We start from the raw sequence: 69731 nt of genomic DNA, 5'->3' as shown, positions 1-69731 counted from the left end.
ATGACTGAACTTCTTTGTCAAGCTTTTGTTAAATTCATTTCTTTTTCTCTTCTTTGGAAAACCTTTTTTGCTGGGTAGTTCCGATTAAATTCTTAAAAAACTTTTCAGAAGAACTTTGGATTCAATACAATGTTCAACAGAACAGTTTGTAGAACTAACAGTTGCTGTTCAAAAATCCTAAATAGTTCCGATCTGAAACTTTGTGCCAAATTCTTAACAAAATTTAAATTTTGTTGACTAGTGTTATTTTCAAAACTAAAATCACGTTTTTTATAAATTGTTTGGTACTGCTCAGTACTTATTAAAGTACTTTGGAACGATTAACTATAAATATGACTACAAATATACGCAAATATTATTCAACAAAGTTAAAAATTTTTATAAAACTAGAATAAATATTTCAATAAGAAATTACAAAAATCCGCATTAAATCACCTTTCTGAGAAGGGTATATATAAATTTGTCATTCTGTTTGTTATTTCTACAATATAATTTTCCGACCCTATAAAGTATATACATATATTCTGGATCTTTATAGATAGCGAAGTCAATTAAGCTATGTCCGTCTATCTGTCCGTCTGTATGTTTGCTGAAATCAGTTTTTAGAAGACCCTAGATATCTTTGATATCCGAATCGTTAATAATACTGTCGAGAAGTTTACTATTGAAAATCCTTAAAATCGGTCCATAAATTACTGAGACTACCTCTAAAAATTTCTTCAGCAAATATAAATAAAAGCGTAAAAAACAACAACAACAAATCACAAATATGATTTATTTATGAGTTATTCCTATAGGATCGGCCATATAAGAAAAAATTGTTTATCTTTTTATTTTGCTAAAGCAATAACACAGGCCAACGATGAAAATGCTTTTTAAATAATTTACACTAATCCTAGTATTATTTGGTGTGCTGATTCTGAAAATGGAAATAAAAAAGTAGTATTACCCACCAATTTTCCAGATTTTGAACTTGATCTTTAATTAGGTCTTGTATACTGTATACTTCTATCCCAAATATTCAATTCAGTAATTTTACAAAAGCTACGAATAAGTATTGACCGCCTCCACTCTCCTCTTCTAGACCTATACTTTATGTTATAAAAACTGCATTTTTGAAAAATTTAGGGTGATAGGGTCACTTTAAGTGGTAGCTCAAAACTCGAATTTGAAAGTTTTAAAAATTTTGTTTAGTAAATTTAAAAAAAAAAATCCATGTGATTTAGGGGCAGTAAATAAGGAAATTAAATTGTAAAAAAGTCTAGTGGTATCTGCGATTTTAATTTTACAGATATCGGAGAAAACTATTTTTTGGTATTTAAAACTTTAAAAAAATATATAATAAAGACCCATATTTATAATGACATTGAAAAAATTTTAAATTAACCCTTAAAAGTAAATATATTTTAAAAATGTTATATGAACTAAATATTCTATACCATATCCCAAGAAAATTGTGGGTGATACAGAAAAACCGATGAAAGATTCGGTTTCAGTACCTTAAAATATATGAAATAAAGCCAGATTAGGTTTAAACCTTTTTCCAAACCTTTACTTCGTAGGCCTGTGTAATTACTTGAAAAGTTAAACGGTAAATGACTTTGACATTAAAATTTCAAAATATGTAGATCTTCAGTTATGACCGCTTTTAAACTTTTTATTTTGATAAAATCTAGTGTCACACAAAATTAACTGTCAAGGGCTTAAAAAATCATTATCAATATGTTAACAGATTAATTTATTTTTATCAATAATTTATTAAAATATTTCCTTTGGAATCCATCCAACGTTTTGTTTCACATCTAAATTTTATGTTTAAGTTAGTAATTTGCTTCAAATTCTGCAAATATTTAAAAAAAATATATATTTCTAAAACAATAAATACGACTACAAAATACTATAACATATTTACATTTAGTAAACAGTTAATTATGCAAAATTATAACTTAATCTACACCCCTTACAACATCAAGTAAATTTAATTTATTTACTCGTTTATTTAGAATGCCGTTAACGACCTTTATATAAAGTTAATATTTATTTATTCGTTTTATTAGCATACATTTTACATATACATACCATGAAAATCTATCAATTCCTTAATTACCAACGTAAGTTTAGTAGTAGAAATATTTAGTAATATTTTAATATTTGTTATAATATTGAAATAATATTAAATTATTTTTTATACGCTTGAAGGATCAGGGGTTCAAGGTATTTTGTAATAAGTATTTTCCCACAATTAATTATTTCTTGTAATTATAAAAACAAATTTATTTGACTGTTTATGATAAATAAATTTAGTCAAATGTAAGGTTTTTATTTTTTCAGTTCTTTAGCATTTTGTTAAATATTTCTATTAAATGAATGAGACTAATGCGGAAATAGTATTTTTAGTTAGTAGTACATGATTTCTACGGATAACATAAAAATCTATTTCAAAAACAATTTGAATTAACAGTTAGCTTTGACCCAATCGGAAATCGGTACATAATTTCAACTAATGATCATAGATTTTTTAATTATTCGATTTTAGGTATTATCACAGACTTACGAAATTTTTTTCAATTCAATGTTTATTCAAGAATCTACTGCCGATTTTTTTTTTTTTTTTGTAATATTGAAGTGATCAGAGATTTGAATCATTTTCTTTATTTGAAATTATCAAAATTTAATCTTTTGTGCAGCCCTTTGGTTCACTATTTGAGATTAATTTCTCGTAAGAATCAAGAAACAGGCCAACAAATTTTTAACTCAATTTTGACCAATCTGGCCTCAGAATTTCTCTATCACATCTGGGATTTGAGATATCATACCCAGAAGTTTGCAAAAATGCCACTTTTGGCCATTTTTGAGAAGTTATTTATTTAGAAAATGTTGTATGCCATCTGAAAGTCCATTCTGACAACTTTAACATCTGACATATCTTCTCTCTTCTTCGAATTATCTTCACCTTAACCTTGATGTAACAATAAATTGACAAAAACTGTATTTTTTCGTATATTTCGCCAATAATTTACAAAAAACTTATAAATTCCACAATCTGCTGTAGTTGAAGTTGATGGATGGACAGACATCGTAAAATCGAATTAGAAACTGATTTGGAATCGATTGGAACATCCTAAGTTAGACGTGGATCCAATATTTTTGTTCGTTATAAATAATATTTACAAAGAATAATACCCTCCGCATTATAGTAGTGTAGGGTGTAATAACCTCGAATATACTAAAACCAATATGTTTTCAAGATTTAGGTGAAGATATCTCTAAGAATAAAGAAGATGTCAAGCCTTTATTTTAAAGTTGACATAATGGAATTTCAGATAGAATTTTATAAATATTTTTTTTTTTATATAACGTCTCAAAAAGACCAAAAATGGCGTTTTTTCAAATTTCCCGACAGAATATCTCAAATACCCAGATTCGGATTCAGCAAGGCTTAATCGTTTAGAAACGCCAAACTTTTCCCTAATGTATCATTTGGGGATACCAAAGAAGGGTTCTGATCAAATGAATGGGTACCATGCGACATTATTTACATGACAATCTGCTCTTTAATTTTCAGAATGACCTTCATATTATGTCTATCCAGTTCATTAAAAGATGTCAAGCAGTCAAGTACGACACCCGACCTAATTTCATATGATAGTAGACTTTACTAATTAAAGGCGCAAATATCTTTAAACCTCTCAGACATTCTCTAATAAAAATGATATTTGTGTAGCATTCCGCCTGGAAGATTGAGGAATGGGATGGCCTTTTGGAAATTTGTGGCCATTTATCTGTTTGAAACCATCTATAAACTGTACTTGATCAGCATGTTAGGTTAGCACATTGGCCCTTTTTTTCGCTCTGTGTACTACAGAACTTTTGATCCATAGTCAGGAATCCATATAATATTGGGATCAATCATAAATGTATTAAATTAATATAGTTAGTACAAAATCGACTTCATTGTTTTGTCTAAATCAGTCCAAAAGATATCAACGTTTAAGTTCAATAGTTGACTATTTGCAAGTGGCTTGGCTGATTTAACCCACATTTTAAAACCTTTTCTTTTTATACTTTAAACAGATTTCAATTTCTTTTAACAAAATGTTACATTAATTAAATTATTTTAAAAAGTAAACTTTTACAGACATCTTTATAAAAATTAGATTTTTTATTAAAATATTTAAACAAACAAAAAATATATTGTTATTTTAACAATAATTATTGTTAAAATAACAATATATCCAAACTTTGTAATTAAGTAATCTAAATAGTAAATATATTACAAATACATATATACAATAATTAAGTTCTAGCAGCAAATTTAAGCCAGAAACCTTCTTTGGGAATCAATTGGAAACCATTTGGTGATAACTTCATAGGTATGCAACTTTTTTCGGCAGCTTTAATATGGAAATCTCTAACGATATAATAAATTAAGACTTTAGTTTCTAAAAGAGCAAAACGCGAACCTAAAATTTAAAAGGGAAATATATATTAGTATTTACAATATTTTCACTTAACCGTTTTTACTGGCTTACCTATACAATTACGTGGACCAACACCGAAAGGCAAATAGGTAAATGGTTTAATTTGGTCTTTATTCTCTTCGCTAAATCTTTCAGGATCAAATTTGGTGGGATTTTCAAAATATTGGGGATCACGATGAAAGCCAACAACTGGTATCCAAATAGCATCACCTTTTTTCAATTCTAGTTTTTCGCCGTTATCCAAATCATATGTAATATCCTTATTGCAAACACGATCAATGGCTATTGCACCGGGCCATTTACGCAAACATTCCTGTACCACCATATCCAAATAGCGCATATTTTGCAAAGCATCATATGTTAATGGTTTACCGTCCAAACTTTGTTCAACATCTTGAATTTCTTGCAAGAGTTTCTCTTGGCATTCTGGATTCTCCATTAGCTCGTGAGCGGTGAAGCATGTAAGAGATGCAGAGGTTTCAAAACCGGCAAAGAAGAATAAGAAACATTGACCCACAATATCAACATCGCTCCATTCGCGATTGACTGGCTTAGGATTATCGCCCTTTAACATACCTTTGGCTTCCATTAGCATATTAATCATATCGGGTCTAATGATATTGTGTTCTTTGCGATATTTCATGGCATCCAAAACTAGATGCATAAAATAGTCGGTTTGTTTCTTGTCGAAGAGTTGTACCTTTAAAAGCTGCGAAGAATAAAATTTTAAAAATTAAACCAGAGTTGTACATTTTGCTATATTACCTACATACCTTCATAATTTTTTTAAAGTTAGCATAACACATAAATTTCAAATTTTGTATAAAAGTAAACGTAGTCACTTTCTTGCCCATCATATAAAACTCATTTTTTTCATCGGTATAAGAATTGACTTTCAAGCCGAATGCAGTTGATGCAATAATATCGTTCGTAAAACGTGTTATAAAATCTTTTATATCCATATCAATTCCATCATTAGAATTCACACCATTCTGTTTTTTTAGATAAGCCAATGTTTCTTGAGCCACTTCATTCATCAATTGGAACATTTGACGCATTTTACTACCCGTAAATACTGGACTTAATGTACTGCGCATATCCTTCCATTTGTTGTCCTTCATCATAAACAATGAGGCTGCAAATAAATTTTTAGTTTGATCGGTTTCATTTTCATCACCGAATATTGTACGATGATTGACAAAATGATCGAAATCCTTAATAGCAATTTGTTTGATTACTTCTGGATCACGTATTAAATACAGGGGTTGACGTTGATCGAAAACACCATATATTCTGAAATGGAAATAATAAATATGTATTAAAAAAAGCGTAAATTTATTTTATGATAATTGTTTATTCATAATTGTATTGCATGCTAGAAAAATATACATATATGCTTAACTTAAAGCTTTTTTCAGAGAGCGATTAATTGTTTCGATCAGGAATGGAAAGTGGGGTATTTGCAAAATAGTCCTTTTTATACATTTTTGAAAAAAGAAATGTAAGAAAGTATAGTCGGGCGGACCTATGAAATATTAAAAATATTAAATGTTATTTATTTTTCATAATAAAGCAATTTATTGCCGAAAAACAAATTTTGTGAAAGAGGCTTTATATGGGGGCTTGCGGCAAAAATGGACAGATCCCCATAAAATTTGGTGGATGGTTTTATGATTACATTCAATTTGTTTATGGTGAAATTCATCGGGATATTCAAGTCATTTTCCGTAGGGTGCTTTGTATGGAAGCTAGGCTTGTATAAAACATAGTTGTGCCGCTTTTTGATACTAGTATATTCAGTTGTATGGGAGCTAGGTGAAATAATGGACCGATTTTAACGATTTTCAATTAGTTTTTTGACAAAAAAAACCCTGTACGTGACAAATTTCAAATTATCTTAAAAATTACGACCTATTCCTTGCGCACAAACTTTACATGGACAACCAGACAACGGACTTGGCTTAAGGTGGGTATAGGACTCATAATCTTCCCACTATAGTCTATAAATTAATATATCCACTTATAATATGTACATTACAAGGTACCTACCAAAGTAAAATAGTGCCGAATTTTCCATCTCTGATACATATTGAATAAAAGCTATAAAAGCTTTCTCATTTTTAATAACATAATAAAGTTTAATTACGATAAATAATATTTCATTATGAAGTTTTTATTATTGTTTGTTTAATATTATTTATAAACAAATATTTAACAAATAATAGTAAGTAAAAAAAGTACTCCTGTATTTAGCTTTATGATTGCACTTATCGCTTAAATTTAAATTTATCTATTCATATACTATGTGGAACTAGAACAAAATACTAGTTTCAAAGTCTGGGTACCTATAATATTCATAATATGTATTTACCGGTTACAATAATCACAATTATTAGATTAACAATTAATAATTTGTTATTGTTTATACCGTCATAACTTTAATTAATATTTAAATATAAATTTAGTGTAAAAACAAGTAGAAAGGTGTGGTCGGTCATGTCGACTATATGATACCCTTCACCAGCTATTAGTAAATATAAAAAATATGCATTTTTAAATTTGACCTTAATTTTGATTTATTTAAGAAATTTATTGGTGAAGGCTTTATATAGAAGTTGGGGTAAAATATGGGCCGATTCTCATAAAATTTGGAGGAGATATTTATTTTTATATGAAAGTTAGTTCTGCTGAATTTAATCGCGATACTAATGGTTTTAAGTTAATTACGAACGTTTAAGTCATTTTCTAAAGGAGAGTTTGTATGGGGACTAGTACCAATCACTACAAATATTGGCATTGCTATTCATGCTTATATAAAACTTAGTTTTGATTATATGAAACTTATACATATATCCAGAAGATTGAAACAAATTAATATAAGTAAATATAAAAAAAAATAATTTTAAAAACAAAGTTCAAAACTATAACTGGTTTGAAAAATCGTTTACTATTATTACTCAGCAAATTTTAAATATTTAATTGAATTGTGTCTGTAATACTTAGATGCAAGTGCAATTGAACAAGCTCTATATCGGATGAATAGAAAAATAAAAAAAATTCTGCAATGATTTCAATCTTAAAAAAATTTAAAAAAAGTTTATGCAAACAAACTACTTCAAAACTGCTATTTAGAAAGTGTATGTAATTGTTTTCTAAAGGTTCCCCAGAACTAGAGCTTCCTTAAATGCAGTCAAGCACAAAATTTTGATCTAAATCATAAACTAAAACGAGTGTATATGAACATACATATATGTATGGGTTCTAAAACTTGTTGTGCAACTTTGAATTTTGTTATTAATTCCAGCCAAGTACTAACCCTCGTACACTGTGAGTGAAACCCCCACCAATATCTTTTATGTATCTCAATTATAACTAATTTACTGCGTATTAAAATATTAATTTATATTAAAAGTTACACGTTTTGCATACAAACTCAATAATAGAAACACACGAGTTAATGTACATGTGTATTAATTTCTAATTAGTTGAACAAACAAATTATTTCAGATTTTTCTTTGAAGAGATAAAGTGTACAAATAAAAATAAAATAAAAAATCGTCGATGCCGATTTTTATACACCCAACACTATAATGTTATGTATATCGCTCATACTTTCCTAACTTAAAATTCGGGTATATATGGATCTGATTAGGGTATTCAAACGATTAATCGTCGATCGGTTAATCGATCAATTTTTGGCGATTAATCGTTCGAATAAATTAAAATTGCCAAATTTCAAATAACAAATAAACCGAATAATTTTTATCAAATAACCGATTAAGAAAAAATTACTTGTAACAGTAAAATTACTATATATTTTATAGAAAATTCAATATTTTTATAATAAATTTTCTTCCTTTATTAATTCTTTAATTATTTTCAATAATGAAGAAAATTTATTTCATGATTTCAATAACAATACTTCAGAAACATTTTAGGAATTTGTTCTAATTTACCTACTTCTAGAATGTATTCGTAAAGAAACACTTTAGATTCTTGAAAGGCAATCTTGGAAGTACAACCAGTTTTGAAGAACATTGTTGTGTTTTTTAAGAATTTCTAATAAGTTCTTCAGCAATAGTTATACACTAATTCAATGGAACGTATGAATTTTGGAACTCGTTGAAAAATCTCAAAAACATAAAATTAATTAACTTAATTTCTTTATATATGTAGGAAAGAAATTCACATGAAAAGAAATAATTTCGAATATTTGAGACCGAACTTAATTAAAAAATATACATAAATTTGAACTCAAAGAAGTGGAAAATTATAACTTTGTTTGTTATAGGAAGAAAAATAATGTAAAAAAGCAACAGAATTAATAAAAAACATCAATTTTTCTTTTATTCGATTAACCGAATAATTTTGAATTATCCGATTATTAACCGGCTAACATAAAACCTCAAATAATTATTTGTCAAATAAACCGAATAAGTGAAAAACCCGAATAATTGAATACTCTAGATCTTATATAGTTAGATTTTCTTTTTAGTTTTATATCTATTATATCGATATGTTGCAAATTGAGTTAAGACGCAGTTTATATTGCACTTCCAATTAATATACAGACATTTATAATATTTAATGGGTTACAATACACAAAGAAACCAAATCCAATGAATCATTTGTTTTGAAATGGTAGATTCCCTTTTAGTCGTTTTTTATACTAAAAAGTTCAATAAACTCGCGTAAATTACACAGAACAACAATAAACAAATAATTTTTAAAATAATCGCACCTATTCCTTATTCAACTACCAAAAAAATGTATTCTAGAAAATCGTAGCTACGATCGTAATGCAGAATACACATACATACGTAACAGATGAAATGAAACGGAATTCCGTATACTAAATTTCCTAAATAGAAAAATAACAAGTAAGAAAGTATAGTCGGGCGTGACCGACCATATGATACCCTACACCAGTTATGAATATTAAATGCGATTTATTTTTCATAATAAATAATCTTCAATATTACCTTGTTAAGCAATTTATGGATGAAAAACTAATTTTGTAAAAGAGGCTTTATATGGGGGCTAGGGGCAAATATGGATCAAGCCCGATAAAGTTTTGTGAATTTCATTGCGATATTTGTGTTTATAAGTTAATTTTGGGCATTCAAGTAATTTTTTGAAGGGAGCTAGGGTCAAATGAGACCCGATCTTTATGAAATGTGGTAAGGTCATCAAGACTTGTATAAAACTTAGTTGTGCCGCTTTTTATCGATATACAGGTGTATTTAACATAACTATGAGCTCAGAAGTCCTTTTCGGGGGGGTTATGTTGTATGGGGGCTAGGTGAACTAATGGACCGATTTTAACCATTTTCAATAGGCAAAAAAAGCATTTGTGCCAAATTTCATCCAATTATCTTGAAAATTGCGACCTGTACCTTGCGCACAAAGTTTACATGGACAGCCAGACAGATAGACGGACGGACATAGATTATAGCAGAAAACTATTCTAAGCCGATTGGTATACTTTAAGGTGGGTATAGGACGAATATTTTTGTATGTTACAAACATCATCACAAACCCAATATAACCTCCCTACTAAAGTGGTGTGGGGTATAAAAAAAACGTTGAATCGATTTGAAATGCAGATAATGTTTCGGTGTCCAAACATACATACGATTTGGTGATTTGATTTAATTTTTTTTTTTTTTTTTTTTTTGATTTTTAATTTAATTTGTTATTATACAATTATAATTTAATGTATTTAAAAAATTTGTATAAATATTATTTTTGTTGGCCTGTGTTATTTGTGTTATAAACACTTTATTATATCTTTATTTTGAGTTGATTAAATATTGTAAATATATATTTATTTACTTAATTATCAAGGTAACTTTTCCAAAAAAATATATATGTATATGCATATATCTACATTAGATCTACTCACAAAAAAGTATTATTATCAAAATCTATGATATTACTCTTTATCACTTTCCATACAAATTATGTCGGTCTAATACATACATAATATGTAGCATGGATAGACCGACATATAAATACATACATATGTATGTAACATAAATTTCGAAACATTATTAGTTCTAGTTTTTAAATAATGTTTTTTTGTTTGCTGATAAACTAATTGATGTCAAATTATAGTCAAAATTTCATAAAAAAATTAAATTTGACATTTAAACTGCAAAAAGATTATGTCTGAAGTTTATTTAATGATATTTTTTATTTGTGTTTTTTATTAAAACTTAATTTAATTAGTATACCATTGAATTATAAGAAACTATTTTTAATATGCCTCTGAAACAAGGGAAATATAATATTTTTTGTTTGCTAGTTTAAGCGGTCAATGAATATATACGGCTGAAAGTTTAAAATGTTATAAAAAAATTATTTTTCAAAAATTAAAATTTTGAATTTTAACCAAAAAAGGGGTAAAATTTCCTATAGAAAACTAATGCGCTTTTCAAAAAAATATCTTTTTTTTCTCGTATTCAGTATAATGCACTACCAAAAAGTGTTTCACGGGACACCCTAATGTAAAGTAGATAGATTAACAAAACATTATATTTAATAATCTGATTATATTATTTGGTCGCCAATCTAAAACATAAGCAAAAATTCACTCTAAAAGTGTTAAGTTTTCAAAACCAGCAAATTTTTGCTAGTGTTAACAACATTAAGAAAATCAAAACAAAGATTCAAACTTGTTTTTAATTCTAAAACGTGATTAATATTTAAAACATTCAAACGTTTGCCTACTTGCGTAATAATAAAAATATTTTAAAATTTTAGCACTTTTTTTCCAATACATAGCATTTAGCATCTTATAAATATTTTGGAGATTTTGAATCATTAATAGAATTAATAAATATTTTATTTCAAGCATATATTTCGAATATTAATTAATGCACTTCACTGTGAACAAAATATATATTTTTATAAAAATTTCATATGCAAAGCTCGACAAAATAATAATAACACAGGCCAACAAAATTTTAATCCAGAGACCAGAATATTCTTTTCCAAAGGAATGAGCTGAGTTGAATGCGAATCATAATCGTTGAATTCTCAGAATCTCTAAATCATTTAAAGTTTTCGATATGTCGTGTCCTAAAGATGAAAAATTTTTAAGACGTTACAATAGCGAGAAGAAATCTTTATTTATAAAATCTTTTATGTCATCTAATCTGTCTAATCTCTCGGATATAAAATAACCTTTATTGTATATTTTTCCCTCTTCGAGATACCTTAACTTAAAGCTTGATTTTCAAAATTTAGGACACTATATCTCGTAAACCTGATACGCTGAAAAACTCTGACGCCATATCAGTTCTTTAGAAAAGTATATGTTATTCTCTAGGTTTCAATATTTTTTAAGATTTCTGTCGCCCTGTGTAATTAACGATGCAAAACAATCAAAATGCACATGAGAACATAATTGTTTTTTTTTTTTTAATAAATAAAATTGGCCTTGAATTTATCATCATAGCTTTTATAAGTTTTATCATGTATGAAAAACCAAGTTCAAGGTTAAACTTTTTATTAAATTTTCTCAATTTTCTTTTACAAAAAAAAGCACATAACGAACACGCAATTTTCTTTTCATTGAAAGTAAATTTAACTTACTTGCCATTATGTTCATTGTAAATATCAATTATTAAATCAAACATTGATTTTTTTCTTAAAACCATTTCGAAAAAATTGCCAAACAATATTGTAGGTTTCGAATACGGTACGCCACGATCTTTAAAGAAATTATTATTTATGGTGGCCCAACGATAAAATAAATAACCGGCCACGGCTAAAAGTATTAAAAATTCTATCCACATTTTGTAGGCGAGATTATATTTTACGTTTTTTTTTTTTTTTTGTTACGATATCTTGTTTTAATTTCTCTGGAGAAATGATCACTTGTACGTTTGATTTGAAACTGTTTTAAAAGGGGTTGTTATTTATATTCTTTATTTGAAAATATAAGCAGCTTTTTTTTCTTATCATCATCTCTAAAATACATACTTGTATGTATATTTACTGTACGTACTCGTTGGTTATACTCAATATACCGAATACACAACCTGATTGATATATTCTATCACAGTTATCTCGCCCGACCACTTAAGTTTTGAAAAAAGCTTTTTATTTGTATTGAGAACGCTTTCAAAGCATTTTAGTTTACAATTATTTAATATTGTTAAATAAATAGATTTAATAAAACAGAAAATAATTATTTCGTTTTACAATAATATTTTAAAATGTCCACTACTTTGCGTATGACGAAATTTGTCGTACGTAACGATAGGTTTATTTCTATTTCTTATGCAGACGAACGACGAATTAATTGGTGTAAATTGTTTAAAAACCACGGTCGTGTGTACAGCTAATGGCAATACAAAATATTATGTTCGAATATTCGAAGTTATGTTATTTTATGCTCTTAAAATAATCTCTGGGTCTTAAAAACTAAAGGTAAAATTTTCTAAAATTCTAACATAAGTTCTAAATTTAAAGTCAATAAAAACTGTTTCTGTAGCCTAAATTGTCTCAAATATGGCATTTTAGAGTACACTTGATACAATGCTATGTTCGAAATTAAGTTCGGAAATACGAAATAATGTTCGAAAACATTTTAAAGCTATTAAAATAATCAGAATTCTGCTTATTTACAAAAATATAATTTTAGTTCTTTTCGAAGCCAACTTTTTACATTTTCTAATTTCGAAATAATGTTCGAATAAATTTCAAGCTGTTAAAATTATCAAAAAAATTGTAAGGATTCACAAAAATATAAGTTTACTTCTTTTCATTATATTTTTCAATTTCGAACAGTACGAATAATTTGATTGTGTTCCATTCGACGGGTACGGTTGTATGGGTCTAGGCGAAATAATGGACCGATTTTAACCAGAGTATGTGCCAAATTTAATCAAATTATCTTGAAAATTTAGACCTGTAGTGTGCGCACAAGCTTTACATGGACCCATAAACAGACAGATGTAGCTAAATCGACTCAGAAAGTGATTCTGAGCCGTTTGGTATACTTTAAGGGTGTTACAAACATTGTGGTGTAGGGTATAAAAAGTCGATATTAAAAAATTAATGAAGAAGCCATTTTTTATTACGGATGGACATAGCTAGAACATCCATATACATATACCCAGCAAAAATAAATCGAAGTACTTTCAAAAGAATGACATTTATCACCACTTAATTAGGGAATTGTTTTACCTTCTGTGGAAGTGATTTTTAATGACTTCCGAAGAAGCGAAAATAATTCTATTTTGTGAGATAAAAAATTTTATTTTTGGACTTCTGTTTTAAATGTATCTATTGTCCTTATTAATGTTAATATTATTATATAATATTATGAAGTCATTCTCAAGAAGTAATTTTTGGAAGTTATTCTGAAGTGAAATTGTATTATTATAGAAGACAACTAATTTGGTATTCTATAATAATACAATTTCACTTCCGAATAACTTCAAAAAAAGAGCATAAAAATTACTTCTTGAGAATGACTTCAGAAGTAGTGAATTTGGAATCAAATAAAAAGGACATCCATCCTACGAAAAGCCTGTGTTAAAATCTTCACTTCTTCAGGTCTTTTTCAGTACTTCCATGGAGTAAATTCTACTTCTTTTTCGCTTCTTTGGAAGTTATTTTTTTGCTGGATCTATAAGAATATGTAGACAAAAAGACATACATATGTATCTATTCCACAATATTCATCATAATACAGAATAACATTCAATAAGTATGTAAGCAATCGTCGGTATATTTAAACTGCGATCTTTCAAAATAAAAAAATGTATTTTTCTCTTAAACAATGTCGGTTCAGAATAAAGCAAGAACTATGTACTTAGATATTTTAACTAAGTTTATTATTAGTTTAGTACATTTTTCAATTGAGAAATCTAAATATAGACATTCAAAACATTTGACCATTATTATTTAATTTTGCACACTAAAAATTCACCCGCATAGCATTATTCATTTAAAAATATTTTAAATATTTTTTTTGGTTTTACCTATAATTTAATAAAAGTACTAAAAACTTGTGAGCGGTAACAGCCAATTGTTTGTGAGCGCTACATGTTATCATTTTCGACTACAGGTCATTTTAATATTTTGACAAAATCTTAATGCGAATCACAAGTTTTTATTAGTATTTTTGTTTAAATTGTTTATTGATATTAAATTAAAAAAATTTCTAAGAAATTCCTAAACGAAAAAAGTGAAAAGTGAACATATTTCACGTAAAATTTTGTGAAATTCGAACCTGGGTCTCTTGTTCGATATTTCGCTGTCTCAAATATGTTTGACGGCCACTTTAGATCTGAATATTTTATTAATGAAAACCCCGGTTAACCGGTAACCGTTTTTTGTAAAATGTCAAATAATACTCTTTTATCTAGACACTATTAAAAACCTTAATTTATTAACATCATCCATCCATCTTATCAATATCAATTATTGTAGATTAATTTTTCTTTATGTCTGATGAAATTTTAAACAAATATTACTGACCAGGTAGAAAGTAGTTAAAATGATAAAATTAATTGCTTTTAAACAAGTACGACATTTATAACCTTTTTGTTTATTATTTTTAGAATAATTTTTTTATTTGTATTCAAATATTAATTTCGTCATTTACAACAAATTTAAAATACATTTATTTACCTACTTATCATGAAGAAAAACTGCTTTGTCAGCGTTTTCTCTCCTGGGGTTTATCAAACAGTAAAAAATGCAAATTTTACTTAATAATAAATTTTGCCTTAATTATTTAAGAAGATGAATTTTGACTATGATTCCTATTTAGATATTGCGTAAAATGATCAGTGTTTTATAAAAACTTTTGAGTTTTAAAAATATTAAAGAAATAACCGAAATAACTCACAGTCAAGGTACGTTCACACCTAACAAATATTTGACGAAAAAGACGTAACCACTAATTTTGCAAATACAGTCAAATCCGTTTATAACGAACTCCAGGGGACCAGTCAAATTTGTTCGTCATAAGCGAAATTTGTAATAAGATGGCTGAAGTTTCCAATGATTTCAACATATAACTTTTGAAGTTCGTTAAAAAATGAGAAAAATTGTATGAAATTCTACTTGAGGGACTGTAAAAGTAGCTCATTTTATCCGAGGATTCGTTATCCGAGGTATTCGCTAAGATTTTGCGAATACAAAAGCGAATGCGAATATAAAATAGGAAGCGAATTATTCCCATATGCGAAAGCGAGCATTCGTTACATCCCTAATAAATATATATTTAAAAGAAATCAAAATGTCGGTTATTTGATAGATGTCAACGTAGCTTTAGTGTCATCTTTTAAGAATGTATGTCCTATAGTTAACGAAATTATCAATATCTATGATAAAAGATCTGAATCTCTACTGAGATATAAAATTTAAAAAAAAAATCAAAAAAAATTAAATTTTTTGATTTATGACAGTCTGGCAAAATTTTGTTGTTAAAATCCAAAAATACAATTTTAGTGGTAAAATTTTAACAAAAATCACTTTTCACTTTAGAGCCGTGGCGTCTACAGTTAGCACTGTTCTATCGCCCTAAATTTTTACAAATTGCATTTTTATAACTTTAAATTTATTCTAGAAACAGAGACGGTCAATATTCGCAACTTCTGTAAAATAACAGAATTGAATATTTGAGACACAAGTATAGAGTCAGGAAATCAGAATGTTGAAATTTGGTGGGTGATACTACTTTTTTTATTGTCATTTTTAGAATCAGCACACCATTTTAAAAAGCTTTTTCATCTTTGGCCTGAAGGGTTTATAAGCGGGAAAATTTTTAAATTGTTAATTTTATTAAAATTTTTAGTAATGAACGTAAAGAAAACCCAATAATTACGATTTCAATTGTGAAAAATAAAACGGCTTTCGATCGGAATGAATTTCTATGACCAAGCTTAAACATAAAATTGTTTGTTTTAATGATACTTAAATGCATCTCACTGGAATGAAAATTTATATAAATGAATTCCTGGGATTGGAAAAAGTTCAGAAAATTATATACTCTGGTAACATCATATGACAAAATAGTTATATTTTGAGAGGACACTTTTCCCCTTTTCTGTGAGCCGTTCCAGCCTACATATAAATAATATATTTTAATTATTTTATTATTTTTTTATTGTTTAAAATATGAAAAAATAAATATATAAAATAAATCAAATTAAAAATTATACAAAAGTTATTTGCGTGGTACAACTTGTATCCAAAATCCCTTTTCTGGTATAACTTGAAAACCGGATTTTTTTAATTCTAAAGGTCTCATTGTCTTCGGGGATGCCTCCAAACGGTACTCTCGTAGTAAATAGAAAAGAAAGGCCTTAATCTCCATTATAGCGAAACGATTAGCTGAAATTATAAAACGTTAATTACAATTAACAATACAAATATAAATTCAATCTATTAAATTAACCTATGCATATTCTGGGACCCAAACCAAATGGTAAATATGCACCACCTTCTATTTTCGATTTATTGTCATCACTAAATCGTTCAGGATCTATAACATCCGGTTCGGGATAATATTTGGGATCTCTGTGTATGGAACACATTGGTATACGTAGTATTTCCCCTTTTTTAAGTTCAAACCTCTTATTATTCGATTCGTAGATGTAATCTTTATTACAAACACGATCCGTTATCAAGCTAACCGGCCATTTGCGTAACATTTCAGACACCACCTTATCCATATAGGGCATCTTTTTCAATGTATCATACGTAACGGATTCATTCTCTGAATCTTCACTATATTGAAGTATTTCCTGATAAAGTTTTTCCTGTACCTCAGCATGTTCCATAAGCTCGTGTACACTAAAACTCATAACAGCCGATGATGGTTCCATACCGGCAAAAAAGAACAGGAAACATTGTGCCACTACTTCAACATCACTCCATTCACGGAAATGTGTTTTTGGGGTATCAGTTGGTATCATGCCTCTAGCTTCCATTAAAAGATTAATCATATCGGGACGTTGAATATTGTTCTCCACACGATATTTCATAGCATCTAAAACCAAACGTTTGAAATAATCGACGAAATCCTTGTCAAACATAGCAAGTTTAAGTAACTGAAATTAATAAAAATTTAAATAATTCAACCGTTAATTTTTTTGGATTAGGTTATGTTTTGAAAGAGAATGGGAAAACTTTCAATTTTACCTTCGCCACTCGAGGAAATAGTTCCATAACCAACATTTTAATTTGCTGCAGTCCCGTAAACTTAATTGTTTTTTGAGCTTTAGTATAGAATTCATTATCCTTATTCTTAAATGAATTGACTTGCAAACCAAATGCTGTAGACGCTATAATATCGACCGTTAAACGTGAAGTAAAATCTTTAACATCCAACTCCAAACCATTTTCTTCCGAATCATTATTGTGTATTTCATCCCTGAGATATCTCATGGACTCTTCTATTTCAGAGACAATAAGTTTAAACATTTGTCGCATTTTACTGCCGGTAAATGCTGGACTTAAAGTGTTGCGCATATCACGCCATGTTTCGTTTTGCAAGAAAAATAATGAGTGTATAAGTAAATTGCCACTTCCTCCGGTGTCTAGGAAATTACGACGATTTACAAAATGATCAAAATCTTTAATCATAACATGCTTTACTAGTTGTGGATCTCGTACTAGATAAATCGGTTGGCGACCATCGAAAACACCATAAACGCTTAATTTTAAAAATAAGAAATTAAAAGTAAAATTTAAAAAATATTATTTACCTCTAAATAAAAATGTTTGACGATTTTTTTAATTGGGAAAATGTGATCTAGTTTGGAAAACATATTTGATTTTTTTTTTTTTTTCATTTAGGGAACTACAGTCTAGAAAAACACCTAGCCTGATGTGCTCATCCTTTCTAGTGCCACTTACCTACCGGAGGCTACACCCGACCATCGGTTTAAATTTTATGAAAAATCGATTTTCGATGAAAAATTCTAGTAATCACAAGTTTTTCAATATTTTCTTAATTTGATGCTTATTTAAGGAATTTCAATCAAATGAAAGTTTTTGCATAAAAATTGTTTTTAACGGAAAATTAAAATGATAAAAAAGTAAGAAATTTAAATGATCATAGAATTTCAATATTTGACGTATATTAAAGAATGTATTGATTGATATTGGGTTAACATTTCGTGGGACCACATTTTTTTCAACGTTTCATGAAAAAAATTGTTAAGAAATTTGAATGGTTACCGATTTTTTAAACTAGTGAAGTGCCAAACAAATATGGGCCTGATAACAAGATAAAATGAACAAAATATTTTAAAATTATTATTTTTAATTGTTATTCGTGACATTCTATTAGTGGGTATAAAATTGTAATTAAGTCAATTAAATTTTAATTTAAAAATGTTAATTAATAAATTGTTAAACATACATGTCATCTTCTTTATTGTAGAGTTCACATAATATTTGTAAAACAGATTTCTTGCCGAATATTATTTCTATACCGCTACCCAATAAAAATGTTGGTTTATCAAAGGGTAAATTGCGTTTTTTAAAATAGTCATTATTTTTTGTACCCCAACGATAAAATAATATAGCTGCTACAATTGCCAATATAATAAATTCTATCCACATTTTAAATGTATTTTCGATGTTTTTTATTTATTCATAAATTTGTTGTGCACTTGTCCAAGTATTTTATAATACTACTGATACAAATCCATAATAGTTAAATGATACAAATATAAAAAGCTTTTAAATATTTCTTTCATTATTAAGAGCAATTTTTATAATTGTGCTTTTTTTTTTGAGAAAGAGAGAGAGTTTTTGTAAAAAACACGACTTTTAAAGAAGACGTTATTCAGTTAATCGATATCAGGACATATTTAAATGGACATCGTCATCTATAAGGATTTTTAGTATATGTTATTGTAACCGGTCCAGCTCACAAACGGTTATTGATAGACTCAAAATATTTTGTTAACCATCATAAAACAAAACTAAGATTTTTTGAAACTGGGTAAAATTTTGAAATAAACATGTAAAGTTTGTGTCCCCCATAGGATATTTTCTTGAGAACTGTCCAGCTCACGAACGGACAACACTAAACCCAAAATATTTTGTGTAACATCACTGCAAAAACTTACATTTAAAAGTAATGAGTTAAAAAGCTAAGCATTTTAACTCATTATTTTACTTAAATAAGTACTTACAAACAGGGAGTTAAAAAGTTGTTTTGTTTTGAAAACAAAAAAATTGCTCACACAGAATACGGACATGGGCTTTTTGTTCTTTAGTTCGCGTTCTTACTCACAACACCACTGCTCAGTTGTTTTATTGCGAAAAAGATAAAAAGCCTCTCAAACTCACTAAAAATTTTGTAGAGGAAAAATACTCTAGAACAAATTCTAAAATTATGTATGAGACCCATTTCAAAAAGAGGTGTCCTACATGAGATTCTTAAAAATGCTGTTCCTCGGGACACTACTGAAAATAATATATTTTTAGTGTAAAATTTTAGTACAAGAGATTTATCCATTTGAGGCTTATTTAAGGATCTACCATTAACATGTTATGAAAATTTACCTGCTATATTTACACTTAAATTTATAAAAACTCCTTAAGACTTACAAAAAATAAGTATTTAGTTTTTAAATCATTATAAAAGGTAACAAAACCAATGATTAGCTACCTAAGAAATAAATAAATCTTAGGATTAACACTTTCTTCTTACAAAAATTAACAAAAAATCTCATGTTGAAAAGTTGGATAGAATTAACAATATAGATCCTAAACATCTGCTAAATTATGACTCAAATATTCAGATTACTCGACTCTAAATTATAGGCATATTAAATATATTTTCGATACGAAAGCTCATTCGATCACGAATACGTTAATTCGATTTCCGATATTCTGATATGATATAATTTCAAATGTAACGAAATAAAACAGTTTTTATGCTCTCCTGAAAACCTAACAAACAACACATACATAATTATTTCTGTCGGAGAAACGACGATTCAATTCAATAGAATAACTTAAGTTTAAACATTAAAACCATTCAAACAAAACCACGCATAGTATGTTCTCTCAAATGCTAACAAAAGTTTTTTATTGTTTGTATTTACATAATTACATTACTTTATACAAATCGCATACAAACCATAATCTAATAATTTTTTCTGTTTTATACATTCGTATAACCACTGTGTATTTAAATGATGACTAGTTTTACGATACTTCACTCTACAATCACTTAATTTAACTTTAACATCATAGGATTCATAAAAAACTATATCAGCATTCTTGGGATCTGTGGTAACTGTACCACTATGGGATTTAAACTGTTTAATCACCTCAGTGGAGCTTTTAACATTTTCAAAACATGCTGCAACATTCTTAAATAAATTACTTTGTTTTTCAATTTTTACAACTTGATCGGCCTTTTCTTCCTTTTTAATATTATTTGATGTTTTGAAGGCACTATCTAAAGTCAATTGCTTGCGCGAAGTTTTCTTATCATTGTTAACTAAAGGTTCTGCTTTAATTTTTTTACTATTTTGTGGTTTGTCATTATCTTCTTCCAGTTGCCTTTTCCTACCACTGGAACTGGGAGTTTCGACTTTAATTTTTTTACTGCTGCAGGGTGAAACATTACCTTCTGGTTGTATAGTTTTCCTAGGAGTTTTTTGTAAATTAATTTTACTATTTATGTTGACTTTATCATCTTTGTTGTCGTTGTCGTTATCACATCCCTTAATTAAGAGATCAACATTTACATTATTTTTCGAGGCTTCATACAATTTTTCCAAAAGTTCCAAATCATTAGCTTGTTCTGCTGACTTATCATCTCTTAAACGTGTTATACGGGGAAAACGTATTGATATGCCAGATGCCGTATGTTCACCAGACTTTGTAAATTCTGCACCGGTTATTTCCCATACAGGCATAACTTTTGGATCTTTTGCAATAAAATCCGGTATTAAAGGTTTATTGCACAAAAACCATGAGGGAGTCTGTTTTCCATCAGATCTTTCCATAAGTTTCATTAAATGATCATGCATTTCTAAACGTGTTTTATCATCTAAACCAGTATGTACTTTTGTCACTGTTTTCCACAAACGATCACGCCGATCATAACAACCCATTAGGAATATACTAAGAACACCTCCTTTCTTACCGGAACCATAAGAGGCTCCTAAGCATACCAAATCTGCGGTATCAGCCATACGTCCCCCGAAAAGATAGTCTTTTTTAACTTTCAACCATCCTCGCTTACCTGGCTGATAAGTGCCAGAGGGATCTTTCAAAACTACTCCTTCTAGGTTGGCTTTCAAAACTTTAGCTGTCATTAGAGACAATTCATTTTTAGTTTTGAGAAAATGAGATTCTGATAATTGGACGTAGGATTTAATAGTTGTTATATTGTCCTCTAATATTTTACGTCTCTCCCTAAAAGATCTGCAAGCAAAGTTTTGAGTTTAATGTAATGAATTATTTTAAAATTTTTGGATTTAAACATACAAATTTGTTAGATCTTCTCCTTTAAACAATATACAATCAAATACAAAAAGACAGACTTCAGCGTTCTGATACTCTTTTTTCTTGTGGGCTCCTAAAGAACCGAAAGGCAATAGTTCACCTGTTATGGTATCGACTAAAATAATTTCAGAATCCAATATCATATCACCAGCCCCGGGAAAAGCCTAAATATTGAACAAAATATAAAAAACTATTTTTTTTAGATTGTTCCAATTTCATTTACCTTGGGTATGAATTCCTTAAAGCGTTTGACTTTATGTTCCATAACAGGTTTTAAATTACGACTAAAAAATCTGCAATGGATTTTCAGTTTTTAAATATTAAACCACATCATATAATGTATAATTTTTCTTAAGAAAACTTACTTAAATTCATTTCCCTGCTTGTGAATTTGCACTCTCTCTCCATCGTACTTAATTTCACTGAATAAACCACTGGGACTTTTTTTAAAAGCATCTTCTACCGAATTACAGGCATTAGCTAACATGGGAGATATTGGTGTCATGACTTGAACATTAACCACTTTACCCTAAAAAAGAGGTCAATTTCGGCCCAATTTGTTTTATTAATTTACCCACCTTTTTCCCTTTAACTGCTGTCACCGGTACAAAATCAGCTTTTTTCCCCGCTTTGGCATCTTTAAATGAAAATTGCTTTACTACCTGCGCCAAATCTCTGGTAGCTTGATAGGATGCATAAGCCATGGGGCCAAAAGCAGCCAATACATGACTTGCTTTCGCATTCATTCGAAGATCTTGTTTAATTATTCGAATGATCTGGAAATAGGTACATAAGTATACGTTTTGAAATTATGGATGGATTTTAACATTTTACAAACTATTTTGAGTCGAAATTACCATTTTTAAATCAGTAGCAGTAGTTTGTTTACAAAGCTGCCGTAATAGCTCCGTCTGTTCATCTTCCTTAGTACGCTGCTCCAGTTTCTGTAAAAACTCTTCCACCTCTTGTAAATACAAACTACTACTCTTTTGAGGTTTTAATTTTGTAGAAGATTCAAAGAATTTACGCAAAGTTTCAGAAACATCTCCCTCTAAAAAAAATATTTAAAGTGTTACACTAAAATTTATTTAAGAAACCTATTTTAAATTATGTTAATATTAAGCGAAATAAATTTCGTAACATATCAAGACTATCAGCATATCTTAAATTCGTAAAAGTGTTTATCTATTAAGAACACCATTCCTTAATTCGACTCCTTATGCTAGTAATCTTCATTTGTACCGAAAGTCTAATAATACCTTGTTCCAAATCTAATTGCATTTCATGGGCATCGCAATTGAAAAGCCGCGAAAATAATTTCACCATTTGTTTATTTTGTAAATTGTAAACACGTTGAGAATCTCCCGGTATTAACATGCGTACCCATAGTAAAGTGTCGCCTTGAAATTCCTTTTTATTACAGCCCTTGCGCAAAAAGTTCTCCAAAATCTTTGCCTTATTTAAGTAACTACGTTCCTCAGCAATTTCATCACAAATTCGAGTAAATGTTGCCAAACGATTGTCTTCGACATGCCACATCTTGCTCGCTTGTTTGTTTATGTTATAATGACTAAAATTGTTTACAATCAAAACTTTTTTAAGCTTGCGTAAAAACATCAATTGGTTTTGCTTGTATTTGTTGTTATAAATCACTCATATTTTATTTTTTTATTTATATTTCTAGGAAGTTGCAAAGAAATTTATGACTCTCGTTGGAACAAAACAGGGGTATTTGAATCGAATCAGCTGTTCACATCAAATGTCAGATTGGCCAATGTAAACAATCTAGTGCCGTTACACAACACAGGGCGTATCGAATGTATTTATGAATTTTATGCCAGTGGTGATGAACGTGTTCAAATTAAATTTCTCGACTTTAATATACCCACCGAACATAAAAATTCATCAGAATGTAAACCAAATGATTCTTTGCAATTGCTGACACAAGTTAAAGGAAAGTATGAGCCGGTTGATTTTTATTGTGGGGCATTTTTACCTAAGCCCATAATGTCAAAAGGGCCTAAACTAATGTTACAATTTATTGGTAAATATCCTACAAATCAACAAAAAGTTGGATACTACGGTTTCAAAGCGGAATACAAGTTTTTAACAAGTAAGTTGTAAAATAATGTCATTTAAAAGTTAATAATTATTGCGTATGTAAAGCATGGTCTGTAATTTTTCTTGTAATACTTAAATGAACAATTTTTTAAATCGTTCACAAGAAATGTTTTTGAATTATAAAACCAAGCTTTCATTTAATCTATATCAAATTGAATTGTTGATTGTTGAAATAATAATTTGTAATAGATTAATTTCAAACTAGTTTTTTACGATTACGAACGACAAACTTTTTAATTCGATTTGTAAATTTAATTATCAAGAATTTAACATTTATAGGTTTAAGAATTCATTTTGTAAAATTGATGAATACATATTTAAAAATAATTGAATTAAAAAAGAATAGATAATTGTAATAATTAGGTACGCAGTGAAAAAACTATTTAAATCGAACGTAAAGTATTACAAATGATATAAACATTTTAATAACAAAAAGGCCAAGCTTTACATTCCAATTGTTTGTTTTCTATTAAAAATGTACATATCCACAAAAATATACATAATTCCAATATTATTTTAATATAAATTATACATTTTATATATTTTTTTATACTAAACAAATTCCACAAGATTATGGTATAACTACTGGCTATCAGTTGGGTCACAATTGCAGTTTTATTTACAATAGTACAACAAAGAAAACAGGATTTTTTACTTCGCCAAATTTTCCAGGTCTTTATCCGCAAAACATTGCTTGTCACTATCTTTTTTATGCTGAATTTGAGGAAAAAGTCAAGATTAATTTTAGTTTTTTCGATGTGGAGGGTATAGACAGGTAATTTTCAACACAAAAACATCGCAAATATTTATCATAATGCTTTATTATTTCTCTTACTTATTTTATATTTTTATGTTTCTATTTACATTTTCCAATCCTTTTACATATATGTAGTTGCGGTTATCTAACAGCCAGTGATTATGTTGAATTTTCAAATTTTATCAGTACGGATCGTAAATTTCCAAAATATTGTGGCAAACGTGATAAATTTGAAATACGTTCAGATGATCGTTTCTTCAGAGTGTCATTCTATACAAACGATCGCTTCGATCGTAATGGTTTTCGTGCGTATTATGAGTTTGAAGGCAAATCAACGCCTTCTGAAAATACTTCGGTACAAAGTTATACATCAATTTTATCCAATGGATCAAATCACGAAACACCTATTCATTTTGTAAAGTTTTTATTAATATTATTATATCCTTTTCATATGATTTTTATGTGAAATTGTGTTTAGTTAAAATACACAAAAATAAATGTTTTAGAAAAGTACAAAACATCTAGTTTCTAAATTCATTTCGAAAGTCTAAGATACCTGTCCTTTTTTACTTCTTAATGACCCCCATTACTATACTAAAAATTATATAAACATGGTCAAAAATTTAATTCTTAACTCCTTATAAAAATTAACCAAGTAATTTTTGGCAGATATTTTTTAATGTGGTTAAAAATATATTTCTGAAAAATTATTCAACAAAAGTTACTGAAATAATGATAAATTTTCTTTCCCTATTTTTTGAAAATTTTTTTTTTGTGATAGTTAAAAAAAGTTTACGCTCAAATTGTGTTGTTGTTAAAAAAATTATTTTTTGTGTAAATAAAGAGAAAAAAATAAATAAAAAAATTAAAAAAGTTTTCGAAATTCTAAATAAAAAAATTCATACAATAATTAATTTTTCTAATTAATTTTTTTTTTTCTGACTATGTATTCATAATATTTGTTTGTCAAATTAAGGTTGATATATTTGCTAACAGGGTGTTTTAACAGTTTTTTCTTTTAATATACTGCAAAGTTTTATGTTATGAAAACATTGACGTTTATGACAATAGCTACTCTTTGTTTGTATTTTGTCTTAACTCTCATTCGTAAACAATTAGTTTTTGCAAAAAAAGTAACAAAATATAGATACTTTTTTAAACAACTGTGTCATACTAAAATTTGTTTGTGTAGCTATTGGTTTGAAGCCAACTGACTTGTGGTTGGATTTGAATGTTTGATCTCTTTGCATGAATCAATCACCTGAAGAATATTCATCATTGTGTGTGTACTTTTGTTTGAAACAGGCAAAATACAAAATCTACTACTACTTTATACAGCCGTAGCTTGCCGTCCCATCAGTTGAAAAGCTTCGTTCAACGAATTCGGTTGGGTTTTTGTACATGGTTAGTTGGCACGTGAGTTTTAAAATTTAAAAAATAAATAATTGCAAAAATAAAAGTTAAAAAAACGCTATTGTTTTAAAAATAATCTCTAATTCGTTTATATAATGTTCGATTAGTAAATTTGTTGATAATTAAACATATAAAACGCACGGTTATAAGATATTTTCTAAAATTTAATTTGCTACCATTGAAGAAGCTTTCAGTTTTAGCCAGAAAAAGAAAAGGAATCATCAATCATCATGTTCTCACGTCCCAAGTAAGTAAAACAAACATGTATTATTTTTAAACAAAAGTTCTTGTTAATAAAATATCTTATTATAAATAAAAAATTTGTTTGTGAAAAAACAGCTTATGCAATAATTATTTTCACATCATTTTTTTGTATACATATTTGTACGATTTTAATGCCAAAAGGAGCGTTGGGGCAGGGACGCGCACGTTTTCTAATGTGCAAGAGTCAAATATTTGACGGTGTACACAAAATCTCTCCCATTGACCTAGTATCACATAGATTTTCTAAAAAAGAGAATTTTAATTTGAACCTGTAACGCGAATCAGCTGTCTGTCTGCACTATCTTGGCAAAAAGGAATACTACAGCAGATTTATACATGTTTTATTAGCGCCATTGTGTCTGCCTGATTTCCCTAAAAACGTTTTCCACTCTCATGTCTGAGTGCTCTTGACCATGAACTAAATTTTCAAAATATATCTTTTTTTCTGTTACATTGTTTACATTGTTGTTGTTGTCTGCTAAAATGCATTTTTTCTTGCCAACATTGTTAAACTTTCGATTTCTTTTACAACTGTCAATTATTATCGTATGTACAATAAATTTTTGTGTGAGGTTTTCATCTAATTTGCTATCAGTCAGCCGACCTGTTTATAAATTTTACCCACCATCCTGTTGCCAATATTTATTACATAACAACCAAGACCTTTTAAATTTTATTTTTCATTTTACTTGCACTTGATAAGAAGTTTTTTCTTGCTTCGTTCCTAACAAAACAAATTTCGTAAAAAAAAAATAAAAAATCAATAATTGCGTACAAGTCAAGAAGAGATAGATGTTTTCTGTTGGTTTGTCTGGTTGTCAAGAAGATGGGTGGGTGGATGTTTGAGGGTGGTTAATTTTAAATTTACTATGAGTGTGTATAACTTTTTGTTAAAATTATATTATTTAGGTATAATTTCATTTTTTTCATAAATAGAACATTTTTAAATACGCCTGTACGCAAAAATTGTCTTTTTCTATTTTTGCATTTGTTTTATTTCGCATTCTTTTCACTCTACTTATTCCACCTTCAAAATTGTTTGTATGTCATTTTAAAAAATAAATAAAAAACAAATTGTTAGGTATTTCTTTTAAATTTTTTGTTTTAAAATGTTGGTTGAGAGAAAGTATATTTTCGTGTAAAAGTTAAAAATACATACATATAAACAGAATTTACTAATTATTCCGATTGAAACTTCATAAGAAAAAACTAAAACAATACTGAAATTGAAAAAAAATTCCTATCTACAAAAATACCTTTTTGGAAGTGGCCATTGCTAGATTCAAAATATTTTAGAAATTATTATAAATTTAAAGTGGGATAACAAAAACATAATATTACTTTCCAAAATCGTGTTTTTAAGTTTATCTTTTACCTAAAAATCATAAAAAATTTTGTAAAACCATACAATAAAGTAATAAATTCATGTTAGAAGGTTTCTGAATGCCAAAAATGTCTTTACTTCATTAAAATTTTGAAAATGTTTGCTTATGAAGGCTTTTAATATTACTTTGAATAAATAAATAAAATAACAATTAATAGGTATATATTTTTATTAATTAATTTTGTTTTTTGAATTTTTGATATTTTAAATTTTGTCACACATTTTAATATTTATTATTTAGATAGATTTAGATAAATTTAATACCAAAAATTGTCTTGAATTGTTCTTCAATATTGACAATAATCAATATAGTAAATCATTCTTGTAATTAATATCAAGATAAACATATCGCTCATTTACTACAAGACCGGCATAATCCAAAATTCGGGTTTTTAGAATTCAGGGCTCGTGTATTAGCCTAAAGTCTTTCATATACATACATACATAGTTTTATCAAGTTTCAAATATGACTGTTATTTAAAAATTGCATTTCAATTTAGTTGTGAAACATATAAACCTCTATTATCTGAATCTGGTTTTAATTTAATTAAAGGATGTAAAATAGTAGGTATATTTGCGTAAAAATCAAAAAGGCCTGAGATATAGGCAGTGATGAGTAGTGATGTGACAAATGTATTCTTTTCAGTAAAAATGCCCATATCGAAATATTTTAATTTTAAAATAAAAAAATATAAAATTAAAAAAAAATTATTTATATTAGAAATTGAGGTTAGTGCGTGATGTTTTTGATTCCAAATGTCATAAAAAAAATTTCATTACTTATACCACATTGGAAATCTCGTGGTGGTATGCCAAAAATTTCGCCAAATTAGTTATATCCCTAATGTACATCTAACAGCTATTTCCTTCACCTAATACTTTTTGTTTCAGATTCATTATATTTTATTCATATGTATACAAAAACAATTTTTCATGGCCAGGTTCAAATTTGTTGGCCAAAGACAAATATAATGAGTATTTTTTTCTTATTGTTATCTAGAAAGAGTTTTCCAAATATTTTTTATAATAAATATAATTTTACATTATATGTTCATATATACATATGTCCGCACTTTAAACCTTCTATTCTTTATAAAATATGTTGTATACTGTATTTAATATATAGATATTAAAGGCCTTATTCATAAACAAATTTTTATTTTATAAACGGTTTATAAATAAAATTTTGTATGGGAAATTTATTTTTTTACCTTTTATAAAATTAAATGTTTTTAATGAATAAGGGCTTAAAAATATATTATTTGATTTCCTTATTAAACTTTTTTCAAATAATGTATTTTATTAAAAACGTAAAATTTTTCTCATTATGAGATATTTTTCGTTATGAATGTTAAAATGTACATACATATGTACACACTTTCTTCTACACTAATTTAACAAAAAACGTTGATGTTTTGTTCAAAGCTTTGTGGTTTGCCTAATAGTATATGTGTACTATAAAAAATAATTATGACAAATTAAATTAGCTTTATATTTAAAATTATCTCTATTAAAAAAAGAAAACTACAAAAATATTTTTTTTTTTAAATGAACATATTCACTTAAAATAAGTTCGATTTATACCCTACAAACACTATATTGGGAGGGTATTATAGGTTTGTTCTGATGTTTGTAATACAAAAAATTTATCGATGGACTATATCCGATTCTCGTTTTCATGAAAATGAGACTTTGAAATCTATTAGTTGTATGAAAATGTTCGTAGGAAAATATACTCTATGATTGACAGACTGATTCATCGTCGCCCAGCCCAAATCTTTAAAAATAGAGTCATGAAATTTTGGTTATAGTTTCCTACCACTAAGAAAGAACTTTTGGAAACTCGAGCTTTTGGGGGATGAAATGGGTAAAAAGTGTAAAAATTGTAACCTTTATATCTCCTAAAGAAACAAAGGTATAAATAAAATTCCAAATATATCATATATTATACAAAATAATAATTGATATGTGTTTGGTACTTTTTCAAAAATCGGTTCCCGTTGAACCTTTTTTTAGCCTATTTAAAAATTCGGGTAATGAAGGAATAAAAACGGTGTTGTCTGTTATAAATTTGTAAATAATTTTTCAAAGAATTCAAAATATTAAATAATAGTTATATATGTATGTAATACATATTAAATTTATGTAACTGACCAGACTAACCATGGTCCTATCTCTCAAGAAACTTATGCTACCTTTCAATCCGACCGTGCTCAGGGCAATGGGGTGGTGTCCTTGTTTCCCTTGAGATAAGTTAAGATCCGTCAAAAAAATAAATTTAAAAAGGTAGCTAGCTATACCAATATTAACCAAAAATATAAAGAAATAAAAGAAACTAAACTAAAGCCGGTTTGAAATTAGAGGTAGAGAATGAGGAAGTAATACCATTTTCTTTATCACTTCTAATTTAACCCCTTATACATACCTACTATGTATGTATAAGGGTTTAAGATCCCTCCAATGACAAAATTCATAGGTTTTTCACCAGAATTTGAAGTACTTCGGGTTACTAGTTGTGATGAAAATACTACATCTTTTTCCACACTTTTTTTGCTGGGTAGTTAAATATACTTACATATATGAGCAATTATCAAAGTTTTTTAATTTTAGAGTTAAAAAAACTCCAAAAATTTTTTTGATGGCACACACAATATTTTATGTGTGAATATAAACAGACCCTAACACGCGATGAATCCGTTCGCGTTAATCATTTTGATAGAGGGGCGCAAAAGTTATAGCTGTTTTCACCTAAATATTTCACAAAATTCTTAAAAATAGTATTTATATACGTTATATTTGAAAAAAATTCACATAATTGTAAAAATAATTGAAATTCAGCGCAATAAATACAAACCATAAGATTTATTTTCAAAAATTTTAAAAGTACACAGTTAGAAATTTAATTTCAGTATTTTTTTAACTTGTTGCTTATAGTTTTTGAAATTTCGCTAATCAGTAAAATTTAAGAAAAAACAGTTAATATGTATCTGAATTCTACAAACTTTATTTATAAGGGAATGCAATTAAATAATTATAGATTGAAGGAATTAAATATTTATAGATTGATGCGTTTTGATGCTAGGTACATTTTATTTGGCCCACAAAAACTACAATTATTTAACTTTTTTGATGCGCCCCAGTTTTACATTAAAGTATTAAGAAAACTTGCAAATGGTGATAATTTTGACGAATTTTGAGCATCGTGATTAGATAAAAGTGACGTCTTTGTAGCTTACAAGGATATTTTAAATACATTTATGATCCCAAACCATTGTGTTTGTCATTATGTATAAATGTTTGTATAATTCGATGTTTGATATATAAAACCGCAAAAATAAAAAAATTAAATTTTGCAAAATTTTTAAAAAGTTCATAAACTTTTGCATTCGAATATTTTTGCATGCTCCTCCGATGTTATATTTTAAAATAACAAAAAACTCCTATATATTTATGTGCGAATGTGCTGCACCAAAAACTGAATTTTAAAAAATTTACGATCAAGTTTTCCAACATTTGTAACTGTCGTACCCATCTTCTATTCAGGGCACATTAACGAGATATATACCATACTGTGAATAATTACATCAGCTAACCATTGTTGTCCCAATTTTTGTATTTTAATAAGGGGCGTCAGCGCCCGGTCAAAAAAAAACTGTAAAAAATTCAAAATTGGAAAAAACCTGGTGACAAATTTCAAGATCCAAGTTCTAGTACATAAAGTGATGCACAAGGATAAGCTTGTAAAGAATTAATCTCCTAAGTGTCTTTAGTTAGTACAATAGCGAACAGTGTCCAAAAGTTTAAAGCTATTGACAAACACATAAAAAGAAGGTGAACAAATTTTGCAATTTTTAGGCTAGAAGTCTTGTGTTTATAATCCTGTAAAAAAATTATTTGACATTTTATTCTTACCTAAGTTATTAACAATTTAGTTCAATTTCAAAGGAATTAAAAAACTTTGATATTTGCTCATATGTATCTCCTAAATGGAGATTTTCGTAATGATCGGGCCTCATTTGACTCTTGCCCCCATCTCAGAAAATAGCTTAAAAGTAAAAAATCTGTTTTACATCAATAAATATATCGGAATTAAGGTAAAATTCAACATATGTAAATGCTTTATTAAAAAATCATAATATAACATAATACCTTTATTTAAAATAAAAAAATTGAACAAAAAATATTGGTTTATATTAGAAATTGGTGTTGGAGCGTGATGTTTTTGATTCCAAATGACATAAAAAAATATTTTCAATACTTAAACACCATTGGCCATCACGTGGTGGTGTGCCAAAAATTCCGCCAAATTAGATATATCCCAAGTGTCCATATTAACTTTGTGCGAAAGGTGTAGTTAACAATTTTCAATACTATTTGATAATATTTGACACATATTTAGACTATTAAAATTGTTGGAATCAATCTATTATCTTACCTAGCTAGCCTAAACAAATGTACCCCCGAATAGGTGTTTCTAGCTCATAGGTAGTTAAATATACTTACATATATTTATATCCTAAATGCTACTGGCGATTTTTGTAATGATCGGGCATCATTTGACCCTTGCTCCCATATAAATGTTTTACAAGGATAAATTTTGAAAATATGTATATCGGAATTAGGGTAAAATTCAACATAAAAGCTTTATTAAAAAATAATTACATTTTATTTTTCTTGAGTAAATTTTTGCACATTTCATTTAAATATTTATCCCATTAGAAATTATAAAAAAAAAAATAAATGATTATTTTATATAAAACTATTTATTTAATAGTTTTCATTTATTGTCATCTATAAGTATTGACATTTACATTGCCTTTACTAAATATAATTTGCAAGAATATATAAACTAGCTAGATTGTAGGTATATCTTAACTGACGTCAGTTATAAATAAATTCTATTATAATATAAATGTTTAGTAAATAGTTCACATTTTATCAGAGCTTATATTGTTTTTTTTTATTCTCAGTAAATAAACAAATTTAATTACGTCACAGTTTTCTAACTAAAAAATATTATTTTTGCTATAATTTTAAGTTTTTTTATTTAGAATGAAAGTCATAAATAGTATATTCACCCAAAAATATTTTTTATTTAAATAAACAACTTTAAAAAAGCAAAATAGAAAGCAAAAAATATTTTGCCTATAACAAATATATAATTAAATAATGTTTGTGAAAGCTCTGAGAAATATAAGAAATAAAAGCGGGTATACATTAGTCATTTTTTTTTTTTTTTGCTTAATTCTCTTATTTTTTGACTATTTAACCCACACTAACAAAATTTCTAAAGAATAGATAAATCCATGAACCAAGCCAATAACATTATTATATTTACATATGTATATTTTCTATTTTTTGTGTTCAAGCAAATTTAAAACATTTTTTTGCTTTCAACTTGGTCAAAATTGTGGATCTAGTTCACAAACAACACTGAATTCACTCATTAAACATGAGTACAGTCCATCAAAAGTAATAATTACTTTAGAAGTTTAACGTACATTTCCTCGTATTTTTTATTCAGAAACAAACTACAAATAGTTAAGAAATACAGAGAAACAAATAATAAAATGCCCACAAATCCTATATAAATATTCTAATTGAAAACACTAATGAACATTTTGAATCGTTTTAATCAAATATAATATTTCTTTATGCTGCCTTTCCATAGAACTTTCATATTGTAATTTGAGATTCTATACTAGATGTCACTATTACACCGAAAATCCCGGAATTTTCGTGCAATTACAAGAATGTCGTTTATGTTTGTCATCTAAATGTCTTGTCTTGCAAATATTTGGTAAATTTTAGTTTAGTTTATTTTAAAACAATTGCAACAGTTAGAAGTAAATTACAATGCAGAACCTAAATAGAAATCAATATACAAATACCAATGTTTGTTTAGTTTAATATGTATTAATTAACAATTAATAACAATCTGAAATGATATTGGCTCTCCTGCAAAATATCACATTAAGCGATAAGTGTTTATTAAAAAATCATAGATATAATTCAACTTTATCTGTATAACTATGTACATATGTATATGTTATCTGTATATGAAATTCTTGGTCACGCTGTATATGAATGAATATAACAAAAATTTGCTTTGACAACACGTCATATATTTTTTCCTACTATGTATTTAGCATTCGTTATTTGGTGTGAGTTTGTTCCACATTACTTAGATATCATAAAATATGTCAAGTACGACGTACTGTAAGTACTTCAATCACCACAGGTAGTAGCAATCGAAATATTGTTTATGATTATTTGTATTCTGTCTTACTATTAAAAACAAATGGAATACAAATGCCGCTAATGATAGTTTTTGTATTCAATAGATCAGTTTATCTGCTGTCTAACTATGAACAATAAATTCAAATTTAGTTCTCATTCCAAATAAGTGTGTTAAACAATAATATTTATGTATAAAGAAAGGTACATATACATATCGTCACCTGAAATGCAAAAAATGCTTAACAATCAAAAAATTTGAATTCGACTTTTTGACTGAAAATGGTCCACTGCGTAAAATACATGTTGTCATAAATTTTTAGAACTCTATTGTTAAAAACTCCGATTGATATGAAAGTCAAAAGGGCGTAACAACAAATTAGTCCTAAAAAGCAACACGTCTGGCGGCACAGTTATATTCAAACGTATTTATTGATGTTGGGATTTAATACTTTATAAAAAGAATAGTTATATCCTACACCACTATAGGGGGGAGGGTATTATGCGTTTATGTTGAAGTTTGTAACACCCAAAAAAATATTTCTCCTATACCCACCTTAAAGCATACCAATCAGCTCCGAAATTATTGAGTCTATTAAGCAATATCCGCATGTCGGTTCGTCCGGACTATATACGTTCTTACTTGATTTAATTTAATTTAGCTTTCCGTAAAATTGTGCATCTCAGGTGACGATATCTATGTATGATATTACTGTTTCATATTAAAAATATATGTGTAATTACTACTATTTATTTTATTTAAAAAAAAATACAAATTTTTCTTTTAAATATGTATACGTTATAAACAAATTACAAATAGATGCTTTTAATATATCTGTATAGGAATTTGTTTACTTTTTTAACTGCTAATTTCTGGGTATAACAACCTTAACTAAAGAGTCAGCTGACAATTGAAAAAAGTAACTTATGATAACAACTCATGCTCTTTTTGATGATTATGACGATGAATCTAATATTTTTGTTAATGACCATTTTGTCGTCATTCTTCTTTCTATTTTTGTTGAATTATTTTCTAAGTAATTGTTGTTAGCAGAATTATATTTACATGCTTTTTTGAAGATAATAAATAGTAAACAAAATAAAATACCAGATATTTGTTTTCATTGCTGATTTCATGTACAACATAAATTTGAAATATTATTATGACTATTATTGTTTTGTTATTTACTTTTATGTATATAAATATGTTAAGAAACAAATCACTTTTAAAATGATACTGTTATCGACAATAAATATATTATAGATGTAATTGAATTTTTAATTTAGATTTCTAATGAAAATTTTTTAATAAATTCTTATTTGAAAGTTAAATTTTTTATCCATCCATCTATCTATCTATCTATCTATCTATCTATCTATCTATCTATCTATCTATCTATCTATCTATCTATCTATCTATCTATCTATCTATCTATCTATCTATCTATCTATCTATCTATCTATCTATCTATCTATCTATCTATCTATCTATCTATCTATCTATCTATCTATCTATCTATCTATCTATCTATCTATCTATCTATCTATCTATCTATCTATCTATCTATCTATCTATCTATCTATCTATCTATCTATCTATCTATCTATCTATCTATCTATCTATCTATCTATCTATCTATCTATCTATCTATCTATCTATCTATCTATCTATCTATCTATCTATCTATCTATCTATCTATCTATCTATCTATCTATCTATCTATCTATCTATCTATCTATCTATCTATCTATCTATCTATCTATCTATCTATCTATCTATCTATCTATCTATCTATCTATCTATCTATCTATCTATCTATCTATCTATCTATCTATCTATCTATCTATCTATCTATCTATCTATCTATCTATCTATCTATCTATCTATCTATCTATCTATCTATCTATCTATCTATCTATCTATCTATCTATCTATCTATCTATCTATCTATCTATCTATCTATCTATCTATCTATCTATCTATCTATCTATCTATCTATCTATCTATCTATCTATCTATCTATCTATCTATCTATCTATCTATCTATCTATCTATCTATCTATCTATCTATCTATCTATCTATCTATCTATCTAGATATAATTTTTATATCAAAACTGTTAATACATTAAAATACATTGTAGAAAATGGGTGTTAGAAATTAAAATTTTATAAAAATTAGCTGATGTCAGAATAAACAACGATTTTTTTAATTCTCGCAAAAGTTAAATTATAAATATATTGCATACAGCTGTTTTCAGATATCTTACTAGTTTTTAATTAAATTATGGCATTTTAATCAAATACAATTACAAATATAATAATAAATATCTGTGTATGTTACAGTTTATACGGAAATCTAACCAAAATATGTGCCACAGCCTCGGCGCGGTCATCAAACAACCCAACAACAACAGCAGCTGTGGCAGCTGTTGCCAACAACACACAAGTACGCGAATATCATGAAGTGGTTGGTGATATCTTGTGCCCCTCACAAGTAATGGGTATCGATCACATTCGGGATCCACGTTTAAACAAAGTGAGTATTAAATAAATAAAACAAAATAATAATACCCCATTGCTAAATATGTACATACATATTTACAGCACAGCGCTGTTCTCTGTGTAATTTGAGAATTTTGTTCTATTTCAACTATAATAACACGTAATATTGCTTTGATATTTATAGGGTTTAGCATTTACCCTCGAAGAACGCCAAGTATTGGGTATACATGGTTTACAACCCGCACGCTTTAAAACTCAGGAAGAGCAATTGCAATTGTGTAAAATTGCAGTTAATCGGTATACTGAATCGTTGAATAAATATTTATATTTGAGTGATTTGCAAGATCGTAATGAACGTCTATTTTTCCGTTTTCTCTCCGAAAATATTGAGGAATTAATGCCAATTGTATATACACCCACTGTGGGTTTGGCCTGCCAAAGATTTGGTTTAATTTATCGTAGACCTCGTGGTCTATTCGTGACCATCAATGATCGTGGCCATGTGTTTGATGTCATTAAAAATTGGTAGGTATTTTAGGAATATTTATTAAGTGATGTACAACATATTTATTTTTATTTGTGTTGTATTTTAATAGGCCTGAACCTGATGTTCGTGCTATTTGCGTTACAGATGGCGAACGTATTCTAGGTTTGGGTGATTTAGGTGCTTCCGGTATGGGTATTCCTGTTGGTAAATTGGCTTTATATACCGCTTTGGCCGGTATTAAGCCCCACCAATGTTTGCCCATTGTTATTGATGTTGGCACCAATAATATTGATCTTTTGGAAGATCCCCTTTATGTTGGTCTACGTCAAAAGCGTGTTGTGGGCCGTGAATATGATGACTTTATTGATGAATTCATGGAGGCCGTAGTGAAACGTTATGGTCAAAATACATTGATACAATTTGAAGATTTCGGCAATCACAATGCATTTAGGTTCCTCGATAAATATCGTAATACATATTGTACCTTCAATGATGATATTCAGGGTACGGCTTCGGTAGCGGTAGCTGGTTTATACGCTTCGAAACGTATTACAGGCAAAAGTTTTGCTGACTATACCTTCCTATTTGCTGGTGCTGGTGAAGCCGCCATTGGTATTGCTGATTTGACTGTAAAAGCCATGGTAGCTGAAGGTGTGCCAATTGATGTAAGTATTGTTTTTTTATTCTTAAATTAATATTGTTTTTATTTAAAATGTTATTTTAATTACTAGGTGGCCCGAAGCAAAATCTGGATGGTTGATGTTAATGGCTTATTGACCACTACCCGCGACGAAGGTAGTTTGGAGGGTCACAAACTTAACTACGCCAAGGATGTTGAACCTATGAAAAATTTGGAAGAAATTGTTGAAAAAATTAAACCTAATGTAAGATTTCTCTCTTAGTTTGTTACAAATAACCTTATTTTTACTTACATTTATAGGTATTGATTGGTGCCTCCGCAGCTGCCGGTATTTTCACACCTAAAATTTTGCAAACTATGGCTGCTAATAATGAACGTCCAGTTGTGTTTGCTTTATCTAATCCTACCAGTAAGGCAGAATGCACTGCTGAACAGGCCTACCAAAACACAGATGTAAGTTATGAGTTTCTGTTGAATGTTTAAAACATACAATTGAATAGAGAATAAAATGTTAATTCTGCTTCAATATAACTAATTAATGCTATATTAATTTTTTTCAGGGCCGTGTAATCTTCTCATCGGGTTCACCCTTCCCACCAGTGACCATAAATGGTAAAACATACTCACCTGGCCAAGGCAATAATGCGTATATCTTCCCTGGTGTAGCATTGGGCGTTATTGCTACAGGTACCCATCATATTCCTGATGATATGTTCCTAATTGCTGCCCAAGAACTTGCCAACTATGTAGATCAAGCTGATTTAGATCGTGGCTCCCTGTATCCACCATTGAACACAATTCAAGAAATTTCTATGCGTATTGCTATTGGTGTAACAAAATGTGCTTATGACAAAGGTAAATATACTAAATAATATAGTATTTTTAAAATAATAAATATTTTTTATAATACTATTTTTGTTTAAAGGTCTTGCCTCAACTTATCCCGAACCTCAAGACAAACGTAAATGGCTACAAGATCAATTATACAATTTCAACTATGAAAGTTCATTACCCGTGACTTGGGCGTGGCCAAGAATGCCCTACATTAAGACTCGTGAATTAAATCCCACTAAACTATTTGGAGAAAAACGTAACTAATATTTTTTTTTTCTTTTTTTTCCTTTTTTTAATCTAGGCGAGGAGAGTCCTCTTTTAGCTGCAATTAAATAAACAATTTTGGCTAACATCTGCATAGTTTTGAACTCTCTAATACACTTTATATGTCACATGTTGCGTTGCTTTATTGTCTTACCACTACCGATATTTTTTATTCTTGCCACCAACTACTATCAACCACACTATTTTGTCTCAATTAATTATGTATATTTAAAGTTTGGATGCGGGTTTTATTATATATGTATTTCATTAATATAATTTTATTTGTTATTAACTTTATTGACTATTTAGAGTAGATGTTCAGTAAAAAAATATTAATGAAAATAGCCAAAGATAATTTAACCACCAGATATTCAAAATAACTCTGAATATTACCGATTTATATCATATTTTTATATTAATAATTTATTATCATTATTTGTTCTACGTGCTTATTTATATTTAAGACGAATTTATAAGTATTTAGTATTATTTAACAAAATTTCTTATTGCTTTTATCCTCAGTATTTATTTTTAAACTAATTTTATTAATGTCTCCATCCTTAATATTTTATTAAGCTTAATTTTGTTTGTTTTGTTCGTTTTTGATTTGTCTATCCAAAAAATATGTTAACAACTTAAATTCATATTTCATTTTGTATAACAACACTTAAAACCTTTAAGGATGATTCTATAAATATTTTTCTATGATTGTCCTTACTTATGAATTGTCCTTAAAAGCCTTGTAATGGTATTGTTTTTGTTATACAAAATGAATGAATCTCTAACACTTTTTCAATTGCTTGCTTTTTTGTTAAATTACTATTAACTTTTCATTTATTACTTCTTTTCTAAATTTTATTTTTGATATTCTCTTCAAAATTTTTACTGATTGGGTTTTTATTTTACTATTCTTTTTAACTTTATATTTTTTTTAGAAGATGCAAAGTAATAACTTTTCTTTTCTAATACTCCCTGAATACCCTTTATGACTTTAAAGAAAATTTTGCCGCTAGTTGATTCTGCCCGAATTAACCGTCAAAAACACAGAAACAAAAAAACCTAATGACTACGTTTATTAATTATTATCTGTCTTAGCTGAATTGTATTTTTAAATTATTTAATTTTTATATAAATATGTATGTATAATTTTACAAAATGTTACAACATTAGTTATAATCATCAACAGTTAGATTGTCGACATGAAAACCCATTGAAATATAAATATACTAATGAAAAACAATAAACAAATCTACAAAAGTAATGAAATTTAACAAAACTTCACTGATATGTGTGTCTGGGAGCATTTAAAATTAATGCCTTAAGTTATGCTTTACATTTTCAAATTGACATAAATTTAGCGCCATCTATTGTTGGGGTATACGGTTTTTCAAAATTGTAAAAAGTTAAGTTTTCAGGCCTGGCAACAATTCCACTAAAAATCAATGCCTTTAAAAAAATTCGATTTGGCAATGCTGTATTTTAGTTTAAGAAAAATGTTTGACCTGGCAACACCCTTGCTTTTCTACTGGTATAAATAAGGTATTGCCAGACCAAAATAATTTAATGACATTGATTTTTAGCGGAAGTATTGCCAGGTCGAAAAACTTGCATTTTTAGTATTTTCAAAAATCATAAGTACAAACAATAGATGGCGCTAATTATATATCAATTCCAAAATTTAAGGCATACTTTTAGGCGTTATATTTAAAGTCAATAAACGTTAATAAAAACCATAACATATATTTTTGCGATATAATTTTAAAAAGAAATGTATTGTTAGCTTAAGTGCAAATTTTACAGATAAATTTATTTTAATGAAATAAAAAATAGTACTATGTAGCTTTTAACAAAGGTTTTAGAAAAGCAAAACTAAATTTTAATTTTGCTGTATTTTTGTTATACATATCTCTGTGGACTCGTTTACTAATATAATAAATATGTGTATATTTTAAAAATAACTGAATATTGAACGCAATTAAAATAAACTTAACGTAGGACTTTTTGAAAGATTCTTACCTTTGTGTGCACAGATTTTAAGATCCTGTTATAAATTTGAGTATCAGGACCCCAAGTATTATACCATGCAGCAGATGTTAACATAACTTCCATTACTTCAGCGATATTTATCTTTGTAAACATAATCTATCTAAATTAGCGGACAGATTGAGTAATTAAAAATTTTAAATGTAAAACAAAAATTTCTATAGAGCATCATCTAGTTTTTTATTTTTAGTTTTACAAATTCAATAATATATCTTGATTATAGTTCGTCGTACGACTCTATATGTTATTAAGACTTTTATAGACAATATAATTTTCAATATTTTGGCCCAGATTATTTTTGCGGATCCTCAGTTGTTTTTGAATTATATAATCGTCACCTAAAATGCAAAAGGGCGTAACAACACTTTTCAAATTTTTACAGGACAAACAATTAAATTAAATAAAAACTGTTTGACCTGTGGAAATAACTAATTTTTTAATTAAATCAGTGTTTTTGGTAAATGAGTTGTAAAAATCTGCGACATGTACATATTTTGATGCAATTTCCCATTTTTTGGTTGTTACGCATTTCAGGCAACGATATCAATTAGATTAATGCGAATAAAGAGATTGTGATTACAATTCTTGCACAAAAATTAGTGCAACACTTAATAATCGATTTTTAACAACTAAAAAACGTAGTTTTGATTAATATTTGTTTGGCTCATTTGAATAGGTTTATCATTAATTGACAAAAACAACAACAACAAAATACAATATTCATGAAACTTTTTTATTTTATGAACATGTTTACAAGGTTTTAGAAATTGAGGATCACATGTTTAATAACATGAAATTGCCCCCCAATACATCGCACGTCCCTTACAGCTATTTAGACAAGTCTGATGGAGCTCACCCTTTTAATAAAATCATAAATATAATTATACCTATCTGACGCTCTAAAATAAACTTTTTCGTCCGAAAAAAACAATTTGCTATTGCTTTTTATATCTCTTGTCCACGTGCACACTGAATACATTTTATATTTATGAGTGGCTTTTTAATTTGTTCATCTTTTCAAATTATTTAAACTTAAAAATCAGCTATTAAATATTGCGCTAATTTTTGTATAAATTTTTTATACGTATATAAAATTTTGATATACATAACTAATTACTCTATCAGTTTTTGCAAAAAAATTATTTGAATGTAAAGAAAATAGTGAACCTATTCAATTAAGCGGAAGTGCTTTAATGCCTAGAGAGTCCTAAGATTTAATATCTCACTCTTTATGTGTATGTATGTCCAGTAGAGATACAAATTGCTACGTTTTTTCCTAATTTTTTACAGGGTTTTTTTATAAACAACTTTGTAATATTGCTCATATCTTAGTATTAAAGCCCCAACAGTGAAGTGTCGTGAATAAACTATTATTTAGAAAAATGTACAATCTATAATAGAATTTTATTAAAACAATATATAATAAAAAAAAAACAAATTTGTTTGTAACTAAATGGTTATTTTTCTATTTCCTATAACAAAGCCAATGATATCAAGATAGACATTCAAGGAATTTTTACTACATACAAAATAATAGTGGAGGGGAAGTTTTTTAAACTTATATAAATGCACATTTTTCAAAATTCACTTTTGTTCAGGAGAACTCAGAACGAACATTGTTTAACAATGACCGCCTTCTTTGAGCTTACTGACCAATGTATCAACATCGGGTACGACTGCACCAGCCTTGCGGACTGGAGGATCCTCAACGGAAATGACTTCAATGCGTGGTGTAGTATCAACACCCAAATCGCCAGCAGACATCTTCTTCAAAGGCTTCTTCTTGGCCTTCATAATGTTGGGTAGAGTGGCGTAACGTGGAGTGTTCAAACGCAAGTCAGCACTTAGAACAGCAGGAGTTTTAGTTTTAATAGTCTCAAGACCACCATCGATTTCACGGACAATGGTTAAACCATCACCGGTTTTTTCAATCTTGTTACAGAAAGTACCTTGGGGCCAATCGAGGGCAGCGGCAGTCATTTGGGCAGTTTGATTGCAATCGTCATCAATGGCTTGTTTGCCCAAAATAACCAAATCGGCTTTTTCGTCTAAGGCCAACTTGGCAAGAATTTTGGAAACGTGGATGGGTTGCAACAAATCGTAATCCTTACCGGAAATCTCAACGTGAATGCCACGATCAGCGCCCATGGCCAAAGCTGTACGAATGACTTCCTGTGATTGAGTGGGTCCAATTGAAACAGCAACTACTTCAGTGGCCAACTTCTTTTCTTTCATTTTAACAGCCTCTTCCACGGCGATTTCATCGAAAGGATTCATCGAGTGTTTGACACCTTGGGTAACAACGCCAGTTTTTTCAGGATTGACGCGTACCTATATAACCAAAACAAATCAATTTTTATGCTAAAACAGGTAGCAGCGCATCACAACATCTTCGCCAGTGATTACGCAAAAAATGTGATAAGAAACAAAAACACTGAGTAGCTAATTTTTCCACGCCATAAGCATGAGAATCTAGCAAAGGGCCTATAAAATGTTCTTACCTTAACGGCATAATCAACCACACGCTTAACACCAACCAAAACGCGAGACATTTTCCAAGTAACTTTCCTAAAAGGCACCTACAAAGCAACAACAACAATATATCAATTTATTTTAATTAATTCCTTAATTAATGAAAAAAGAGCGACGCAAATAAAACGAACCTGCTACAAAGAGTGTTGAAAAACTGACAAAAAAATGTTGAATAAAAATTTTGACAAGTCCAAAGGTTGTAGAAGAAGAAGATCGATCATAATATTCCGCATTGCCAACAAAGATATTGCCAGACGATTATATCGAAAGAAAAACGCTAGAAGTCCAGATGCTTCAAATCTATGGATTTTTTTTTTTTACTTATTTTTTGAAATTATAATTTTCAAATTCTTATGTAATTAAAACAGTAAGATGTATTTGTTTGTAATATATAAAATCAGGACTTACGGCAACTAATGGGACAAAATTGCAAAAATATGTTCGGTGAAGTATGTTCTTGCCTTCATATTCATCTGATTTTTAAATTTTAGTCAAATCTAAACCACTAAACTGAGGATTTAATATATTTGAGGTACTCGACCTCAATTATCTTAATGTAATGTGTACCTACATATATAAACTAAATTGTTAATATAGAAATATTACATCTAAATATCTAGTATTTTTTAATTTATTTCTTACATACAAATATACATAGAAATGACAGTCATAGAATGACAGATGGAAGTTATGTCAATAATGTCGTTAAACACACGTTGGATATAAATACATACATACATATGTACATATTTATGTAAAATTACATTTCCATTCTTTACAAAAATTATAAACAAAAAACAAATAGTACATTAGCATTGAAAACGTAGTTTTTAATAAAAACACACTTTAAACAAAAGTAAGTAGAGAAAGCAGAAAAATCAAAACAATAATAATGAATATGGACACAAAGCAAGTGTCAAAAAATAACTGTTGTTGTAAATATGTATATTGTAATAAAAACATTGTCACAACTGCGAGTTTTGTTAAAGAAGACTTTTCATTATTAAATTAGTTGAATTACTAGTATTTTTAAAACTAAAGAAAAATTAACCAAAAAATAAATATGTCTTCTCAACCTTTAGTGATGCGTATAATGGCTTTGTCCATTAATACCGCTAAACGTGCCGGCTCAATTATAAGGGATGTCATGCAAAAGGGTAATTTGGGCATCGTTGAAAAGGTTAGTAGTGCCGCAACACTTCCTTCTATCTTATCTGATCAAGGTTAAACATTTATTGTTGTAGGGTAAAGATGACTTGCAAACTGAAGCTGATCGCTCGGCACAACGTTGTATTATCGCCTCACTGAGTAAACAGTTTCCAGCAATAAAAATAATTGGAGAAGAAGGTGGTTCCGATTTAAATGTTTGCAATGACTGGTTAGTTTCTGAGTATGATCAAGAAGTACTTAAGCTTAACTGTCCCGAACAATTTCGCGATGTTACTGATGATGATTTTGTCATATGGGTTGATCCCCTCGATGGTACATCTGAGTATACACAAGGATTCTTAGACCATGTCACAGTTTTAATTGGAATTTCCATTAAAAACTCTGCTGTTGGAGGTATAATACATCAACCTTACTATAAAAATCCTAATGGTGAATTAGGGCGTACTATTTGGGGCTTAAAGGGTCTAGGTACAGGTGGATTTGAACCTACTGAAGCGCCCGCAGATAAATTTGTTATTACTACCACACGCTCACATTCCAATGCCATAGTTCAAGCCGCCCTAGATGCTCTCGTTCCCACAGATGTTATTAAAGTTGGAGGAGCAGGCTATAAGGTCTTACAGTTGTTGGAAGGCAAAGCTCATGCATATGTCTTTGCTAGCCCTGGTTGTAAAAAATGGGATACTTGTGCCCCGGAGGCTGTCTTAGAGGCTCAGGGCGGTTGTTTAACCGATATGCTTGGGGAACACTATTCATATGCGAGTGACGTTGAACATCCCAATAAGAGAGGTGTTTTAGCTACAATTGGAAAAGTGTCTCATAGTGAAATTATTGCTAAATTACCAGCAACAGTCCTAGAGGCTATGCGCAGTAAATAGTTAAGACCCTATACATACTTTCCTGTTATGTACTGTATGTTTATGTCAAGGATTAGTGTTATGTAATTGCTATTCAAAAAGCTTTTAGCTTTTTAGATAATAAATGTTGAATAACAATGAATTAGTATTATCAATTTATTTTTCTTATATTATCTTGCGATGAGTCGACAAGATAAGTCAATAGAATCATTTATAATACCTAATATTTTTCTTAAACAAAATGTGTATTTTTTGTTTACGTTAGAGTCTCTGTGTACTCTGTGCAAGTACTAGCTCATCAAAATTTCTTAGATTTCGTCAACATGTTCCGTCGAAACATTCATGTTCTGACCAACTCCCTCTCTGTGTATTACCTATTATTCTGATCATGCGAGCGTTAAATTAGAGCGTATTATTGCATTGTTGAATATATCTAAATGAGTATCATGAAAATCATACTAAATCGGGGATGTAAAACTTCTCTCTTTTACTTCGTTGTTTGGGCTTTTCCTACCAAATTTAAATCGATTTTTGGCAGGTTTGACAAAATACATACTTTTAAAGAATTTTAACAATTTAATTATACATTTATTTACTGTATTAAAATATTAAAATTTTTGTATATCAAAATTTTATTAAATATATTTTTGATTCATTAAATGGAGTTCGGAATAACTAGAATTTACGGATTGAAAACTACAGATTTTTCTACAGCCATTAATATGTTAATTTTATCACAAATTTCATCGTAATTTGTATAATTTTATCTGAAATTTACAGCTGAACGGCTCTTTACTTTAGCCGAACTGGCCAAAAGCGGTTATAGGGCACGTCATCAATGTATACTGGACACATTGGAAGGTTATACACAATCATCGGACGTGCCTGATCGTATACCAGACACAGAATATGTCGGAAACTTTGAAACGCTGATCCCAGGTAGAATGTCTTGGTCAAGCGGAACATTAGAGCAGTAAGAATCCGTTGTTACATGGATGGCTCTAAATTGGGGGACAAAGTGGTGCTGGGTTCTATATTGAAGACCCAGAAACAGAAATATACCACCGTTTACCAAATCATAACACAAGCTTCCAGGCAGAGGTACGAGTAATAACGGAATGCGTAAATTGGATTAGAATAAATATGGCGCCCACAGCGCTTAATATATTTACCGATAGCCAGAAGGCAATTAGGGCGATATCAGGCGATAGAACTAAATCTAAGACCGTATTGGATTGTAAGAAAGCTTTAACTGAATACTCTTCCAGAGGTAAGGTTCACATCATATGTGTACCAGCCCACTCGGGCGAATGTAATTCCTTTAAAGGGTAGGGAGCTCGAGGTAGTTAACCTGACAAACGCGAAACCATTCGACGCAACAAAAGCTGAACTAAAAATGTGGGTGAGAGAATCCCATAAGGCCTCTTGGAATAATGAAACAGTGGGTAGAACCACGAAGATCCTATGGGGTGACCCTGATGAGAGCAAGACGAAAAATCTCCTCAAAATGAGCAAGTCTGAAGTTAGTATGATGGTACGTATTTTGAGTAGACACACAGGATTACGAGCACATCTATGCAAAATTGGACGTGCGGATTCAGACGAATGTAGAGCATGTGCAGAGGACAGTGAAACTCTAGAGCACTTTCTTTGCCTCTGCCAGGCATTCGTCGAAGTTAGATCCAATCAGTGTTGCCATATATTTTTTGAAGAAAACTTTTTATTTTTATAAAAAAAAACTTTTTTTCAACAAAAAAAAACACAAATAAAATTAAAGTCAGCTCAATTGTACTGGCTAATTGGACCACGGTCTGCTCTAGACTTGGAGTACAAAGTGCTTTTGTACAAAACAGTTATAAAACCGATATGGCTATACGGCATTCAACTGTGGGGAACAGCCTCCTCATCTAATGTTGAAAAATTACAAAGAAAGCAGTCAGCACTGTTAAGGTCAATAACAGGTGCCCCGTGGTACATTCGCAATAGTAATATTCATAGGGATCTCAATGTCCCCATAATACGCGAGGAGATCAAACTCTCTTGTTTAACCTACCTGTCGAAACTAATGGATCACCCAAATCCCCTTGCCAGGGAGTTGCTGTCATTTGAGGGTCATAGACGACTGAGAAGAACGGAAACATTGGATTTTGCCAGATAATCAAATTATCGAGAACTTTTGTTGAAATTGCAGTGGCAATAACGACGTTAGTTATAGTTTAGGTTAAGATTTCAATACTTATTGTAAATTTCTATGTAAGAAAGATTCAATAAATAATAAGTAAAATGAAAAAAAAAAAAAAAAAAAAAAAAAAAAAAAAACTTTTTTTTGTACTAAAATTACAAAATACCCAAAAAAAATTAGCAAATTGAGGAATTTTAAATAGCTTAATGATAATTGGTACAGAACTTTTCCTTAAAATCAGTAGCAAGGAATTACTGGATATTGTGGTCTTAGACACCATAAATTTACACTTGAAATGTCATGATGAATCTATGTAGATTCTGTGTACTACAAGAGGAAACCTCTGAACTTTTGTAACTACCCGTCATTGGGAACTCGAAACACGAAGATTTTGTCTTACCCAGACCCAGATGATATCTTCAAACACTCACTGATTAATCCATTTATCTTCATGCGCGAATTTGGCCTAGTATGGTGAACCAATGGGCTGCACAAAATCTCTACAATATGGTCGAAGTGCATTGTGTCCTTAACGTGTATTCTAAGGGATTAAGGTCATCAACACCGGTCAATTTTTTTCAGTTTCTAGGAATATCTCGAATATTAATGGTATAAAATATTATTTTGTTAATGTTTGTTTTTTTTTATTTTAAACTTATTTATTGATTAAATAAAATAAAAACTGAAAAACTGTATACATTTTCAAAAAACTTTTTTTATTGGAATAAAACTTGAAAACTTTTTTAAATCTCAAAAAACTTGCAAAAAAAGGGAAAACTTGACATATGGTAACACTGGATCCAATGCATCAAAATGCACATTGTCGCAAATTTGTAGAACTCTATTGTCAAAAACAGGTCCATATTAATATTATATGATTATGGGTACTTCAAACTGGTGTAAATTTGTTTACAATTGCTATATAACCAACGTATTTTTATTTTAACTTAATTTTATTTTAACATTAAAATTATTTTTCAGGAATTTCCGATTCGTATTGGATCGATTTTAACCATTATATTATATAGCAAATTTAATCGAATAATTTTAATCCATGAAATTAGGTACAAGATATTAAACTTTCTTGTTGCTAAGTCGTTTGGGTTTTACAAAATTCATATCTTCAAGGACGTTTCCCTACATACATTAAAAAAGAATCTCAAGAAATAAATGTATCATAAACTTTGAAAAGTGTTGTTAAAGCTGTGATACATGGTTGTCAGATCTTACAAAGATGACTGAAAAATGTACAGAAAATGCTAAAAATTGTAAATTGAGATGGACAATAGACTGCCGATATTGTTAGATCTAATAACCGTGTATACATAGGCGACAAAATACATTAATAAATAAGTCATACTTTTCTCAAAAAATAGTTTTATATGATTTTCGAAATTTGGTAGGTTTTAAACGATTTTGGTAGTATTTTGACAAAAATTTGGTAGGATCAAAACTTGGTCAGTGGCAACGCTGAACATGGTTCACTCTGTTATTCGCTCATGGTTCTTTCATTAGTTGAGTTGAGCTATATATGCATAAATCATTTATCATCATCATAAAAATGGCTGATGCGGTAAATGAATAGGTACCAGGATGCACTTATTACATCATGAATATGTACTTAGATTTTAATTTGTTTTATGACCATTATTTTAATTTAAAAAATTTTAAACGATAGTAAAAGTATACATAAATATATTTATTTTCATCAGCACCCTAACAAGACCTACATATATGTATTATGGATATTCATTGTAGTATGGGGCCACAAACGAAAAATTTACAAACGGTTTGACAAATTTCACATTTAGTATTAGTTTTAATTACAAATAAACAAAAAGGTTTTCTTTAAATTTAAGAATTTTATTAAAAGAAAAATAGATTTAAAAAATTGCCAAAAAAAAAGAAATTTTCGAACATAAAAATAAATCAAACATAAATTAATTAAAATATAAATAAATATACATACACTGGATATCGATTGAAATTAAAGGAATATTATGGTATTCTAATATAAATATATTTATCCTTTTTAATTAAGGAATTTTATTTATTTAAAAAGAAAAATAAGAAAACAATTAACAAATAATACACACATAAAACTAATTACTAATCGTACTACTATTTCCAAGGGCAGAATTATTTAAAATACGATTACGTTTTGCTTTGGCCATTTTACATTGATTAACAGTGGCAGCAAAACGTAACGATTTCAAAGACTCTACAAAACAATCCTGGAACGGAGCTACATTTATAAACATAAGTGTTTTAGAATTGCCCCCCAACGATGGCATTAGAAGATGGGTCAATTTCGAATTGCGATATGGTATATGATCCTGTTTTTGTAATAGGGCCAATATAACATTTGTCAGTTCCGACAATGATCTGTTAATATTTTTAGTTTCATTCATGCGAGTACTTGTTTTGGGCGACTCAGAACCAGCCAAATCTACCAGATTAATGGAGCCAATCGAAATTTCTTGTTTTTCAGCATGAGTACCAATCAGTTCAATCTTAGTCACAGCATGAGAACGTGATGATCGTTCATTGCCCACTGTGGCAGCAGTGGCACGATTCATTTTTGCAATATTCATCAGTTGACGCAAACGCGTTGCGGACTCTACTGTCTCTTGTGTTATGTTTGAAACGTAAATATCGTTTTTACTATTTTTAACCATGCGAATTTCCATTTCCTTCTGTTCGTTGCTCAACAGATCGTATAAAACTTCATTGTAAATTTCCAAAAATGTTACTTTAATTTCGTATTCCCAACCTAAATGGCGATAGTTTTTAATTGAATCAAATAGCAGATCCACTGTTCGCGGTATAACTCCCGGATTGCTAGATATACCATCCATAGTATATGTCTTACCGCTGCCTGTTTGGCCATAGGCAAAAATACAGATATTATAGCCGTCCAAAGCGGACTGTATTAGAGGAGAGACCATTTCGAAAATGGATTCCTGGGCAGAGACCGGATGGAATACTTGGTCGAAACTAAACGTATGTGCATTAGTTTTATTTTTATCATAATTGACAATTTCTACTGTAGCTTCGTCTAGATAATTCCAACCACACAATTGTTTGTCAAGTTCGCATTCCAATGGTGGACGTACTCTACAGAATACTCGAATATTACCACGCAAATCCATAACAGTATTATGCAGTTCTTTACGTTCCATATTTGAACGAAATAGTTGTTCTTTGCAAATCTCAATTTCTTGCAAAAGTCCTTCATTTTTCTCAGCCAGATCAGTTGAACGTTCACGTAATTCAAGCACTTCGGTAGTTATTTCAGCATGTTCTAGTTTTAATTTCTGAAAATTAATTTAAAAGAGCTCATTACAAGGAGAGCATGATTTTCTTTTCTACTGTATCTATTTTCTCTATATTTTATTTTCTTCTCCGAATATGTATAACTAATCACTTGTGTTCCTATAAATTAAGATTTTCTGCGAATTTTTTAGTATTTTGTTCTGACGTATAACTTTTGCGATAAATTGTTCCTTCACATATTTTTACGAGAGTGTTATATTCGACTAAGTCGAATTTAATATACAGACTGTATGAGCAATAGGCCTATGGTTTGATTTAGCAGACTGCGAATGACGTGGGTCCTTTTGATTCATTTGTGTGGCATATAACTATTGACATAGTCGAATAGAGTATGTATTTAAAAACATGAAAAAATTCGGTATTTTTTCACGATTGTTAAAAAATGTGTGCACCAAATGTCTATTAAAATCAGTTTTTTATGCTTTTAAGAATTTATCTATTTAAAACCAGATCGAAACAAAATTATTAAAAAATTTAAACTTTTTTGCTGCGGGAATGTTGTGTTTCTTATTATCTTTATGGACTTTTTTTGTGAAGATCAACGAACTGAATGAGATATAGTGTGTGACGTCAAAATAAAGAGGTTCATTTTGTTGTTTTTTGTTTATCTTAAAATTAATCGATAAAAAAATTTCAAATTTAAATACCTATCTCCTAAAGAATGCATAGCTGTTTTGTAGACATTAACCAAAATATTCCATTATCTATGTATGTATATTATAATCTTTAAATTCAGGTCAAAAACTTGAGAACTTTTTTCAAATATAAATTACAACCTTCCTGCATTTTGTTTAATAAATCTTTCAAAATTGTGTACCCATTATTGATAAAATACATATCAATCGGAAAATATTTTAATTCAATAAAAATAAAACTGTACTCACATTATAAACCTTTAACAATTTATCCAGTTCTTCTTGTGTTTTACTTAGACTTCCTTCAATGGATTCAATTTTTTTTGTCTGCATTTTTACTTGCTCTTCTAGACATCCCTTGATTGTTTGGGTGTTTCTTAATTCGTCTTGGGTGATAATAAGTTGACTTTGTGTTTCTTCCAATTGCTCGGGCAAACTCTCCAAAGTTCCGAATTGTTGGCATTTTTCTTCAAATTTCTCCTTCAATATCTTGTGTTTTTCGAGTAAATCATTGTAACGGGCTTTAAAATCATACGGCGGTATCCTTTTATTGATGGGTTTTCCAGCACCCGTTGTTGAAACAGCTGTCGCCGAACTTCCAGAATCAGTAGCTGTTTTTTTGGTGCCAGTTGTAGTTTGTGCAGTGGTTGCTGGTCTACTGGTATGACGCTTGACAGTGTTATTTGTATAGGTTCCAGCAATTGTGTTATTGTTGCTATTTGTTGCTATACGTTGCGGCCGATTTGAATTAGCAACAGTTGTGGACATTAGTCTGGATGTTTTAGCTGGAATTGGTGCTAAAGTTGAATCCATACGTTTAATTGGCCTCATATCTCGTATATCGCACGCCGAACGACTTCTTCTTAGTTTTGCTCGTGCATGAGTATTTGTTCTTGCAGCTTCAGGAGAGGCAGCACGTTCTAATTGTGATAAAGATGAAATATTTGATGAATTAATGCATTTTTTTGTTAACTAACTAGCTGCCTGGCATCTTTTCATTTAGGAAATGTATACAGAATAATGATAGCAGCTGGTTAGTTACTACATATATTTATAGGCGATTTAATTACTATTTATAATTACCTCTTGGATTGTTAACGCTTTGCATGTTTGCCAAATTTGTTGTTAAAGGTTGCGATGTATACAAGGATGCTGTGCTATTGCTTAATAATTGCGAACTTTTACTACCAAATCCCGCTGATTTTATTCTATCAATCGGTAATATGGTTCTCGTTATTGGCATTGGCCGTTTTAAGGCCGAGGGTTTTGGCAATCTTGATTCCATATTTTATTGATCTTATAATTCAAAGTATTTGCACAATTTTTTTTCAATATTTTGGGGCAATTTACGCGCCTCCTGCGAAAATTGTTATTTTATTTTTATGATACTCCTTTAAATTTCACCGTACTAAATTACAATATTTTTATGGATAATTTCACAAAACAGAAATAAAACCGCGCATAAAATTTGTTTTATTTTCTTAAGAATTTAAGTAGTTGAATTATTCGCACGAAATCAGTTATCAGCGTTCAATTTCAAATAATAATGGAGGACGCTTCTTTTTCGAATGCAGATCAGAGATCTGCGCCGACAAATATTAACGGCGGCAACAACTGAAGCTAAAAATATCGGCGACGACTTAAAATAAATTTTCAGCTGTGTTTTTAAATTTCTCAACGAAAATTAAAAGAAAAAAAAAGTATTTTGATAATTGGTATTTTTAAAGTGTCATATATAAAATGGGGATTTAATACAACTTAATATAAAAAAGCAACTTGAACTTGATATTTTTGAATGAATCTCAAACACATAAAAAAAGTTTATGAATAATATTTTCGAAATCCTTTTAAAGGAAGGCGGCAGCGCGTTTTACGCTTTTCAAAATTTTCGCGCTTTAAAGTCCAAACACATACAATACATTACGACGAACTGCGACTGACAGCAACGCAACGTAAAAAACGTGATGCCCAATCGCTGCGTTTATAAAGTATGAACAAATAATTTAATAATGTAAAAAATATTCAATATAAGATATTTATTTATAATATTTTGTAAAATACTTCACCTTGTATTGAATATATTTTCATAAAAATTTTAATATGTGAAGAGTTGTGTTTAAACTCATTGTGTTTTTCCAAAAACTCGTCAAAAACATAAATAAGGAACATAGTATTTATTATTCTGTTTTCAAAAACACATTGAAAAAATAACTGCATTGAATGTAGTACACAAATTTTCGGCGACTATACTTTAAGCAGAACTGGCGCTGGAGTCTGATGCATATTTTTCGAATTTAGGAAGTGTTTGGCATAGCATTAATGTCAAATCGTTTGAAAATGAGGACGGTGTAACCGGATCCTTTATTTAGTTTTTTTTTGTCTTGGAAAAACTTAGATTTGTGTTAAATTATCTATACAAAATATAGAAAATATTAATTTTGGCAAGTATATAATAAGACTGAACATTTTTACAAATTAGTCTCATAAAATCATATATAATTATTTGTTTAAACTATTTTTATCTGGCAACATTATTAGTTAGTGTTAATGCTTTTTATTACAACCCTATATATAGGGCAAATGATGCAACCATACAAAAATGCAACTCTGTAGAAAGTTATTAATTTTCTTTTTGTTGTGAAATCTTCCCAAAAAATTTAGAAAAACAATTAATTTTATTAAAAACATAATATGTAAGCATTAAAATTTATAAAAACTTTAATATTAATTATAAAAACATAAACTGAGCAAAATGTGCTACAAATTAGGAAAAAGTAGTGGACGATCTGCTTTATTTACACAAATAAGGTCGTCTTTGTTTTTCGGATACGCCAATTAAAGTAAAATGAATAAAATAAAAAATGAAGTGAAATGCGAGACAACTAATAAGTCGCAATAAATTTGATATAAAAACAAAAGTGAAAACAAACCTAGTAAATACGTCATCTGCAATATTCTTTTGTCGTTCACTTTTAACTTATCTCTTCTAATTTTGATGGGTTATGCATATATGTATGTATATTATTCGCTTAACGCAATTAAATTTTTCATAATGGTGTTATTACAAAGAAAAATAACTCTTAAAAGGTTATAGTGTTTTTGCAAAAATGGCGCGATTTCTCTGTGCTTGCAAAAAAAAATTGCATTCATTTGTATAGTTTATATTGGCTATAGAGTTGTTGATTACATTCTCTTTACTAGGTGTATTATATGAGAATTTTCATATATTTTATGGAACAGCTTATTGTCACGTACGCACGAAAAACATCATTGAAGTGAGTTAAATACTGTTGCTGGTGATTCCCTAGCTTTTTTACTTTGTTAACCCTTAAACACCACCCACCACCTATTTATCATTCTAAATACCGGCAATTAGCGCTTTTATGTCTGTGTCTGAATGCCTTGATTACATTTAGAAAGTACATTGTATGTATGTACAAATGTGAAAAAAATGTTGACATTATTAGTCAGATTTATACAATGCAAGAATGTGCACTTTGTACGTTAATTTTTTTAAATTAACTTATTCGATGACGTATGTTTATTTGTTTACACAGCGCACAGTGAGGAATTTTGAAAAAAATGTAATTGAATCTGTGTTTTGCGACAAAAATTTTGTCCAATTTTAAGAATGCATTGAAAGGACATAATTTTACCGTAGGTACGTTCAGAAATTTTCAAATAGAGCACACCGTATCTGAGGTTTTGTAAATGATCTGATTCTATTACAAAGATAGTACAATGTACATATATGGGAAAAATACTTATTACAGCTATATATTATCCCTTATAGTTTGAATAAAAATATTTCTACTTTTAGTCGCCATTTGACGACCGCCATGGATTTCTCAAACATGCTCAGTAAGAATGAGCCACACCAACGTACTATCATACATCTGGATATGGATTATTTTTATGCTCAAGTAGAAGAATTACGTGATCCTTCGTTGCGCACAAAACCGTTGGGAGTTCAGCAAAAAAATATTGTTGTCACATGCAACTATAATGCACGAGCTCGTGGCATAAGAAAGCTAATGTTAGTCGCCGAAGCAAAACGTCTATGTCCCGAACTGGTGCTGGTCAATGGGGAAGATTTAACGCCATACCGCCAGATGTCACAAAAAATATTTGAATTGCTGCTTAATTTTACACCCTTTGTGGAAAAATTAGGTTTCGATGAGAATTTTATGGACGTTTCATCGCTAGTCGAAAAGCGCGAACAACAAAAGCAACATCAACAACAACAGGATCAAGACAGCGACGACATAGATTTACCACCAGTCATAGGTCACATATATCCATCAGATGGAGCCACATTAAATGCATGCAGTTGTGGATGCGCTCAACGTTTAGCGCTAGGCACGCAAATCGCTCAAGAAATACGACAGGAACTTCTGGACAAATTAGGAGTTACCTGTTGTGCTGGAGTATCGTATAACAAACTTTTGGCGAAATTGGTTGGCTCTCAATACAAACCGAATCAGCAAACAGTTCTTGTCTCATCACATGCCGAACAATTTATGCGTGAATTGGGCGAATTAAATCGTATAACCGGCATTGGACAAAAAACCGAATCTCTTCTACTCGAAAGTGGAGTGGCAAATGTTGAAGAACTGCAAAGATGCGAATTAGATTTTTTACGTAAAAAATTTGGTTATGAAACTGCAGTCAAATTAAAAGATCTGGCCTTTGGCCGAGACACAAGTGGAGTACGTCCAACTGGTAAACCAAAAAGTATTGGTTTAGAGGATTCTTGTAGACCTATATCTGTACGAACTGATGTTGAAGAACGCTTTCGTATGTTGTTGATGAGATTAATGGAACAGGTGAGTTTATAAAGCAACCAAATAAATCTTGGTAATATAATTTTTATTGATTATTTTCATTTTCAGGTCGCTGAAGATGGTCGAATACCAATTTGTTTGAAAGTAATTTTGCGTAAATTTGATGCCCAAAAGAAGAGTAGTCATCGGGAAACTAAGCAAGCAAATATACTTCCGTCTCTTTTCAAATCAACTTCTTGTACAGACACCGGCGGACCTAAAGTCATGTTAGCAGAGGGTGCTCAAGAAAAGCTTTTAAAAATCATTATGCGTTTATTCGAACGTGTCGTGGATATGAATAAACCTTTCAACATCACTCTAATAGGTTTAGCATTTTCAAAGTTTCAACAACGAAAAGTTGGATCATCGTCCATAGCAAATTTCCTTATCAAGAAAACGGATTTAGAGGTTCAATCCATAACATCTCTTACAAACACAGATGTGGTGGAGGCCAATTCGGATGGTTCATCACCGTCAACAAACTCGACTTCGCCCATGCCCAGTAATGATGAAGCATTTCGTTCATCGCCTACAACTTTTCAACCGAGTGACCAATTTTATCGTCGACGAACCACTGCTGCTTCTCCCATTCCAATGTTAATCGACAATGGTTCAGAGTCGGGAGCTACTAATTCAGACTTTTCCGACTTTTCGGAAACTGAAGTAGAGCCTTCACCCAAAAAGAGTCGAATTAGCCGTTTGATTATGAATAAACGACGTTGTTTTGGTAGTTCAGCCATTTACAATTCCACTGGAGATACAGCTGCTGAAGTTGCTTCTCCGAGTAAATTACGCGTTTGTGATTTACGCTTAAATTCAAGGGACAGTGATCGAGATTTTCCCATGAGCCCAATCTCAGCGACAGCGACATCAACCATAGCTTCATCATTATCCTCGTTAACGACAAGCACAGCGACTAGCCTAACCAACACACCTTCAACATCGCACTCAACTACTACTGCCAGTGTTTGCAATAATATGCAACGATTTTGTCCGGTGCAATCTCCACCTTCAACTCTTTTAAGTCGTATTGACCGTTTAGAGGATTTTCGTGCAAATGCTTTAATTTTTGCCCGTAGACATTCTTTAGCATCTTCATCAACCACAGTTTCTCCATTGGCATCTCCTATGGACGATTTCGTTGACTCACAAACATTGTCAGTTGCTTTATCATCTTCACAGTTGGAAAAGGTCGATGAAGAGAAATTATCAACAACCATCACTGGTAATCTTTCGAACATTCCCTGTCCGGCTGGGGTTGACCCTCTGGTTTTCAATGAATTACCGGTAGATGTACAAAATGAACTGATAGCATCATGGCGTTCTTCCTTGGCTGCAGCAGCAGCTGCTGTAGCCAATGGAAATATGTCTCCAATTAACTCAACTCAAAGTAGTGGAACCCCGCCAACAACTCAAACACAACCTAAAGCAAATACGGCAGCCAAGGCCGGTGGTAATGGTGTCAACACGAATGGCGCTCAAAAAAATACCCTTTATAGATATTTTTTGCGAAACAAATGATTTAAAACTGGCTGTCGTTTTCGTATTTCAAATAATTGAATCTACTCTTTCTAATTAATTCGAAAACAGTTTTATAAATGAGATTTTGTTATTGTTTTTATTTAATACAGTTTTTCACATGAATTGTTTTTTTATTTTACTTTTTTTATTACTATAATTTTATAAGCTTTTTAACTGATATTTGATCTGAATAATGAAAATCTGTTGTGGTTAATACGACCGATCATCCATCACTGTCATTAATGTGAAAGTTAAGTAATAAGGTTTATTTTTGAGTAACAATTATTATTTTTACTAATGTAGTGTTTTAAAAATGTTTTTACCAATAAAATTACAAATATACAAAAAATATTTAACAAATGTATTTTTCTTATTAATGTTTCATATATAAAAAAAAAATCTTAATTCTAATTTCCACAATATAATTTTCCGAACCAATAAAGAATATTTATCGAGATCATTTAAATAGCGGAATCGATAATGTTATTATGTTCACCTGTCTGTTGAAATTAATTTTCAACGGATGTCCTCGGGATCCAAATCTTTAATAAATTCAAAATCGATAAAAATTTCGAAACAATCTATAAAAATATTGTCCAACAGATTGTTAACGGATGAAAATAACCTATAATATTTTTTGTTGGTTATTTATTATACACAATATTTGTCACAGTTAACGACTGTGATTGAGCATGGAAACAATTTATTCTCAACTATTCTGTGCCCTTTATGGTCTGGAGTTTTATTTATCTCATAGCTAACTGCATGACAAGTTGATGGCTTTTGTGAGTCAATTCAATTTACATTTGTTAGATTGAAATTAATGTAGGATTTTATTTAATATTGTTTTATCTGTTAATAAGATAGTTTATTATCTACACACATTTGTTATTATCGAATTGTTTAAATTAAATTATTATTAAGTAGAACCGTTTATGGCCTATAGGATAGGTTATAGAATATTTTAATATTTTTTTAAATACACTATGGTGAAGGGTATATAAGATTGCTTATTTAATGTTCTCTTACTTATTAAAAAATCTAATCCGAATTTTATAAAAAATTTACGCAACATTGAGTTGAATGTAGAGATTAAGATAAGTATGTACTTTTTCTGTTTTGCCACAGAATTAAGTCGAATTTTTATACAAAACACGTATATAATTTTACTATTTTTTTTGAATTGTTCCGGAATTTGTCCTGCTTTTTAAATGCTAAAGGCCCTAATAGACTACACAAGCGGCTTATCAAACATACTTTTTTCATTCGCACACACATTACACAAACATTGCTCGCACAAACACCGATTTTTTCACGTTTTTGTGGACTTTCAAAGATACAGATGTCAATTTTTCTTAGAAATGTAAATTTTTTGAAAAATTTTTTATTATTGAATATAAACCATACAAATGGTTTGACAAAAATTCAATATATTTGTGTAAAAATCAAAATTTTTTCATTTTTGTACAAACAGCAAGCATTTGTACAAACACGAAACACCCTCATACACTACACAACAGGCTTGCACAAACGTAAAATATTGGTATGTTTGTCAAGCCGCTTGTGTAGTCTTAACAAATACAATAATAGAATTTGAAACAAATTATAGTTTTATATTTTATACATTTATTTACACAAATTCCTGGTTTAATTTTTATTTTATTAGGAAAACTACATACATATGTATTTACATATATGTATAGTAGAATTTTCCACGCGAAATCATAATTTAAAAAACAAAGTTACTTTTGCATTGCGACTAAATTTTATAAGCAGAATTTTAGGAATATATATAAAAGTATGACTTGATACAAGTAATACAATACGTTAAACAAATAATAATTGATACTTCGAAACAATAGTAATTGGAAAATTGTTTTAATATATTTATAATTTAGTTTAAACTCTTACAAATTCAATGGCAGAACTTTTAAAAATTAAATTTTGCTATGAATTAAACTTTAACACAATGAATTTTCTAAAATGTAAATATATACTGAGTAATAAAGTTGATGATGTTATTATGGAAAAAATGGCATGAATTTCAATATAAAATAGATTTTGAGCAAATTTTTTAATAAATAATGAGTAAATAAAAAAAAAAAAAAATAATGAAAATTATAAATGTAAATAAAGATCTTATGTAACAGAAACATGTTATACATAATTATTAAAATATATATTAATTTGTTGTCTTTTTTTTATCAATTTTATGCATTTTGTTATATTAAAAAAAAAAAATTACAATCTAATGGCTCAGCCAACCGACTTTAATGAAATACTTACGCAATGAACTCTCAACGGGCGACAGATTGTTAGTAGCAACTGGAGCGCCACTTAAAAATAGCGTTTTAAGCGAAATATACGTTGTGGGTGGCAAATTAAATACTTTACATAACTGTTGTTCATTGCTCGATAAAAGATTCATGCCTAACGGTTGAGTTAAATGTTTCAATTCATCCAGTTGTGAACGTAAAATATTACTCATCGGCATAGCTGGCGATGCTGTTGACTGTTGTCCTCTTTGGCCGTTTGAATTCATTTGTGTTGTTGGATTGCTGTTGATGTTTTCCTGAATTAGTGGCAGCCTTTCCACGTTTTGATTTGTTAGCACGATATCGTTTATCTGCAACTGTGGCGCATTCTTCGTTGATGCGGTTAGCAATTGCTGGAGGTGGAGTTGTTGATTCTGATTGGCATTCGTTTGTGTTTTCATCATCGTTGTTGTTGGTTGGGTTGTTAATAGACCGGCAGCTGGTGTTGTGGTTGAATTGATCGCCGTTACCATCGTCGTCGTCATCGTCGTATGTGCCGGTGATCCCCGATAGCTATCCAAGTAATTTCTGTTGAGCGATGATCCGACGTAAGAGATCTGGTCGCCGGTGTGGTGCATGTTGTTTGGTGCGATGGAATTTGAATTTTCGTTTCCGTTTGACATTTCGCTATATTTTTTGTATATTAATAAAGAATTAATTTAATTTCATAAACAAATACTTACAGTTTTCGGTTGTTGTGCTGCGGGGAGTGCAAGGAATAATCTGGCTGCCGATGATTTCCAGTGTTGTGATGCATATTGTCCTGTAGTAAAACATTGTCTTATACATCCATTTAAATTTTCGCCATTTGGTGTGCTGATAATACACGGAAGCTGAATATCGCCATAAAAAGGTAAATAAAAAATTAGTTTTTTTTTTGCTTGGGAAATTTAAGGAACAAGTAATTTTAATAACAAAAGAGGTGATTATTTTTTTAAATGATTATTAAGTATTTACAAGAAATGTACTAATTTTTAATTACCACATGGATATTCAAAAGCCTTCGTGTATTAACAGTTGTAATAAATATATGTACTTAAAATTAATTTATATGTACAAATAAATTGATAAAATTCGCTTTTTAAATTAAAATTCAATAATATTTATAATATGCAATAATATATGTAATTTAATAATATTTATAAATTTTTTGTGAATTTCATTAATTATTTGTTCATGTTATCAAAAACATTTTTAGAGTGAAACCTCCGATTTAGGTGTTAGGTTTTATATACCCAAAATATCTTTGATAAAATACCCTTTTTAGACTATTTTAATTTTCTGAATAGCATAAAGAATTAAAACTTTAAGCAATGTCCCCAGAACATTATAAAGACACGTTTCTATTATTTTTTCAATGTGTAAATGGGACCTTAATTACTTAAACCGGAGTACAAAATCAAAAAGATTTAAAGAAATAGGCAATTAAATTACTGTTGATAAAATTCCACCTTTCCAAAAAAATCGCTCAAAGTAATTTGATAAGCTTGTTTCTATTATTTATACCGGCACTGTATATAAGATTCCCGATGAATATTTGTTTTATTTTTTTTTTTAATTAATTAATAAAATGAAAATAAAAACTTACAGTCTTTCCATGCCCATATGGACCAGTCGAACGATTTGTCGCCATAGCAGCATGTTGTTCAAAATGTCGACATTCATCAATTTTTGTCAAGCCATTGTAGCGATAACGACACAACTCTGACAAACGTATACGCAATTCCTTTTCCCGTTCCAAAGAGTTTAGCAAACGTTCATACTCATTGGCCGTATAGAATTGGGCAAATACACGAAAGCGATCACGAAAATCTTTTTGTTCGCGGGATAGTCCAGGATGCTGAGCATAATTACGGTTACGAAAGAAATTTGCCACTAACTGATAATCTCGCACTAGGCGTTTACGACGAACTCGTTCTCTTAGACGTCTAGTGTAGAGATCAACATGAGCCAATTTAAGTAAATAATCTGCCTCAGTATCATCGGTATTGAGGGACATTTTCGATATTAATTGTTCTGCTGTAAAGTCATATTCGCGTTCGAAGCTGTCACGATTTGGCATATAACCAAGCTGGGCAGCCTCTTCTGCAGTTATGTCTAAAGGTGGTAGACGCTGCATAGCCGTTGCGCCCAAAGGTCCATTATCTTCGGAGGTATGATCGATTAAAGTGGGTCTTTGTGCTTGAGCTGGTGTCCAGGTGTGGCGTCCGATAGTGCCATTAACAAATTTGTTGACATATTCCTCTTTGGCGTCTTCAGCAGATTTTGTTTCAATGTGCTTGCTAACATCCTCCCAATTACCATAGCCATATTGCTCTATAGCATCTAGTAAACGTATTTCTTCTCTTGCCGTCCAAGCACCCTTGCCACGAAATACCGATAAAATAGCAGTACCAGTGTCCATAAATTGATAAGCATGATTATTTTGATGAGCACCTATTTCAGCACCAGCGGCAAAGCACTACACATAAACAAAATACAATAAAAACAAACAAAAAATTATAAACAAAATATCTTTGCAAAACAAATGTCAAAAACAACACTTTCGTTCACGACACACAAATACATTCAAATTGCTTCGTAAATTCTGTGAGTGCAGCACATATAAAAAAAATACGAATTTTCAGTTGTGCACAGTAGCACTCTCTCTCTCTTTGAGAAATAAATCCCATTTTTTTTCTTTCCAGTGGCAGCAAAAAAAAAACCAATAAAATGACGTTTTTTACTTACTTGTAGACACAAATCGAAATTTTCACATTCTGCACAATGAACACGAATGCCCTGTATATCATCCTGGCAGTTTGTACAATTATATTTTGTAAATAAATCTGCAATTGTAGTCATTATTATAAAATAATATTTACTAAATTTCTTAAAACTATGCGTTAATTTAGCTGAATTCTAGAAAATAAATATTCTTACGCACCCGCCATATTGGCTTTTTCGTGTCGATGAATAGTAATGCTATTTAAGCAGTTTTTTTACGAGAATCTAGCGATTTTTTATAAGAATTAAGATTGTCTTTTTTTTCAATTGTGGCGTTTTTTTAATGAACTTTTTTTTTAACATTTTGATTTTAAAAGTCTTTAAAGCCTTGAGCCACAAAGTATACAGAGGTGTCACTTTTGACATTTAAAAAAGTCTAAAATCAGCTTTTGTTTGATTTTGAAATTGTTTGGTGAGAAGAGATATATAAAATACAGCTAAAAAAAATTATTGAATTCGTTTTGTGCGAAAGAGAGGGAAATAGTTTTTTGCTCGTGACGCCTCTGTATACCCTGTGCTTGAGCTGGAGGTCCACACCACGCGTCCTACGCTTCTTCGCATTCTACGCGGCTGTCAAAGTAGAATAAATGTTGTTGTGTGCTACAAGTTACAAGCACAAAAGCGTAGGATGCTTAAAGTCTGCTGATTTTGCCAATTTATATCTTATTTTTAATGTGTATTTATCAATTTTAATAAACCTCCAGCTTTAAAGGTGGAAATACACAACATTCGTTGTAGTCGGCGTTATAGGCTTTTGTCAAAAAAAGTTAAAACAGTGTATTTTAATTTGACAAGTTACACACTGTAGTTTTAACGCGTTTGCCGCGAAAAGTTCAGCAACTTTTGACGCGTGAGCAGCTGATAGTCTTAAAAAACATTGAAACTCGTTGCCGCCTCAACGCGTGTTGTGTACTTCTACCTAGGGTTCTATAAATCGACTTTCGAATAATCGAACAATCGACTTTTTGTCGAAAAAAGTCGAAAAGTCGAAGTCGACTATTTTGTTCCAAAAAAGTCGATAACTCGACTATCGTCTATGAAAAAAGTCGAAAAGTCGACTTTGTAAATAAAAGTCGAAAAAAGTCGAAAAAAGTCGAAAAGTCGAAAAAAGTCGATAAGTCGAAAAAAGTCGAAAAAGTCGAAAAAAGTCGAAAATTCGGAAAAAGTCGAAAAGTCGGAAAAAGTCGAAAATTTTAAAAAAGTGGAAAAGAGGTCAAAAACTCTAAAATAGTCGGAAAAACTCGAAAAAAGTAAAAAATAGTCGAAAAAAGTCGAAAAAAAGTCGAAATAAGTCGAAAATAGTCAAAAAGTCGTAAAAAATCGAAAAGTCGGAAAAAGTTGAAAAAAGTCGGAAAAAGTCAAAAAAAGTCGAAAAGTCGAAAAGTCGAAAAAAGTCGAAAAGTCGAAAAAAGTCGAAAAGTCGAAAAGTCGAAAAAAATCGGAAAAAGTCGAAAAGTCGAAAAAAGTCGGAAAAAGTCGAAAAGTCGAGGAGTCGACCATTTATAAAATACTAAAAGTCGAAAAGTCTAAAAGTCGACTTTTAAATAAATGAAAAAGGTCGAAAAGTCGAAAAATCGACTTTTCATAAAATGGAAAAAGTCGAAAGGTCGAAAAGTCGACTTTTAACTAAATGCAAAAAGTCGAAAAGTCGACTTTTCGTTTCAACTATAGAACCCTACTTCTACCTCAAAGGTCCAAACAAATACTTTACGACGAACTCCAACTGAAAGCTACCCAACGTAAAAAAGTAATGCCCAAGTGTTTCTAAATTAAATATTTTTTTATATTTTATATTCATGTCTGTTCTGTAAATCGATTCGTTTTCAAAACTGAGAGGCTTTTAAAACCGAATTTGGTGTTCTACAAAGCGAATTTTTATATGAACGTGAAATTCAGAAAAATAAACATATTTAAATGAAAAAAAGTTTAAAATGCCCATAGCATTTATATTAAGTTACAATTGTATTAAAAAACGCAAAAAATAATTATTATTAGAATAAAATTAAATTCGATTTACTTTCGACTAGATTTGTGTACTCGGTTTTAAAACGAGAAAAATTATGGAAACTCGTTTTTAAACGAAAAATTTACTCGGATTCGGTTTACAGAACAGACAGGATTATGATAGTACTATTTGCCTTTGGGCATTGTTCTTGTTGTTTGGTTCCTCAAAAGCTAGCATCACTGTTGATGAACCTCTCAAATAGGGTTCTATAAATCGACTTTCGAATAATCGAACAATCGACTTTTTGTCGAAAAGTCGAAAACTCGAAAATTGTACAAAAAAGTCAAAAATAGTCGAAAATTTTAAAAAAGTAGAAAAAAGTCAAAAACTTTAAAATAGTCGGAAAAACTCGAAAACAGACAAAAAATAGTCGAAAAAAGTCGAAAATAGTCAAAAAGTCGAAAAAATCGAAAAGTCGACTATTTATAAAATACTTATAGTCGAAAAGTCTAAAAGTCGACTTTTAATAAAATGAAAAAGTCGAAAAATCGACTTTTCGTTTCAACTATAGAACCCTACTCTTAAAGGCATTTTCTATGATTTGAACCAAGGCGAATTCACATAAGGTAGAAATGAGCTGCATATGTGCTTCATGTGTTTCTTTATATAAGTGTTCCGGAAAAATTTTTTAGTTAATCTCGTTATCTACACAATATTAATATAACATATAAAACAAAATTGTTTAATATCTTACCATTTAATAGAAAAAATATTTTTCCTTAATAAAACTTTTATATACGTACCAAATATATAAATAAAATAATATTTGTTTACGCAATTTTTAAATATGAAAATGTAAACAATAACACACTTTAGCAGTTACATAAACTAAGCGAATTAAGAAAAAATATCAGTTGATTTAATAACATCACCTTATGTGAATTCAACTTGATTTGCACCTTGTAAACTCAGGGATGCCAAAACCGTAATGTTTTATAATCAATTTATAGTCCACAATTTATTTAAACAAATGTTATTTTAATATGATCAAATACTAACTAAATTGGTGATCTATTTAACTGTAATTAATTTTCCTGAAGAGATAAATTCTGAAAAAATTAAACGTAACTGCTAACGATTCTTAAAGTATACAACAATCAGCTGTTTATTAATTTGACATAGTGTTATTGTGAATGCAATTTGTGATTTGGAGAAATTTTTTTTGATTTAATTAACTTAAACAACTTTTGCGAAAAATCCAAAGTTTGTTAAATAAATAAAAATAAAATGAAGTACTTTATGTTTATTAATATACATTTGTAATGCAAAGGATTATATATTGAATAAATAAAATTCCACAAGTATTCTATTGAATAGTGTTACAAGCCAAGTGGGTGGTAAGGGTGCAAAAGAAAAAAAAAAATAAAAATAAAAAAAATAACTGTATGCAGTGATTTTTCCCAAATAATAAAAAACGCAAAAAATAAATTTTAGTAAGTTTAGTAAAAAAGGGACAATATGAAATCATCAAAACATCGCGCAGCACGTCTCTCCAGTTTGGCTGAAGATATGGGTATGACAATACCAGATGAGACACCTTATCGTGCCAGACTTAATCATCTATTTCTCCAAATAGAAAAGGAATTTGAAATGTTATACTTGGAAAATCTTAGCCGTAAGTATATCACTTTATAGGTCAAGCGGAAAAACGTATCATTATTTTTCTTTAAACAGTACAGGAAAAGTTGGACAATTACACCAATAAAGATTCCATACAATCATATGAACGTTCAACGTCTACGAACCCCAGTGGTGGTACCAATGCTGCCTCAGCTATTATACCTGTAACTGGGCATGATGACGCCGACAATGCTGTCGGTACAGTAACGGCATCTGCTTCTGGCAGTAAAAGTTTAAAATCAAAATTCACCTCTAGTGGTGGTAAAGTTAAAGCAAGTCATAAGATTAAGGCTCAAACTAGTCGTATAGTGTCTAGTTTTAAGGCTCAATCGGTAGTGAGTACTGTAATGCGTGAATTCTGTGGTCATAAAGATGGTGTTTGGCAAGTGGCAGCAAAAGTTGGACAACCTATAATAGGTACTGCATCGGCAGATCATACCGCTTGCATCTGGGGCATAGAGAGTGGTCGTTGTTTGTTACAATATACGGGACATGTTGGATCGGTAAATTCGATTAAATTTCATCAGAATCGCGATTTAGTGTTAACTGGTAGTGGAGACGGTACGGCTCATATTTGGCAAGCCGCTGTTAATTGGGAAATTTCAAAGTAAGTAGATCTTTTAATTTAATTTTATTGACTGTTACTAAAGTGAGGAAAGTATTTTGTACAGAGGTTGTTAACGCATAAAAATCTTGATTAAATTTGTATGTATCTATTTATATGACATCAGTCTGTAACTCGACATAACTTCCGCATAAGACTTTAAACTCTTATAAATTGATTATAAGAGTTTAAATGAAGATGATTCCCATTTATAATAAATAATAAAGAATGTTTGGGATAGTAGGTATTTTCCTTAGTCCTAACATAAGGTCTACTCCCGAAAATTGTATCACTTTTTGATAAACGTACAAAAGGATGTTATAGGAAAATCGTAGAAAAGCGAAATTATCGTATTTTCTTTCGTTCGGAAATTGTATAATGTATATTATTTCGTAATTTAGGAAGGGACATTCATCTGAAGAGGAACTCGATGATAGTGATGGCCAGGCTGAAGATCGTGATCGTGTTGATACATTGCGTACACCTCTGTGTGAATTTACAGGTCCTGGTGGTCATTTGTCCGTTGTTGTAGCTGCAGATTGGTTGCCCAATATGGATCAAATAATAACTGGAAGTTGGGATCGTACTGCCATTTTATGGGATGTAGAAACCAGAGAACCTTTACAGCCATTAACTGGACATGATCATGAATTGACACATGTTTCAGCACATCCAACACAAAGATTAGTTGTGACTGCTTCAAGGGACTCAACATTTCGCTTATGGGATTTTCGAGATCCTATACCGGGTGTATCAGTATTTCAGGGACACACAGAGTAAGTTACCTCAGCAATTTGAGTGAAATTATGGAAAATTTAATTTTAAATTATATTTTAAGGAGTGTTACCTCAACTGTTTTTACCAAAGATGATAAAGTTGTATCGGGTTCAGATGATCGCACCGTAAAAGTTTGGGAATTGCGAAATATGCGTTCTGCTTTAACCACTATACGTACAGATGCTTCAGTAAATCGATTGGCGGTATCCAGTGGTGGTATTATAGCAATTCCACATGACAATAGGCAGATACGTTTGTTTGATTTAAATGGCCAAAGGGTGGCACGTTTGCCACGTACTAGTAGACAGGTTAGTTAATAGAAATTATTTTGGCTTAAACAAATACCACTTCAAATATTTTTCTTCCAGGGTCACAGACGTATGGTATCGTCAGTAGCCTGGGCTGAGGAACCCTTACTAAATTGCGATCTATTTTCATGTGGTTTTGATCGCAGAGTATTTGGCTGGTCCATCATTTTACCAAAAGACAATTGAAAACTACTTAAAACTTCCTCTTTAAAATAATATCATCAAATAAGTTTACATATTTTGTTAATATTTATTTGTTACAAAAAATGTCTGTTAAAAAAACTTAAGAACTGTTAATATTTTCTAAACACCTTTAAAACGTCTGACCAAAAACTAAAAATCGAATAATTTTGCACTTATTAATCATTATTTTTCAAAACAAACTAAGAAATGTTATCTTTTTCGAATAAGCATGCAACTCCCTCCATTGTCACAAACACGTTTTAATTTTTTGTTAAAAAAATTATTATATCATAAATTTTAATCTTACTATATTAAAAATACCAATCATACATGTCCGTGTTTAGTATTCATGTTATAAGAATCATTCATAGTTTTTTTAAGTATATTTTAATTAATTGTTAATAACATTTTTCAAAATAAGAAAAAAAAAACTATTTAAATTATACAATACATATTTATGTATTACTATTACAACTAAAACAAAAAATACTAACACATTTTAAATGTTGCTTATTGAACACTCTGAACAAATGGAATTTTAGAAATTAATGTCATATTTACATACATATATTATACGTATTGTGGTTTTATTAGAAAAATCCTAACATTTTATTAAAAGAACTAAATAAAACATATATAGAATATTAAAATATAACTTTCGTGTGTTTTATCTACAATTTCATATTTAAGTACTGATCTCTAAGTACGCACGAATAAAGAAATATATTATAGGTTTAGCTTTAAATATTGATTTAATCTCAATATCTCTTTCACCCACCAAATTTTACTCAAAATCCACTTTTAAAATAAAAAAATCTGGAAATATTGTTTCTTAATTTACTTGATTTTTATAATTATAAACAGTCTTATTTATATAAAACAATTATAGGAAAGGTCTATGAAAAGTACTTAGCATAAACATTAAAAATAACGACGTAAAAATATTTATGATTAAGTTATATATAAAAAAATTACTAATGTAAAGCATAATTTAACTTCCTAAACAAGTAATAGTATCATTATTAGTAAAAAATACTTTAACCAAACGTTGACAACCGGTGGGTAACGCCAAGACGCGATTTAATGTAGTCGATGAAGATGAGGAGGAGGAGTTATATGAACTTGATTCACTAAAATTAATAGTAAAAATAAAAACTTAG

The 69731-nt window shown here is 29.5% G+C and overlaps 11 protein-coding genes across 18 annotated transcripts; 5 read left to right on the top strand and 6 right to left on the bottom strand.

The window, feature by feature from the left end:
- Nucleotides 1-4141: 4141 nt before the first annotated feature.
- LOC119603653 (probable cytochrome P450 9f2) lies at nt 4142-12401 on the bottom strand. The gene is made up of 4 exons (XM_037955764.1): nt 12081-12401; nt 5255-5774; nt 4533-5190; nt 4142-4463 (listed from the first exon to the last, which is right to left on the bottom strand). The coding sequence occupies exons 1-4, from the start codon at nt 12281-12283 to the stop codon at nt 4297-4299; spliced, it is 1548 nt and encodes a 515-aa protein (XP_037811692.1). The 5' UTR covers nt 12284-12401; the 3' UTR covers nt 4142-4296.
- Nucleotides 12402-16595: 4194 nt separating this feature from the next.
- On the bottom strand, nt 16596-19146 carry LOC119603654 (probable cytochrome P450 9f2). Of its 2 annotated transcripts, none has more exons than XM_037955765.1 (4): nt 18877-19146; nt 17652-18165; nt 16906-17560; nt 16596-16841 (listed from the first exon to the last, which is right to left on the bottom strand). In XM_037955765.1, exons 1-4 carry the CDS (start codon nt 19077-19079, stop codon nt 16675-16677), a joined length of 1539 nt encoding a protein of 512 aa, XP_037811693.1. In that variant the 5' UTR covers nt 19080-19146; the 3' UTR covers nt 16596-16674. The 2 variants fall into 2 exon arrangements, with proteins under 2 accessions (XP_037811693.1, XP_037811694.1); XM_037955766.1 differs by lacking the exon at nt 18877-19146 and adding an exon at nt 18369-18747.
- A 1382-nt stretch (nt 19147-20528) lies between these two features.
- LOC119603652 (DNA ligase 3) lies at nt 20529-23741 on the bottom strand. The gene is made up of 7 exons (XM_037955763.1): nt 23249-23741; nt 22847-23040; nt 22568-22765; nt 22355-22518; nt 22213-22282; nt 21972-22153; nt 20529-21908 (listed from the first exon to the last, which is right to left on the bottom strand). Exons 1-7 carry the CDS (start codon nt 23604-23606, stop codon nt 20585-20587), a joined length of 2490 nt encoding a protein of 829 aa, XP_037811691.1. The 5' UTR covers nt 23607-23741; the 3' UTR covers nt 20529-20584.
- On the top strand, nt 23607-25350 carry LOC119603646 (suppressor of lurcher protein 1; the record flags this gene model as incomplete). The annotated part of the gene is made up of 3 exons (XM_037955755.1): nt 23607-24102; nt 24681-24885; nt 25003-25350. Coding segments are annotated over 3 exons (1032 nt in total), but the record flags the coding sequence as incomplete, so codon positions are not given.
- Nucleotides 25351-26205: 855 nt separating this feature from the next.
- Nucleotides 26206-40160, top strand: LOC119603666 (NADP-dependent malic enzyme). Of its 2 annotated transcripts, none has more exons than XM_037955780.1 (9): nt 26206-26527; nt 36511-36703; nt 36854-37194; nt 37266-37821; nt 37888-38040; nt 38097-38249; nt 38357-38651; nt 38722-38850; nt 38932-40160. In XM_037955780.1, exons 1-9 carry the CDS (start codon nt 26511-26513, stop codon nt 38964-38966), a joined length of 1872 nt encoding a protein of 623 aa, XP_037811708.1. In that variant the 5' UTR covers nt 26206-26510; the 3' UTR covers nt 38967-40160. The 2 variants fall into 2 exon arrangements, with proteins under 2 accessions (XP_037811708.1, XP_037811707.1); XM_037955779.1 differs by having other exon boundaries at nt 38722-38886; nt 39830-40160.
- A 2162-nt stretch (nt 40161-42322) lies between these two features.
- On the bottom strand, nt 42323-43747 carry LOC119603667 (electron transfer flavoprotein subunit beta). Its single transcript, XM_037955781.1, has 3 exons — nt 43601-43747; nt 43439-43516; nt 42323-43268 (listed from the first exon to the last, which is right to left on the bottom strand). Exons 2-3 carry the CDS (start codon nt 43487-43489, stop codon nt 42558-42560), a joined length of 762 nt encoding a protein of 253 aa, XP_037811709.1. The 5' UTR covers nt 43490-43516; nt 43601-43747; the 3' UTR covers nt 42323-42557.
- A 391-nt stretch (nt 43748-44138) lies between these two features.
- LOC119603665 (3'(2'),5'-bisphosphate nucleotidase 1) lies at nt 44139-45638 on the top strand. Of its 2 annotated transcripts, XM_037955778.1 has the most exons (3): nt 44139-44325; nt 44552-44649; nt 44714-45638. In XM_037955778.1, coding segments are annotated over exons 1-3 (903 nt in total). In that variant the 5' UTR covers nt 44139-44324; the 3' UTR covers nt 45518-45638. The 2 variants fall into 2 exon arrangements, with proteins under 2 accessions (XP_037811706.1, XP_037811705.1); XM_037955777.1 differs by lacking the exon at nt 44139-44325 and having other exon boundaries at nt 44394-44649.
- Nucleotides 45639-49679: 4041 nt separating this feature from the next.
- Nucleotides 49680-53229, bottom strand: LOC119603649 (protein claret segregational). Its single transcript, XM_037955759.1, has 3 exons — nt 52733-53229; nt 51899-52569; nt 49680-50995 (listed from the first exon to the last, which is right to left on the bottom strand). Exons 1-3 carry the CDS (start codon nt 52932-52934, stop codon nt 49781-49783), a joined length of 2088 nt encoding a protein of 695 aa, XP_037811687.1. The 5' UTR covers nt 52935-53229; the 3' UTR covers nt 49680-49780.
- A 1011-nt stretch (nt 53230-54240) lies between these two features.
- On the top strand, nt 54241-58344 carry LOC119603645 (DNA polymerase iota). 3 transcript variants are annotated; one of them, XM_037955754.1, is made up of 3 exons: nt 54241-54342; nt 55470-56475; nt 56542-58344. In XM_037955754.1, the coding sequence occupies exons 2-3, from the start codon at nt 55489-55491 to the stop codon at nt 57991-57993; spliced, it is 2439 nt and encodes an 812-aa protein (XP_037811682.1). In that variant the 5' UTR covers nt 54241-54342; nt 55470-55488; the 3' UTR covers nt 57994-58344. The 3 variants fall into 3 exon arrangements, with proteins under 3 accessions (XP_037811682.1, XP_037811681.1, XP_037811680.1); XM_037955753.1 differs by lacking the exon at nt 54241-54342 and adding an exon at nt 54512-54661; XM_037955752.1 differs by lacking the exon at nt 54241-54342 and adding an exon at nt 54673-54924.
- Nucleotides 58345-60059: 1715 nt separating this feature from the next.
- Nucleotides 60060-63336, bottom strand: LOC119603647 (transcriptional adapter 2B). 3 transcript variants are annotated; one of them, XM_037955757.1, is made up of 5 exons: nt 63235-63336; nt 63039-63136; nt 61897-62769; nt 60992-61071; nt 60060-60935 (listed from the first exon to the last, which is right to left on the bottom strand). In XM_037955757.1, exons 1-5 carry the CDS (start codon nt 63239-63241, stop codon nt 60242-60244), a joined length of 1752 nt encoding a protein of 583 aa, XP_037811685.1. In that variant the 5' UTR covers nt 63242-63336; the 3' UTR covers nt 60060-60241. The 3 variants fall into 3 exon arrangements, with proteins under 3 accessions (XP_037811685.1, XP_037811684.1, XP_037811686.1); XM_037955756.1 differs by lacking the exon at nt 63235-63336 and having other exon boundaries at nt 63039-63228; XM_037955758.1 differs by lacking the exon at nt 63235-63336 and having other exon boundaries at nt 60571-60935; nt 60992-61141; nt 63039-63228.
- Nucleotides 63337-66040: 2704 nt separating this feature from the next.
- Nucleotides 66041-69226, top strand: LOC119603650 (WD repeat-containing protein 37). The gene is made up of 5 exons (XM_037955760.1): nt 66041-66694; nt 66754-67306; nt 67705-68079; nt 68142-68388; nt 68449-69226. The coding sequence occupies exons 1-5, from the start codon at nt 66538-66540 to the stop codon at nt 68572-68574; spliced, it is 1458 nt and encodes a 485-aa protein (XP_037811688.1). The 5' UTR covers nt 66041-66537; the 3' UTR covers nt 68575-69226.
- The last annotated feature ends 505 nt before the right edge of the window (nt 69227-69731 follow it).

The sequence above is a fragment of the Lucilia sericata genome, unplaced genomic scaffold (genome assembly GCF_015586225.1).
Source record: "Lucilia sericata isolate MDLA Ls3-8-SP2 unplaced genomic scaffold, ASM1558622v1 Contig000323F_arrow, whole genome shotgun sequence".
Taxonomy (NCBI): Eukaryota; Metazoa; Arthropoda; class Insecta; order Diptera; family Calliphoridae; genus Lucilia; species Lucilia sericata.
This window is presented reverse-complemented; position numbering and strand designations above follow the sequence as displayed.

Bases quoted from the DNA above. Each gene is read 5' to 3' on its own strand.
- LOC119603653 (XM_037955764.1), bottom strand. From the start codon at position 12,283: ATGTGGATAGAATTTTTAATACTTTTAGCCGTGGCCGGTTATTTATTT. The intron at 5,775-12,080 runs GTAAGTTAAATT...TTTCCATTTCAG, and splicing joins TACAATGAACATAATGGCAA to AATATATGGTGTTTTCGATC. The intron at 5,191-5,254 runs GTATGTAGGTAA...TATTCTTCGCAG, and splicing joins ACTTTAAAAAAATTATGAAG to CTTTTAAAGGTACAACTCTT.
- LOC119603654 (XM_037955765.1), bottom strand. From the start codon at position 19,079: ATGTGGATAGAATTTATTATATTGGCAATTGTAGCAGCTATATTATTT. The intron at 17,561-17,651 runs GTAAAATTGAAA...TATTAATTTCAG, and splicing joins TATTTCCTCGAGTGGCGAAG to TTACTTAAACTTGCTATGTT. The intron at 16,842-16,905 runs GTTAATTTAATA...TTATAATTTCAG, and splicing joins GGGTCCCAGAATATGCATAG to CTAATCGTTTCGCTATAATG.
- LOC119603652 (XM_037955763.1), bottom strand. From the start codon at position 23,606: ATGTTTTTACGCAAGCTTAAAAAAGTTTTGATTGTAAACAATTTTAGT. The intron at 22,766-22,846 runs GTAATTTCGACT...ACCTATTTCCAG, and splicing joins CTGCTACTGATTTAAAAATG to ATCATTCGAATAATTAAACA. The intron at 22,154-22,212 runs GTAAATGAAATT...TTCAATATTTAG, and splicing joins TTAAGGAATTCATACCCAAG to GCTTTTCCCGGGGCTGGTGA.
- LOC119603666 (XM_037955779.1), top strand. The intron at 38,041-38,096 runs GTAAGATTTCTC...TTACATTTATAG, and splicing joins TTGAAAAAATTAAACCTAAT to GTATTGATTGGTGCCTCCGC. The intron at 38,250-38,356 runs GTAAGTTATGAG...AATTTTTTTCAG, and splicing joins AGGCCTACCAAAACACAGAT to GGCCGTGTAATCTTCTCATC.
- LOC119603667 (XM_037955781.1), bottom strand. From the start codon at position 43,489: ATGTCTCGCGTTTTGGTTGGTGTTAAGCGTGTGGTTGATTATGCCGTT. The intron at 43,269-43,438 runs GTAAGAACATTT...TTGGTTATATAG, and splicing joins TGGTTGATTATGCCGTTAAG to GTACGCGTCAATCCTGAAAA.
- LOC119603665 (XM_037955777.1), top strand. From the start codon at position 44,533: ATGTCTTCTCAACCTTTAGTGATGCGTATAATGGCTTTGTCCATTAAT. The intron at 44,650-44,713 runs GTTAGTAGTGCC...TTATTGTTGTAG, and splicing joins ATTTGGGCATCGTTGAAAAG to GGTAAAGATGACTTGCAAAC.
- LOC119603649 (XM_037955759.1), bottom strand. From the start codon at position 52,934: ATGGAATCAAGATTGCCAAAACCCTCGGCCTTAAAACGGCCAATGCCA. The intron at 52,570-52,732 runs GTAATTATAAAT...TATCACAATTAG, and splicing joins AAGCGTTAACAATCCAAGAG to AACGTGCTGCCTCTCCTGAA. The intron at 50,996-51,898 runs GTGAGTACAGTT...ATTAATTTTCAG, and splicing joins AATTGTTAAAGGTTTATAAT to AAATTAAAACTAGAACATGC.
- LOC119603645 (XM_037955752.1), top strand. From the start codon at position 54,860: ATGAGAATTTTCATATATTTTATGGAACAGCTTATTGTCACGTACGCA. The intron at 54,925-55,469 runs GTGAGTTAAATA...TTCTACTTTTAG, and splicing joins GCACGAAAAACATCATTGAA to TCGCCATTTGACGACCGCCA. The intron at 56,476-56,541 runs GTGAGTTTATAA...TTTCATTTTCAG, and splicing joins TGATGAGATTAATGGAACAG to GTCGCTGAAGATGGTCGAAT.
- LOC119603647 (XM_037955756.1), bottom strand. From the start codon at position 63,152: ATGACTACAATTGCAGATTTATTTACAAAATATAATTGTACAAACTGC. The intron at 62,770-63,038 runs GTAAGTAAAAAA...GTTTATGTGTAG, and splicing joins ATTTCGATTTGTGTCTACAA to TGCTTTGCCGCTGGTGCTGA. The intron at 60,936-60,991 runs GTAAGTATTTGT...CAAAAAATATAG, and splicing joins CAGCACAACAACCGAAAACT to CGAAATGTCAAACGGAAACG.
- LOC119603650 (XM_037955760.1), top strand. From the start codon at position 66,538: ATGAAATCATCAAAACATCGCGCAGCACGTCTCTCCAGTTTGGCTGAA. The intron at 66,695-66,753 runs GTAAGTATATCA...TTCTTTAAACAG, and splicing joins ATACTTGGAAAATCTTAGCC to TACAGGAAAAGTTGGACAAT. The intron at 67,307-67,704 runs GTAAGTAGATCT...TTCGTAATTTAG, and splicing joins GTTAATTGGGAAATTTCAAA to GAAGGGACATTCATCTGAAG.